The following is a 70829-nucleotide window of genomic DNA, read 5'->3' on the forward strand; positions in this document are numbered from 1 at the left end:
GGCCCGCGCAGGTGGAGTCCCACGCATGCGCGAGGATGCCTTGCACCGCGGTCAGGGAGAGCTCCCGGCGGGCAAGGCGCCGCCCCACCGCCGATCCGATGGCACGACCTGCCCTGCCATTATGCTCGCCTAACTGGGCCACTTGCAAAGCGAGCCCCTGGTAAGACGCGGTAATTACAGAGCCCCAGGGGTCATCTGTGCCACAAGCCGCTTCGTCTACCGTGACCCCTCCAACCTCCCCGATTTCGCTGCAGACTCGCAATACCCAGGGCCTCTGCTGTGCTGGGAATACTTTTATTTCTGAGCGCGTTTTCTCCGAGGCATTTACAGGAAGAGATGTTTCCGGCACACCTCTGGGTTCCTGTAGGACTTGGCCGGAGCTCTTTTCAGCCACGTGACCATCTGACCAACGGACGTTTCAGCCCAACAAATGTTTGCGGTGGCCCGAGGTTCTGGGCACCGGGTTCCACGCGGCCGCGCCGAGATGAGTCAGACGCGGGATCTTACCCCCCGGTTAGTAAATTACCGTTGACTGAAGCCATGTCGTGTGCCTGGGGCTTTGCAAATGTTATTCTTCCCCAGCGCCTTCGAGCGGGAAGCTCAGAAAGGTTAAGTCATCAGCTCAAGGTCACACAGCTCACGAGGACGACAGCTGAGCTTTGGATCCAGGGCTGTGTGACAGCAAAGCCCACGTGCTTTCAAGTACTCTGAGACACCTTTTTGTCAGGGAGCCAGGGTGGAGTGGAGACCAAGAGATAAAGCCTCAAATACTGTCCCGACAGTATAAACCCACATGCTGTGAGCCGAGGCCAAGTAAGACGGATGCCGTCACAGAAGTCTGACCGAGAAGGTGGGAGCCCGTCATTGTGACCAAAGAGGAGGCAGGAATCCCTGCCCCAGGCCGCACGCTGTGTGCCCCCGGTTTCCTGCCCCCCTGGAAGGTGGAAAATATTAGTGTGGTGCGAGGGATCAGCACCCATGACTCCCCTTGTCTCCGTTGTTACGGGGAGGGACACGGTACGGCCAGGCCAAACAAACTGCACCCTTGGCCTTCCTCCAACGAAGCTCTGCCACGAAAGACAAGTGCCTCTCCCCACCCTGTGCTCCGTCCCTTGGGGCAGGGAAGAGATCAAAAGCCCCTCTGACGATAACAGAGACCAAAGTTTGCAGAGGCAACCTAGGCCCCTGCTAATGAAGAACGTGTCATTTCTTCATTTGGCTTTAGACTGTCCTGCCCCACGGGAACAACGTCCGTCCTTGGGGGAAATGCCAACTCTATAGATTTATTAACGAAAGAGTTGGCAGCTCACGGTTCTTGCCGATAAGGAAACTTGAATCAGACAGGCCGGGTCCACCGTGGGCCCGCAGGCCGGAGCCCATCAGACTAACTGCCCCTGCGCCTTCCCCCAGGCTTGTGAGACCAGACAGTGCCCATCTGGCCAAAGCCCGCACCCTGCTCTAGAGCAAGGGCCAGCCCAGGAGGAACGTTCCGCAGGGGAGGGCGGCCATGGGAAGGGAGAGCTCCCTGTGGACAGCGACAGCATCTGTCCAGTGGGAGACTATGAGGGAGGAGCTGCCTCGCAGGTGGCAGGCAGGAGAAGGGGCTGGAGGGAGGGACAGGCCGCTGCGGACAGGCCTAAGGTCCTAGCTGTTTCGTGTTGCAAAGCTCGAGAGAAAGTCCCAAGTTCTCTTAAACTTTACGTTCATCTCTCCTGCATCCAATTTTTCCTCTGCACGCTTTTCTTTTTCTTCTCATTCTTCAGTAAAGAGACTTGACTTTGCCTGCCACGCCTGGTATGCTAATGTTATGGAAACTGATAGAAGGTTCCATCTTGCCCCATCCTGGTGGAGAAAGGGCCTGGCCAATGAGGCAGACTACACCACTTGGCCATGTTCGATATTAGTGAATGATTGTGTGTGTGTGTGTGTGTGTGTGTGTGTGTGCGTGTGCCACTATTGTATGTTTTTAAAATGCATAATTGTATAAGTTTGCATTTTCTCAGCTGTGAGGTTGAGTGTCTTCTCGCGTGGTGGTTGGCCATTGCCATTTCCTTTCCTGTGAAGTTATTTGAGCCTTTCCCAACTTTTCCAATGGGTTGTTGTCATTGATTTGCAAGAGTTCTTTATATAGGCCAGAAACTAACACTTTGCTATACGTTGTTAGTATTTTGCTCACTTTGGTCATTACGTTTTCCTTAAGGTGTCGCCGTCGGAGGGATACTTTGGGGCACCTCAGAGTTAACCGGTCTGTTTTTGTCTTCTGCTTTGTGTGTCATCTCTAAGATAGCTGTCCCTACTCCGGTCGTAAACAGGTTTCCTGCGATTCTCTCTCAATAATCTCATATATTTCCTTTGTAAAGTTAGGTCTCCCTAAGCCATTTGTGATTTTATCTCATAAAAGGTGGAGGAGTTGGGGGCGCCTGGGGGGCTCAGTCGGTTAAGCATCCAACTTCGGCTCACGGTTCGGGAGTTCGAGCCCCGCGTCGGGCTCTGTGCCGACAGCTCGGAGCCTGGAGCCTGCTTCGGATTCTGTGTCTCCCTCTCTCTCGGCCCCTCCCCCACTTGCACTCGGTCTCTCTGTCTCTCTCAAAAATAAATGAACATTAAAAAAATTTTTTTTAAAGGTGGAGGAGAGGAATTCTCTCTTGCCCCCACTAACCCAAACCCCTTACATCGTTCTACCCCTCTTCCCCCATGTTCCCTCCACTGCAATGGAAAGAGAGCCCTTCCCGCTTCCAGGACAAGCCTTCCATTGGGGCTCCCACCTCTGTGCGGTCCTTCTGCAGGACATCCTTCAGTGAATGCCCCTCCTGTCATCATTCTGTCCCTCTCTCATTTTCGTTTTTTTTTTAATATATGACATGTATTGTCAAATTGGTTTCCATACAACACCCAGTGCTCGTCCCAAAAGATGCCCTCTTCAATGCCCCTCACCTCCCCTCCCCTCCCTCCCACCCCCCATCAACCCTCAGTTTGTTCTCAGTTTTTAAGAGTCTCTTATGCTTTGGCTCTCTCCCACTCTAACCTCTTTTTTTTTCCTTCCCCTCCCCCATGGGTTTCTGTTAAGTTTCTCAGGATCCACATAAGAGTGAAAACATACGGTCTCCGTCTTTCTCTGTATGGCTTATTTCACTTAGCATCACACTCTCCAGTTCCATCCACGTTGCTACAAAGGGCCAGACTTCATTCTTTCTCATTGACACGTAGTACTCCAATGTGTATATCAACCACAATTTCTGTCCCTCTCTCATGTTCGTCAGCACAAAGACATGGTTTCATTGCCTCCACCTTCAAGGCGCCCCCCCCCCCCCCCCGGGGTCAGATGGAGGAGCTTGCAGCCGGCCAGAACCACTGCCAAGCTATCAAGATCTGGGTAGAAGAAAAAAGAATTTTCCAGAGCACCAGGGAGCCGTGAAGGCAACAAGCACCAGAGGAACTATACTTCTGGCAGAGGGTGGGCCGCCCAGAGGTGAGCACCCACAGCCTGCGTTTTCCTTCGGGCCATTTCAGATTCTGGGCACAGGCTGGAGGCGGGAATCCAGGCCGGGTCCAAGGCAGAGGGCTCCGCGCAGGCTCGAGGGGCCCAAAGGCCCAGGCAGATTCCGCGGTGAGATACGTTTCAAATTACGAAGCTGCGTGTTACGACAGCCCTGAAGAGCCCTAAAGTCCCGAGTGGAGTTTTCTGGAGTCTCTTGAGAAGACAAACACCGGCCGGGGGTTGGAGTTTCTGGGACGATGCGAGAAGAGCTGAAGGCACCGGAGGGAGCAGTGAACTGACACCTGCCGTCAGTCGTCAGCCGCCTGCAGCTGCTTGTGCCCAGAGAAGCAGCTGCTGATTCGCTGTGCAGCTGGACACACGAGGAGGCTCAGAAGACCTCACACGCCTGCTGCTCTGTCCTTCAAGGCCTTTTATAAATGGATGTGGCTCAGGACGGGATGCTGAGCAGTGACACCCTCCCCCACACACCCAAGACAAAACTCAATCTTGTCCTTTTTTTTTTTTTAAATTTGAGAGAGAGAGAGAGGGTGCAAGCAGGGGAGAGGGGCAGAGGGAGAGAGAGAGCGAGAGAGAGAGAGAGAGAGAGAGAGAGAGAGAGAGAGAATCTTAAGCAGACTCCACACTCAGCACAGAGCCTGATGCAGGGATCAATCCCATGACCCTGGGAGCATGACCTGAGCTGAAATCAAGAGTCAGACGCTCACCCGACTGAACCACCCAAGCAGCCCCCAGCTGAATCTTCTGTAGTCTCTCTGTGCTGACACAAAAGCCTGCCAAGCTCTTGATTGGAAGCCACACTCCAGGGACAGGGCAGGCTGAGGGTGGACAGGCTGATTCTTATTGGAACCAAACCTTGACTTTGTTCTCTCCTACCTGGAATTAAACTGTCTGATACCTTGCTCCTCCTGCCCAGCAGAGGAAAGGGTTTAACTCCCTCTCGGGGAAAGATAACATGATCTAGGACCTTTCAGTGCTTTCATACATAATATTAAGTATTCCTTTAAAAATGACTCCGAGAGAAAAAGCAGACAATAAAAGGAGAGCCACTGGTAAGCCAGAGTTGTCAGAGAAGAACTTTATTTATTTTTTGGTTTTTTAAATGTTTATTTATTTTTGAGAGACCGAGAGAGACACAGAGCACGAGCAGGGGAGGAGCAGAGAGAGAGAGAGAGAGAGAGATACAGAATCCGAAGCAGGCTCCAGGTTCCGAGCTGTCAGCACAGAGCCCGACGCGGGGCTCAAATTCATGAGCTGTGAGATCATGACCTGAGCCGAAGTCAGACGCTTAACCAACTGAGCCACCGTAGGCACCCCTAAAATAACTGATTAGTATGTCCAAGGATATAGAAAGGATGATGGACAAAGTGGTTAAAAGGGTAGTTATCAGAGGAGTTTGAATCTGTAAGGAAGCCTCAAATGGGCATTCTGGCCCCAGTATCTGCAGTTAAGAAATCTGACTGGGGGCGCCTGGGTGGCTCAGTTGGTTAAGTGTCCAACTTTGGGTCAGGTCATGATCTCACGGTTTGTGGGTTCGAGCCCTGTGTCGGGCTCTGTGCTGATAGCTTGGAGCCTGGAGCCTGCTTCGGATTCTGTGTCTCCCTCTCTCTCTCTGTCCCTCCCCGACTTGTGCTGTCTCTCTCTGTCTCTCAAAAATAAATAAATGTAAAAAAAATTAAAAGAAATTTATTTTAAGAGCAGATCAGACACAGCAGATGCCAGGATTAATAAACTGTAAGAGAAGCCAATATATAAAACATCAAAACTGAGACTCAGAGAGGAAAATAATAATAATAATAATTTGGAAAGGCAGAACAGAGCACAGGAAGCATGATATACAGTTTAAAAGGTCTGACAGTGTGTAAATGGAGTCCTGGAGGGACGGGGGGTGGAGAATGAGGTAGGAACGAGATACTGAAGGTACAATGACTGAGAATTTCCCAAAATATTAGAAAAGCTATTAGCGTTCAGTGAATTGATCCAGATCTAGGTCAATGTACAAAACTCAGCTGCGTTTTTGGGCAGCAGCAACAAATACAGTACAGAATTTAAAATAACAGTAGATGAGGCCCACCCATATTATGGAGGGCAATTTGCTTTACTCGGCGTTCACCAATCTAAACATTCATCTCATCCCCAGACACCTTTGAGTGGATACACAAAATTAGCCAGCATAGCCGCCAAGGCACTCTCGAAGAAGAACAAGGCTAAGGGACTTACGCTCAAAGATATCAATATCTATTTTAAAGCTATAGTAATTAACCATGTGCTATTGACACAAGGTCTTAAAGTACAGCAATGGAAGAGCCACGGGCATCCGGAAACAGATCCATGCATATACGGTCCCAATTTTACGTCCAAAGTAACGATAGTACAGGAGCGAAAGAATAGTCTTTTATTAGATGATATTAAATTAATCAGATATCAATATGGAAAAAAACTTAATCTAGACCCCTTCCTTTCTTCCATCATACACGAAAACCAATCATATCTAAACGTGAAAGAATATAACCTTGGAAGAAAACAGAGCACATCTTCAATGCCTTAGAATCAGCAAGGCTCTCTGAAACCCACCTTCTTCAGTTCTGCGTTTGGGTCGAATTTCTTTTATCATCCAGCAAATTTATTCTGTTCACCATGTGACATAAGTAGACTTGGGATTTATTTTATTTTACTTAAATTTTTTTTTAATTTTACTTAATTTTGAGAGAGAGAGAGAGAGAGACAGAGCGTGAACGGGGAAGGGGCAGAGAGAGAGAGGGAGACACAGAATCTGAAACAGGCTCCAGACTCCCAGCTGTCAGCACAGAGCCCCACGCGGGGCTCGAACCCACAAACTGTGGGATCGCGACCTGAGCCGAAGTCGGACGCTTAACCGACTGAGCCCCCCAGGCGGCCCTAGAGTTGGGACTTAGATGTTCTTGTTTGTGTTGTTAACTGAATCATCCCCACCCAGGCCTTTTCTAGCGGTCACTGACTACGGAGCTGCTCTTTTGTTTTACCATTGGTTCCAACATTCATCAAGTGCATATAGATGCCATTCCCTTTGTCAAGCACCGTCATTGCTCTTGACCAACTTGGTCAAAACCAACTGGTCGGGCTGGCACTTTCGATCCCCACCATAGAGCACTGACTTCCTCCCACCCACGCACGATGCCTCGTTTCTTACCCTTCATCTTAGGAGCCTGCGTCCTCAGCACTGGCTAAGCCTCATCATTTCCTGGTCTCCAAACACACCCTGACTTCCCCCTCTTCCAAGTCTGTTCTCGCCGCTTCCCCAGTGGAAGAGCCCCCCCTCTGTGCCATGCTACTTCCAGGCTACCTGCCTGTGGTGTCCTGCCTGCCTTGCCCAGCTTGGGCTCGGTATGCGGGAGAAGCTGAGCAGACGGTGCAGAGATCTCCGTGACTCTTAGAGTTTTCTGAGCCCAAGTGTTCTGTGCCCCTTTATTCGGGGTTTGGAATCATCCCCAAGCTGGGCGGGCCTGGTGCCAGGACCCTGGGGCTTAGGGCTTGGGAAGGGCTTCCTCTGCTGGAGGAGGACAGCACAGGGGCCAGGCAAGACTACCCAGTCATTAACAGGCTCTTCCAGGGAGCAGTCCTGGAGAGGTCAATGTGCTTCTCAAAGACTTTGGCGACACCCACCCCAGAGAGTGAGTAGACTTCAAGTTGTGGGTACCAAAGACGGGCCACTTGGTCAAGAGACGTTGCCGTATCTCAGACGTGATACACAAAGAGGCCTGCTGCAGGACAAGGGTCTACACTTGTGTTCTCCTTGCCTGCCAGCTCTGGTCTTTCTTCAGTGCAGGGCCAAGGTCACGGGGGGACGTGGGACGAGGAGGGCGGTCAGTGAAGCCGTCTGTTCATTGCGGGTCTCTGCGCTATCTGATGGTTTTGTTCCGTTTGCTCATGGAAGCCTCTAGTTACAGCTTGTCCCCATACCGAGGGGGAGGTGTTCTTGGCCTTCACCTCGCCCCCATGGCCATTTCAGCAGCAGCCATGGGAAAGCTCTCAGCTCCTGGTTCTGCCTCTCCCACAGGTGAGCCAGACTGGGTGAAGACAGGCAACAGGCGCATGAGCGTTAGAGCCGGGAGCAGCTGGGTCCACGTTCCTCCTCCACCACCCGCCCTGCTTGGGCCACGAAGCCGCTCAAGCCTCAGCTTCTCCATTTGCGAAAGACGCAGATGACAATCTCCAGCTCGCGGAGCTGTTGGAGGACATAAATGAGACAACATATGTCGAATGTCTCACTTAGCGTGGGTGCCCTGCACATACGCACCAACTGTGTCCCCACCCCATCTATAGCCACACACCTGCTCATCAGGAAATGAGACTGAGAATATCCACTATCAGTGGAGGGACAGAGATAAACACTCTTGGCGTCAGTGTTACAAGGGCAGGACTGATGGATTGTCCTCAGGGGAGAGGGGACTAGTGTGGGGACATAACTATTGGGCATCATTTTTCCAGGACCCACTGGGTACCAGGCACTGCTTTTTACACACACTCATCTGATCCTCGTGGTAACCCAGGGGGTTGGTACTTGCAGCAGACCAAGGCTCTGGGTGGCAGGGGGGGACGGGGTCCCATAATCCCTGTCTCCTGGTATCCACACCCTTGTGTGATCGGTCCCCTCTGTTTGGATATGGGTGGGACCTGCTCCAACCAATAGAATACGATAACAGGTGTATTCCATGTATGCGATCACTTTATACAAGACTGTAATGACCTCTTAGGACCACCCCAATCCCAGGCCAGATGGACAAACACCAGGGAAGGCAGGCAGAGTTACTGTGAAAAAGGCTCAGGAGCTCAGAAGCTGCCCAGTGATTTCAAAGGTGGTCGCCCTACCTGCCATTTATTCCAGATCAGGAACCTGGCCAGAAATCACTTTTTGGTCTTCCCAGAGGAATGACATCATCTCAGCAAACAGTGTCCTGTGTGCTAGAAGACCCATACCTGTGGTTTTCAAAAGGAAGATGACCATTTCGTGGTGCATTCAGACAGAGCACAGAGTGCCTACCAAATGGCCTGCCTCCGGCTTCTGTAGACTCACGACAAAGCAGATCTGATAAGTTGGTGGGGCCAGGTGGACACTTTGGACCCTGTGGCCTAGGATGGACAGGCAAGATGGCTACTTGCCCTCCTTCCCCTCGTTTCTGTTACCAGAAGATTTTGATATCAAATATCCCTGGGGCACTGGTGCCTTCTCTGACAGGAGGGAGTTGGATTTGTCCTTTAGACCTTGGCCAGGTACCCCCAGGGGCAAGAGCCCACTGAGCTTGAGGGACCTCTAAACTCAAGAGAAAGTCTTGGCCTGGAGTCCTACTGAAGGAGTGGGGAGAAGTCTGTGCCGGCTCAGAATCTGGGGCAGGGAGGTCTGCATGAGGTCTGGGCACAGACCCAAGGCTGGGAGGAAGGTCGGGGATAGAGCCTGCCATGAAAACTGGGGAGGGGGTGCTCAGGAAGGGGGCTGCATGCAGGGGAATCGTGGGAGCGAAGTGAAGTGTTGATCTTAAGGAGCCATCCAGGCCCTGGGCACAGTGCCCTGGGGTGTCTCTGTACCCAGAGAGTGGCCTCTTGCCCCTTGCGGCTCGTGACCTTGTGCCAATTGGGTCCAGACTGACCCAACTCTACCCGCCCCTACCCTTCGGCCCTGCCTCTGAAGCCCCCAGCGGTGGGAGGCCTCCCCCAGCTCTCGGTGGGTCCGCCCCTTGCCGGCCCCCTGTGGCTCAGGCCCTGCCCCTCCCCGCAGCCCCTCCCGCTGGCCACGCCCTGTGCGGGCCCCGCCCCACTTTAAGGTTGCTCTGCACCTGGGCGGCCTCACTTGTGTCTCCAGGCCCGCGGGGGATGCGCTCTCGCCATGGCCTCTGGGGCTTCTCCGATCCTTGGGATGCCCCCACACCGTCTGTGGGCCCGGAGGCCTGGCATCTACGAAGACGAGAAGGGGAGGACCTGGGTGACGGTGGTCGTGCGGCTCAGTCCCTCCCAGAGAGCTCGGAGCAGGGCCTCCCCAGGCGGCACAGTGAGTTGTCAGGCATGGGTGTGGGGGTCTGGGGGAGGGCTGTGCACGGGTGTCAGCCCGTGGGCCTGGCACATGCAGCAATAGGGCCCGGGACAGAGGTGAGAGGAGGCAGTTCTCAATTGTCTGGAAAAAACTGGCCTGTGCTGAGAGCGAGCACAGTGATGTCTATGCCTGATGCAGACCGCCAGGAGCCCCTGCCTGGAGGGACCACTGGTCTGAGCTTAGCCGGAGGAGATGATGCAGCCCTCATTGGGAGCCCAAGGGGGAGGTAGGGCCCAGGCCTCCCCCCAGTGCATGCTGGAAAGGCATCACAGCTGGGCTCTACAGGATGAGTAGGAGTTTTCCAGGAGGTATTGCAACCTAGAGGCAGCAGGTGAGCCAACCGCGTAAAAGAAACGTTGACTTTGGGTTCCCTATCTGCAAAAATGAGAATAATCTGCCTCCTTGGCAAGTGAGAGGCGGCTCACCAGCCGCAAGGCCTTGGGGGCGTTCAACAGATAACACCTTCCGGAATCCCACCTGGGAAACTGATTCCCGAGGCGAGGGTGGAGTTTAAGACCATTTAAGGTTCAAAAGCTCCCCAGGTGGTGAAGACAATCACTCAGGTTGGAAGGCATTCCCTGTAGATGAGGGCTTTAGATTCCAGTCCATCTTTGAGGGATATAATAAATACTTCCGTGTAATATGGTAAAAGCTTATCTGGGTATTAAAAATGCCATTTAGGCCATCATAAACATTTTAAACAATACAAAATTCTAGCAATCTTCAAAGAGGCTCTGCAGAAAATTTTGGGTGGAGAACACTGTAAGTCTTTCCCACACCTATGCCAAATAAAGCATGCAAAAAATTCTAAACAAAGTATTTTGGTAGGTTTTTTTGAAAACATAAACATGTTTTCAGTGGGAAAAGTGGATTCAAGTAACGTAGTGAAGGATGCAGTAGAGGCACCCAGAGAACGAGCATTTCCCCTTATTTAAAATAATTACTTCTTAGAAGTAGATCTCTATTTTCACATATAATCTTAGGATGGGAAGCAGCGTTCTGAGCCTGATCAAACACAAGGACCAGAAAACTTTCGGTAGAGGGTCTGATAGTAAACATTGCCAGCTTTGCAGGCCATACGGAGTCTATAGCAACTGCTTGACTCTGTCCTTGTGGTGAAAAACCAGCCAGAGACAATGTGCAAAGGAATGAGCTTTTGTTTATCTACAATAAAGCTTTATTTACAAAAGAGGTAGCGGGCCAGATTCGGCCCACAATTTGGTGATTGATACCTGATCTAAAGCCAGAATCCAAAGGGAAAGAGATTTCACCATGTAACTAAAAGCATTTCCTCTGCCAAAAGAACCCATACAAAATTAAGACAACAGACCGAGAAGAGTCATTCGCCATATGTATGACTGATAAAAGGCCAGTATCCTTAACTCGTAAAGATGCTCCTCACACACAAAAAGACGAATCCTCCGATAAAAAAAACTCTGTAAGGAACTTTCCATTTTGTTGCATGACAAAGGGAGCTTTGGTTATAGTTGTTGGTGATTTTCCCACTCGCTTTTATACCTTTCTGTATTAGCCAAATTTCATTTTATTTTTTATGTTTACAATAAGTACGTGAATGCCGTGATCAAATATGATATATTTTGGGGGGAAACCCATCACTCCCAGATCCTAAGGTGTACAGATACTTTATTTTTGGAAAGATTGAAAAAAACTGTAGAAATGGCTGAGACAGAGGCCTAAGCATATAATCAATTGCTGATGGGTGGGGAGAGTGGCTAACTTTTCACGGGTACCGTGGGGTGTGGTGGGGTGCAAGTCAGCGGGAGGACCGTACTTGGGGGATCCAGGAGAGAACCAGTCATCCCACATCCAGATGACACCCCCAAGTGCCATGCCAGGTGCCATGGCTTTAGGTGTGGGATTCTGAAAATATTCACATCTGACAGGGCAGTTTGCCAGCTGGGCCCCGCATCCGGGACTGTGTGTGTTTGCGTGCAGACCAACCATTGGGGGAACCCTGCCCCTGATGTGCCCTTCTCTCTGGTCCCTTCAGCATGAGCCTGAGCCCAGCGTCACAGTCCACATGTGGCAGATGCCAGTGCACCCCCAGGAGCCCGTGTCCCCCAGCCAGCTGACCCTGTCCCGGCTGCCCCTCGTGTGGCAGCTGTACTCTGGAAGAAGGTACAGAGCAATGGATTCCAGGCTCTGGGAAATAGTGAGCCATGGCCAGGCAAGTGTGTGGTGGCCCCAGGAGAGGGTGATGAGTGGCCTGTGGTCACTGCATGTGTGCAAAATGAGGCAAAGGATGGAGGGACCGGACTACTGAAATCCACAAACCCGTGTTTCCATCTGCTTCAGGCGGATGGACAAGCATTTCCTGGGGACTCTGACCACTGCTCCCTCTCCTGCAGATCGACTCCACAGAGGAGCTGGTCCTGACAGAGCTGCCACCAGGGAATGGCTGACCGCAGAGAGCGGCTCACAGGCTGGTATGTTGGGGTCCGTGTCTCTCGGTGTGGCGGTCAGACAAAGGCAAGGCGGTCTCTCTTCTTTACAGGAAGGCAGTGCTGGTTTCCCTTCCCTCATGCTGTTCCTTGAGCTTATCTTCCACAGCCACCCCGTCACCCTCCTCCCCTGATCCCTTGGATGTGTTTTTCACTGTGGGCAGGTCCCCCACCTTCACAAAGCATGAGATCTCACCAAATAATAGTCATCATGTAATCTTTGTAAGAATTCTGTGAGGTGTATGTATTGAAGTGCCACTCTCCAAAGGAGAAAACTGAGGGTTGGAAGGATTTCCCCAAGACCTGGAGCCTGGAAATAGTAGCAGTGAAGCTCACATCCAGTGAGCATGATCTCTTGGTCTGACCATGGCCCTGGGGTGTCACCAGTCTCATTGGTGGCAGTGGCCTTCAAGGACCTGCCTCCTCCCTGACACTAACCAGGATAGGGCCAGTTGCCTTGGAAGGACTGGAGCTGAGGGTTGCCCTCCTGTCCCTGGGTCCAGCTTGGGTTGGGCGCCCCATTCCTCCATGGTTCTCTGTCTCCTTCTGTCTTCTCCCAGGTCTTGCCGGCCCTATGGATCTTCAGTGAGGACCTTTTCATACCTGCCCTTCTGTTAGCACATCTAGCATGGCCTCCCCAGGGGGAAGGAGGCAGCTGGGCCCCTGCCTACTCTGCTTTTCTTGTTGTCGTCAGCTGTCCTGCTCTGCTCCACACTCAGTGACTTGCTGGACGGACCCCCATCTGTGTGCTGGGCTCAGCTCCCCCACTGGCTGCGATCCCTGGTCTCTCTTTCCCCTTTGTGCCCTCATGCCGGCCTTCCAAGTGCCCCTTCCCAGATCCCCATCAGGCCCCCTCCAGGCACTGGCCCGGTCAGACCCCCGGCCTCCAGTGCAGCCCATGATTGTTACTTGCTGTCAACCCACTCCATGTCAGGCAGGGAGTGACTCAGTTTAAGAGCAGGCCTCAGAGGGAGCCAGGTCTGGACTTGGGTCTCAGATGGGCATCAGTTCTGCTGGGCTGCTGGCCTGAAGTAGATGGAGTGCTGGGCAGGCTGTCCACTCCTGGTCCCAGGCAGCCTGCACCAGGGGCTGTGCGCAGGGATGGATGGATTTGGCCCACGGCTCTCCTGCTTCTTCAGTCCTTTGGCTCCTGCGTGTGATGCTGGTCCATGAAGTTTCCTCCCCATACTGGTTAATTAAACTTCATTGCTTGTTGTCAACTTTTGTGCTGAGTCAGAGCTTAAACTGGTTTCTGGTAGAGAAGAGCAGCTTAGGCTGCACTTAAGGTTAAGGTAAATTCTAATTACCCATTTGGTGCTCTCCCCACTAGGAGGAAGCTGTGATTGGCCCATTTCAGGAGCAGGACACCGGGGGAAGGCAGGGAGGTGAGACTCCTGGGAGGAGGGGGCTCTTGGTGAAGCTGGGAAAAGGCAGAGGAGACCCCCGCAGAAGCTGGAGAGGACCCTGGCTTTTGCAGAGGGACGACACCCTGGGTGTCTTTGCAGGATGGTGGAAGGAACAGCCCGTGGGCAGAGCATGAGCCGCTGTCCGAAGTGCTGACCAGGGCCACGGGTAGGGGTGGGGGAAGAAGAGGGCCGTGTGGGCACAGGGCAGGGTGACAACTCAGTGGTGGCAAGAAGAGGGAATCCCCTCCCTCACACCAGTCATGAAAGGAAATCACCAGTGGATTAAAGTCCTAACTTAAAAAAGAATCCGTGAAAGCATCGAAGAAAGAGCAGGAAAATACGTTCCTGATCTCGGGGCATGAGAATCCAGTAAGACACAGAAAGCCAAACACAGGTTGTTCAAGGTAAATGTTTTCTATACGACGGGAGACTGAAAGGCAAAGGTGGAGAACATTAGGGCTTTATACAAACCCCTAGAATGCAGAATGCATAGAGAACATCTAGATATCTCTAAGAAAAGGGGGAGAATGTCAGGAACTAGCAACTTACCGAAGAGGAGACGCCCAGACGCTGGAGTGGGGAAGCGTGGATTTCAGAACGCTGAGGTCTGGGTCTTTGTTGCTGGTAGAACTAAAGGCTCGATGGGATCGTGTTTTGTGGGAGTGTAAACTCTTATAGCTGCTCTGGAGGTTTAGAGGACAGTTCGTAACACGGCACACAGGCCCTTACCCGGAGTGCTTGCCTACAGCAGGGTTGCTAAGCTCAGCGCTGTGGACACTTGGGGCCGGGTAATTCCTTACCACGAGGAGCCACCCTGTGCATTGTAAGGTGTTTGGCACCATCCTTGGTCTCCACCCGCTAGATGCCAGGGGCACCCCCCTCCCTGGCCCCTTCTAAGTTTTGACAACCAAGAGTGTCTCCAGTGATTGCCACATGTCCCCTGGGGGGAACTAGCACCCCAGTTGAGAACCACTGCCCAAGAAAATCACTTGCACGTGTGCACAAGAGGGAAGGAGAGGCAGCATCACGGTAACAGCTGGGGTCCACCATGGAGGAGTGATTGAGTAAAATGAGATCCCGTGAGCAGAGGCCGGGCTGGGCCCCTTCCAGTTAAAGCCTTCTGTGATGGGAGAAACAGGCTCTCTGGAAAACTCTCAGAATGCCCTCCCCTCCCACTGGCCTGAGACAGAGGTATGTGGGGTGGAGGGGGTGTTGTGCAGCCTGTATCCTAGTTACAAGCCAGGAATGATTCCATAACGATGCATAGGGCAAGAGTTAGGAAGCCATCCTTTTAGTTCAATGGGAAGCTTACAAAGCCAGGGATGGCAGGAGAAGGAGGCATGCCAGGGCGAGGGGGGGGGGGGCTCTACTGGACACCCAGTGAGCATGTGGTCCAGGGGAGGAAACTCAGCCCCGCTTTGTCTCCCTTCATACATGGCAGGCATGAGGGCAAGTGTAACGATCAAGAAATGCACCTCTTGGGTGCCAGGCAGGCTGGTTTTGGGCGCCAGCTATTTACAGATGTCTGGGAAAGCCAGCTGTCTGGCACCTGGAAAGGCTCCCAGGATGGGGGAAAGAAGCTTCCAGTCCTGAGGGTAGCTGGACTGGGGTGCAACCTCTTTATGGAGAAACAGGGCTCCAATCCCTGCCCCCCCCCCCACCCCCCGCAATAAGTCTCCAACGTCAGTTTGGACAGCTTTGCTTCTCGTGTCCCAGGGAGTCCTTGTCCTATGGCATTGGGAGGGTCCCCAGGCTCAGCCTGCTCCCTGGGGACGCACTCCCCTTTACCTGCCTGTGGTCTGCATGCCTGTATGGCCTCCCCTGCAGCATTATCACGCATGTTCTGTGCCCGTGACGGCTTCATCTGGGCTCCCACTGCTTCTGTGCAGAGTGTCTCCTGTGACCCCCATGAAGCTTCCATCTGGGCGGTCTGTCCTCCGCGCCTGCTGTGGGGTCAGCTTGCCCTGGCACCACGTGGGGTATGGTAGTGACTCCCAGCGGATACGCTCCTAGACTCCTCACCCCACCCTCACCGCTTTGTGCCTTTTGCTTTGGCCCCAGGGGCTCCCCCTGGCTCCTCCTACCTTTAAGTTTCCCCCACTTACCTTGTGATTTTCCTTCTCTCTGTGCTCAGGAAGGGGAAGTGGGCCAGCTTGATTTTTCTCCTCCCTCCCTGTGTACCCCCCTTTCCTTCCCACCCCAACAAAAAAGCAGCAGGCCCTCCTTTGACCTCCCCTGGGTCTTTGACTCAGTTGTTGATATGCTTAAGGACAAGAAGAGAAATCTGGAGATCGTCCTACAAGACGGCCGCCTGTCTGGTCAGGGTGCCGTCCTGCGGAGTCCAGGTGCAAATGCCAAAAGCCTTCTGTTGCTCCCTGTTGTCTTGGAGCAAAGACTAAGTCTGCCCTTTCTTCTGGGAGGTGGATATCTAAGGCCATCTGAGACAGAAGCTCGGTACGGGAGGGAGCAAAGAGAAAAGCACATCAAAATGTTTAAAATCACTCCCGGCACATATTCAGGATGGCCATACTGTGCTGACGCATGCGAGCCAGAAGCCATCATGTGGCCGCCTACATGCTCTGTGTGTTTTCTAAATGCTTGCTCCACGTGTTCATGAGTGGGGTGTGCGTGTGTGATGTGGCCTCCTTAAAGTCTGGTCGTAAAACGTCGTGACAGTTGGCTTCAGGGCAGGGTGAGAAAACGTGGCCCGGCCCCACCTACAAGGAGCTGAAGACTTAAAAAAACTAGCTACGAGGGACTGTGTTAAAGATTTTAATGTACAAACGAAAGGTTGTCCAGGAACATGAGGAAAATTTATCTTTTTTTTAAAGAATTATGGGCAATATACAGGTGGTTTAATTACTTTGCATGGGTGCCTCGGGGCCACCCTGTATGTCGGAATCACTGGCCACAATCAGCACCATGAAGGACGTGCCGTGAGTGTCCTTCCACTCGGCCAAAACCAGGGGCCGTGTTGGAAACTCTGCACTCCCCATGTGGCCTGGGCACTGACCAACGGCAACAGATGCTGGTCACACGTCCCTGGATGTCTGCATCCTGGGTGAGCCCAGCCCTGGCTCTTTCCGGGCCGTGTCACCCACTGGACATCTTCCTCCATGGGAACCATTAAAGACTTCACGTTCTGAGTCTCCTCTCTGTGATAGCTCTGCCCGAGCCTTGTCACTCATTGGTGCAGTTGTTTGTTCTCAAGTATGGGAGCTTCCGGAGGGCCTCTGGCCAGGTCCTACACACATTTATGGAACCTCAACTTTGTGCCAGACCCTGTGCCGAGTGTTAGGGAAAGAGAAGTGAGTAGGAGTCGGTCCCCGCCTTCACGGGGCTCAGTTTCGCCGCAGAGCCAAGGACTGTGCATCAGCACTGAATGCAACTGAGGCCAAAGTGTGGCAAGAGAATGAGGGGGTGGTTGTCCTGCTGCTGGGTGATCCAGGGAGGCTTCCTGGAGGAAGAATCAGGGTAGAAGAATCCTCACCTTTACATGACACTGCCATCTACACAGCACTTTCCATTACAGATTATGAATGAAACACACAGTCTGATTTCCAACTTTGATCCTGAAAGCAAGCCTAGGAGAAAGGCAGGTCTGTTGCCCCAGCAATGTGCCCCGGTCTGTCATCAGAAGTGGCAAAGCCGGGGCCAGAGCCTGAGTCCCCTGAGTCCCCATCCCTCTCTTCCTCCTCTGCACAGCCAAGCAGAGGCTGCGGGGATGGAGAGAAATGAACACACACGAGCGACTGAGGAGAGAGAACAGATCGAACTTGGTGATGGGCAGACGTTGGAAGTAGCAAGAGGTGGAGTCAAGGATATGCCCTCGGAGTCTCGTTTGGCCCACTGGTCCTGAGTTGGGAACATGCGAGCAGCAGAGATCTAGGGTAAATAAAGTGACGTGTTCAATTTTGGGTATTGAGTTGCAGATGTATGTGGAACAGCGCCCTGTGAGTGGAGGTGTTGTGTGGGTCTAGAGAAAGATCTGGGCCCAATCAGCCACTCTTAGGAATTCTGCTTAGAGTGTGGAGCATTATACTTCTTTTGTTTTTAATGTTTATTTATTTTTGAGACAGAGAGCATGAGCGGAGGAGAGTAGAGAGAGAGACAGACAGACAGACAGACAGAAACCAAAGCAGGCTCCAGGCTCTGAGCTGTCAGCACTGAGCCCGACGCAGGGCTCGAACTCACGAGCTGTGAGATCATGACCTGAGCTGAGCCACCCAGGCGCCCCTTACGCTTCTAAAGTATGACAAGATGAAAATCGTAATAGTGTTTGCTTCCAAATATTGGGAAGAGGAATGAGAAGGCAGGGTAGAGTAAGTACATAGGGGTCTTCATGGAAAGGGCTTCAGGAAAGGCCAAGTAACAGAGTTAGGAACTTATTACATAAAGGGGAAAAGTAACTCCCAGAAAAACTAAGACTCATTAAACCAATGAAAACTGGCGATGGTGGGCGAGAGCAGGCCGTGGGAGGGAGCACAAATACACTACATCATCGTTCAAGGTGGAGGGCTGAGAGGCTGGTGAATAACAAACCGAGCTACTGATTACATAAACCTCCAAACGTACTGTACAGACTTTCCAAATCATCATGAGGAAAACATTTACCACCCGAATATATCTGAACCGATAAGACAATTCAAGAAGGCAAGTGGTTATATATTTAACACACAAAGCCTGTTTTCTTGTACGCAGGTATGAGTCAGAAAAAAATAATGAAGGGTCCCATTGAAAACACTTATATAGGGGCACCTGGGTGGCTCATTCGGTTACAGTGTCCGACTTCGGCTTAGGTCATGATCTCACAGTTCGTGGGTTCGAGCCCTGCGTGGGGCTGTTTGCTGACAGCTCAGAGCCTGGAGCCTGCTTTGGATTTTCTGTCTCCCTCTCTCTCTCTGCCCATGTCCTCTGCTCATGTTCTGTCTCTCTAAACAAACAAACAAACATTAAAAAAAAAAAACAAGCATGTAGAGGAAATTTGGCAAAGGACTTATTTTCTGAATATATAAAGATCCCGTGTAATGGTTTCTTCTTCACTGATCCCTCACCAGCTTAGATTCCATGTTGCAAACGCTCCTTCGCAAATCAGGACTCCTCTGCCCTGTTCTGAATTATCTGCCAGGTAAAATGCCAAAGTCGGTTGAACCCAGGTTGCCTTCTTACTTTCTAAACCCAACAGAAAACTACCGCTAGACCAAATCATGTTCATACAATGGGCTGATAGTTGTTTCAACTTTCAGTTCCTGACTGCAAACCTCAGAAGGCCAGAGACCGACTGGGCAATTCTGTGAAGCTTCTCTGGTACATCTGTTTTCACCGGGTCTGGGATGGATTATTTATTTTTTGAATTTATTTATTTTGAGAGAGCATGAGCAGGGGAGGGGCAGAGACAGAGAGAGAAGGGGGAGAGAGAATCCCAAGCAGGCTCCGCACTGTCAGGGCAGAGCCCAACACGGGGCTCAAAACCCACAAACCGTGAGGTCATGACCTGAGCCGAAACCAAGAGTCGGATGCTTAACCGACCGAGCCACCCAGGCTCTCCAAGATGGATTGTTGCAAGCCAGCAATCTCCATCAGAGAGGATAGAAACAGTCTGTCTTTACTGGGAAGGGAAGCAGCACACGTTCATTGTCTTGCCCCAGGGTATATGAACCCTTCCGGACCTTGAGCCTTGGCGTTTCATGGGGCATGATGCTGGGTCCACCATTTCAAAGACTTCATGCTATTTACCTGATGAGCCTGACTGATGACCTGATTGACCTTCAAAAGCCAGGGAAACCTATCAAGTGCTTCCTCTCCTTAGTGGCAGGAGATGAGGGCCAAGGGGAGGCAGGAGGTGCGACCCCTCCTGTACTTAGGCTGCCGCTTACATCCCTCACCCGCCAGCAGAAACTAAAATTGTATGACACAGCTCATCAGATATTGATAAATATAAGTGCTATATTGAAAACAAAACCTATAATGATACACTCAAAACTAAAAAATACTCCTGTGACGGGCTCCAGGTTTGGGGTGTGCTCAAAGGGCTTTGATTTATAATGTTTTATTTTCTTAGGAGGAAAATGTACTTACGGCTCACTTGTGCAGTTAAAGTTGGTATTGATGAGCTGAAAGATAAACACGCCCCACCAAAAAGCAAGTAATTACAGGGGCGCCTGGGGGGCTCAGTCGGTTGAGCGACTGACTTCGGCTCAGGTCATGATCTCACAGTTCATGAGTCTGAGCCCCGCATCGGGCTCTGTGCTGACAGCTCAGAGCCTGGAGCCTGCTTTGGATTCTGGGTCTCCCTCTCTCTGCCCCTTCCCTGCTCATGCCTCTGTCTCTTTTTTTTCTCAAAAGTAAGTAAACATTTAAAAAAATGAATGGGAATGCAAGCTGGTACAGCCACTCTGGAAAACAGTATGGAGGTTCCTCAAAAAACTGAAAATAAAACTACCCTACGACCCAGCAATGGCACTACTAGGTATATATCCAAGGGATACAGATGTGCTGTTTCGAAGGGACACATGCACCCCCATGTTTATGGCAGTGCCATCAACAATAGCCAAAGTATGGAAAGAGCCCAAATGTCCATCGATGGATGAATGGACAAAGGTGTGGTATATACATATATATTTATATATGTACACACACACACACACACACACACACAATGGAATATTACTTGGCAATCAAAAAGAATAAAATCGTGCCATTTGGAACTAAGTGGATGGAGGGTATTATACTAAGTGAAATTAGAGAAAGACAAATATCACATGACTTCACTCATATGAGGACTTTAAGAGACAAAACAGATGAACATAAGGGAAGGGAAACAAAAATAATATGAAAACAGGGAGGGGGACAAGACAGAAGAGACTGAAATATGGAGAACAAACAGAGGGTTACTAAAGGGGGTGTGGGAGGGGGGATGGGCTAAATGGGTGAGGGGCACTAAGGAATCTACTCCTGAAATCATTGTTGCACTAGATGCTAACTAATTTGGCTGTAAATTATAAAAAATAAAATAAATGTAATTCAAAAAAACAAATAAAAATAAAAAATTGAGAAAAAAAACCCAACAAGTAATTACAAATGGTTCTCTACCCACTTACCTAAATACCTTCACTGCCGGTACCTTATAACTTAGTATTTACCATCTAAAACAGCGGCTAGCGAACTATAGCCCATAGGCCAAATCTGGCCAGTCACCTGTTTTTATAAATAAAGTTTTGTTAGAAGAGAGCCGTGCTCATCATTTATGCATTATGCGGGGGTGCCTTCCATACAACAATGGCCAAGTAGCCACAACAGAGACTTTCATGGCTCATAAAGCCAAGATATTTACTATTTGGCCCTTGACAGGAAAAGTTTGCTGACCTCTGACTCCTTGACTTAATTGGTTTCCCCGGTACCTTCTTATGGCTCTGGGTTCAGCTGGAGTGTCCCCTCCTGAGAGGGGCTTGCTTGCTTGGTCGGCCCTTCCGCAGCCGGAACTTCCTGTATTCCTGATCCCTGCCTTCCATTTACCCCATCATGGTGCTTCCTTCTGTGCTGGAAAGTGCGCCCCAGAGAGCTCCGTATTTGTGCACTTAGCTCAGGGCCAAAGACTGCATTAAACATATGAAAACTGGAGGCCAGAAATAGGGCCGATTCTGGGAACATCTGAGCCACACCACATACTCACCTTGGACAGCTAACCGTCCCTGAGGCTGTTTCTTCACCAGGAAACTGGGGGCAATGAAAGTACTTCTTTAAAAGGCTAAAAGGAGAGAATCTATATTAATTACACACCACAGTAATTCGTACATTGTCATTTCATTTTAGCCTAACTCCCTTTCTTGACGGAGGAGGTGACTCAAGTGCGGAGAGGGGCTGGTAGGACTCGTTCCTAGAGCAGATTAGTCAGTGGTTGGGACTAAAATGCAGCCTCCAGACTCCACTGCTTCCCACACCTTGGGAAGTGCCAACCTGGCCGTGCCAACCAGTGGGCGGATTACCTGGAGCCTCTCAGAACCGAAGGAGTTGAGTTCATTTGAAAAACTAAAAAGTGGGGCACCTGGGTGGCTCAGTCAGTTAAGCGCAGGGTTCGGCTCAGGTCATCATCTCGCGGTCCCTGAGTTCCAGCCCCACGTCGGGCTCTGTGCTGACAGCTCAGAGCCCGGAGCCTGCTTCGGATTCTGTGTCTCCCTCTCTCTCTGCTCCTTCCCCACTTGTGCTCTGTCCCTCTCTGTCTCTCAAAAATAAACATTAAAAGAGTTTTTAAAAACTGGGATTAATGAATGAAATCCAGGGTATGGTATTTACAAATCTGTCTTTAAGAAAAGGATTATGCAGAAATGTGAGAATAAAAATGCATAATATACGAGTTTCATTCTTGTCTTTATATATGCAAAGACCTTTGTTTTAAGTAGCTACAAAGCTAATAATACAGTGTTATTTCAAGTTTACCTTCTCCTTCTGTGGCATTAACACCTGGATAAATTCATTTTAGGCAGCCTGGAGGAAACAGGGCTGAGGGCACTTGCCACCCTGTTAAACAGTCGCCAAGGAAAGCAGAAATGTTGGGGAAAAGGCAGTTGTAACACAGAGCAAAAATCGACCTGATTATGTGTAGTCGTTTTAAAGGCGAGCCCTTCAATCTGCCAATTGTGTGATTTTTTTTTTTTTACAGGTCAAATTGGATCATTCTTGCAACATTTTTTCATCTCTAGCTACAAACCAATAGTCATTCGTTCCCTCCTGTTTAAATTCTATTAAACTCAAAATCAAGGAACAGGCACTGGATTTGTCCCTCAATGCTTATGACTTTTTTACAAAGTAAAACAATCTTAGAAACGGATTAAAGATGCTTCAATCAGCCTTAAAGCAACCGTAAAGATGCTGTTAATGATCCTTTTCACAAAATACAGAAAATGTCATAAAAGAAGGAATACTGATTTTTATCGAACCTACTTTGATGGTAGACTTCACATTGATTTGATCTTAACATTACGAGATAGGTTTCAACGCACCTATCTTATTATAGGTGTGGAAACGGTGCCTCTGAGAGGTCAAACACTTCACTGGGGGTCTGAGTAAGGAGGTTGACTGGCATTCCATCTAAGTGTGCTTGTCTTCCTAGAGTGCACAATAATAACACCATGACCAAGAGCGTGCCCAGGGCCAGGAGCCCCCTTTACTCCAAGCCTGCTACTTACCAACTCTGTTAACTTTGAGCAAAGTGGGCAATCAAAGATCCTATTTTCATGTGCATGAAAGAGGCATCATTAGAACCATACCTCCCCGAGGGGGAGGTTCTTAGAATGGCACTTTCTTAGCCCAGTGGGCCTGCTCTCAATCCTGGGCCTGGCTCAGTCCCCTCTCCTGGCCTCTGCCCACCAGGAGCACCCAAGGACTCCCTGCAGCGGGCCACCTCCCACATGATTTCCAGTAAGTGTTCCTCCATGGGTTCTGTCTGTGCAAACTCTCCCGCCCTTCTTCCTTCTCAGCTCAAACACTCTGAGTAGGTACACGAGCAAGAAAGGAGACAGAAAATAAAGAACCCATAATTGGCCACAGCAGCCCTGGCTCCTAGGAGACAGAGACATAGTTTCTTTTTGGGATTGTCTTTTATTTACCAGAACACAGAGATGGGGCATTGAATCACTGATGAGCTAGCCCCGAGGCACACAGAACGAGTTGTTCTGCACACTAAAGTAAGAATGTTAGCTTTTCAAGGATTAGCTATAGTAGGAAGGGTCTGGGAGGGAGGGAGGAGCCCAAAAAGAAGTGTTGGGCTTAATGGGGGAGGGGAGGGAAGGGGAGGGGAGGGAAGGGGAGGGGAGGGGTTTTAATCTAGCAGTGGCTAAGAGAGTTTTGCACAACGAGGGTCTAATATCCCACTGTAAGGTATCGTCTGAATGTTAACACACAAACCTCCCCAAACCCTCAAACTTAACTCCAAACAAGCCCCCAAAGTCTGTCACCTACAGTGGTGAAGGAATCCGAGCGGTGCCCGGTGTGGGATGGAGTGATGTGTCTGGAACAAGAATGAGAGGCCTGGCGGAGCATCCAGAAGCCAGACGAAATCAGCGGATGCTGGCGCTCTGAAATAAGGGGTGATGGTGGGGAGGAGTGCGAGGCCCTACTGGAGTGACAGTGAAGGGTGACATGGAGGTGGCAGCGTCAGGCTAAATTAAATCTTTTTTTTTTTTTAACTATAGAAAACGGGTCTGTTGATGTTTTGTGAGTCACAAGGAACAAACTCTACGGTCTACAGAATCATACAATTCTGTTGACAGTAGTTCAGCAGGATAATAGGGGGCTTTGACCTCGCATGACAGGTGGTCCTGGAGGTGGCCTAATCTTGACCTCTTAAGTGTGCCATTTTATGTTGGAGGAGCCAAGCATCTCCAAGTGCACGCCCTCCTGCCCCGCTGAGATCTTAACCATATCACAAGAAATGTTAATTTACGTCACAGTGTGTAGAGTGGACAGAGCTTGGCCTTGGGGGTAAAAACAGATGTGTATTCAATGAAAGGGTAGACTTACGCTGGCCAACTCCATCTTGTTCTGTGTCCTCCACCTTGACCACACCTCCTCCCCTTGAGTAACCTCCCGCTCACCCGTTCAAACTTCCCGATCAAAACACGCCCGGTGACCTGCGTAACAGGACTCCGACCCTTCCCCAGCCAATCGGCCGAGGCCACGACCCTTCCCCAGCCAATCGGCTGAGGCCACAGCCATTACCTCACCAACTGCCCCTAGACCCCTATAAAAGCTTTGTGCTTTTGAAACTCGCTTCCTCTCTCCGGTATCTCACTGCTGCGTCAGTGCAGGTAGGGGATTGAGCTCGGGCTAGCTCGAATAAAGGCTCTTTGCTTTTGAATTGGACTCGGCTCCCTGGTGGTCTTTGGGGATCACGAATTCTGGGCATAACATTTGGGGGCTCATCCGGGATCCCCAAGACCCCCGAGGGACCCCCGACCCGGAGAGCCTGACTGGCCACGGTTAGTGTCTGTCTGTTTGTTCTGTCTTTTCTGTGTGAGCTCATTTCTGAAATTCTGATAGTGCCTGACGCGGTCTAAGTGGACGCACTGGAGGACCACGGGCCAGGAGTTTCGGAAGATGTTCCGATCCTCCCTTTTGGAGGGATGTGGAATCCCCTCATCGGTTTTGGAGGGACATGGAATCCCCTCATCGGTTTTGGAGGGATGTGGAATCCCCTCATCGGTTTTGGAGGGACGTGGAGTCCCCTCAAAGGTCTGAGACGAGGCGGGTCGCTCCCGCCGGTCAGCGTGAGGCCATCGTCTAGCTTTCGGTTTTGGAGGGACGTGGAATCCCCTCATCGGTTTTGGAGGGACGTGGAATCCCCTCATCAGTTTTGGAGGGACGTGGAAGCCCCTCAAAGGTCTGAGCTAGCTTTCAGTTTTGCTTCCATGGAGTTGGAAGACTGTTTCTAAGGGCCCTCTGTCTGTTTCTGTGTTTCTCTGTTTTGTTCTGTGGACTTACTGGACGGATGTTATGGGACAGACTCAGACTACCCCTCTACCCACCCTCTTGGCTTAGGCCCTTCCTAGCCCCACTCCCTCCGGAGCCAAAACCCATTCTTGCTTTGCAGGGGACAAAGAAGAAGGAAAACAAGAAAAGTCCTACTCAGCCTTCAGCACCCCTCTACCCTGTCCTACAAGGGGGGACTGAAGAAGAATTAATTTTTCCTCCCCCATATAACCCCCCTAGGATGCCGGAAGAACACCATCCTCCCCCTCCAGGGGAGGCAGATTCTGTTCCGAGAGCGGGAGGCGGAAACCCTCCAGTGGGAAGCCCGCCCTTTACCAGACAAAGGGCTCAGAGGGAGCAATCTGCCTCCGCCGCCAACTCCACTGTTCTGCCCCTGCGAGCCACCAGACCCCCAGAGGCAGAGGGGAATCAGCCCCATCACTATTGGCCTTTCGCCACTAGTGACCTCTACAATTGGAAAGCTCAGAATCCTAAGTTTTCCGAGAAACCGGCAGGGCTTATTGATTTATTAGACTCTGTTCTTTTTACTCATCAGCCCACGTGGGATGATTGCCAGCAGCTTATGCAGGTCCTGTTCACGACTGAAGAAAGAGAAAGAATCCTCAATGGGGCCCGAAAACTAGTTCGGGAGCAGACGGGAATCCCATCACCAACCAGGCTCAGATAGATGCCTCCTTACCCTTAACTTGGCCCCAGTGGGATTTCAACAAGGCAGAAGGTAAGGAGAGGCTCCGGGTCTACCGCCAGACTCTAATGGGGGGTCTCCGAATGGCTGCTAGAAAGCCAACCAATTTGGCCAAGGTAGGAAATGTACAACAGGGAAAAGATGAATCTCCGGCTGCCTTTTTAGAACGGATCATGGAGGCATTCCGTACCTATACCCCCCCCCCCCCCCCATGGATCCAGAGGCTCCGGAAAGCAAGGCAGCTGTTATCATGGCCTTTGTAAACCAATCGGCCATAGACATTAGGAGAAAATTACAGAAAATAGATAGACTAGGAGAAAAAAGTCTGCAGGACTTACTGGTGGTAGCCGAAAAGGTATATAATAACCGGGAGCCTCCTGAGGACAAGCAGGCTCGCGCCATGGCAGCTGCCAGCAGTAAGCAGACTCGAAACCTGGCCAGAATACTACTAGCTACCACTGCTGACTTTCCTGAGGAACAAGACCACCGTCTCTGGCAGCTGGCAGACGACGCAAGAAAAGGTAAAGGAACCACCAAGGGGGGGAAGCAGAGGCTGCAGAAAGATCAGTGCGCATACTGCAAGGAGATAGGGCATTGGGCCTGAGATTGTCCGAAAAAGGCCGGCGGGAAGGGAGGCAAGACTGATCGAGTAAAAGTCCTAGAGCTAGATGAACTGAGTGATTAGGGGAGTCGGGGTTTGGACCCTCTCCCCAAACCCAGGGTAACTCTTAAAGTGGAGGGGACCCCTGTTGACTTCCTCGTCGACACCGGAGCACAACATTCGGTCCTCCACACCCCACAAGGAAAACTAGCCAGCAAGAAGTCCTGGGTACAAGGGGCAACGGGTATGAGCCAGTATTCATGGACTACCCGAAGAACGGTAGCTTTGGGGATGGGCCGGGTATCCCACTCCTTTATGGTAATACCAGAATGCCCCTTCCCGCTGTTAGGACGGGACTTACTGACCAAGATTGGAGCTCAGATAACTTTCAGACAAGGGGGTCCTCAGGTCACCAATGGCAAGGGCCACCCCATCCGGGTCCTGACCATGAAACTGGAGGATGAATACCGCCTCAACCAGGAGGCGCTCCCAAGAGAAGATAATATAGACAGATGGCTACAAGAATTCCCCTCGGTTTGGGCAGAGACGGTGGGGGGGGGGGGGAAGATAGGACTAGCCGCTCACAGGACCCTGGTCCTGGTAGAACTCAAGCCAGGAGAGAGTCCGGTAAGGATCAAACAATACTCCTGTCTCAGGAGGCCCAGAAGGGGATCCAGCCACACATCTGGAGACTACGATGCCTAGGGGTACTAGTTCCTTGCCAGTCTGCCTGGAACACCCCCTACTGCCGGTCAAAAAGCCTCACACAAATGACTACCAACCGGTACAAGACCTCCGGGAAGTAAATAAGAGGGTCGCGGACATACACCCAACTGTTCCCAACCCATATACTCTCTTGAGCTCCTTGGCGCCCTCCAGGGTCTGGTATACTGTACTAGATTTAAAGGACGCCTTCTTAAGTCTGTCGTTGGCACCCCAGAGCCAACCCTTGTTCGCCTTCGAGTGGCATGATCCGGAGGAGGGCTACAGTGGGCAACTCACCTGGACACGGCTACCTCAGGGATTCAAAAATTCGCCCACCATCTTCGACGAGGCACTACACGAGGACCTGGGTGAGTACAGAAGGGAGCACCCTGGCCTCACCCTCCTGCAGTACGTAGATGACATCCTGATTGCTGCCGACACGGCCAAAGACTGTGAGCGAGGGACCCAGGACCTGCTGGCTACCCTGGGGGCCTTAGGGTACCGGGCATCCGCGAAGAAGGCTCAGATATGCAGGGAGAGGGTAAGTTACCTGGGATATATCCTGGAGGGTGGACAGCGGTGGTTATCAGATGCCAGAAAAGAAACTGTCCTAAAGATCCCTACTCCCACCTCCCGAAGAGAAGTAAGGGAATTCCTAGGATCAGCCGGCTACTGCCGCCTCTGGGTTCCAGGTTTTGCTGAGATCGCCAGGCCCCTATATGAAGCTACCAAAGAGGGGAAAACATTTAAATGGGCTGAAAAAGAATCAGTTAAAAAAGGCCCTCCTAAGTGCCCCAGCCCTGGGCCTACCAGACATTACGAAGCCCTTCCACCTCTTTGTAGACGAACATAAGGGAATAGCAAAAGGGGTTCTAGCTCAAGCCTTAGGCCCCTGGAACCACCCAGTGGCTTAAGGACGGACTATAAAAAATAAGCAGGAGATACTTAACCTGCTTATGGCCTTATGGCTTCCTGCCAAGCTAGCCATTATCCACTGCCAAGGGCACCAAAAAGCTGATAACCCAGTAGCTAGAGGTAATCAAAAGGCTGACCAGGCAGCCAAGGCAGTAGCCCTTACTTCAGTCCCCACCATGACCATACAACTACTGGACCCGGAGACCCGGTTTTACCAGACCAGCCCAAATACTCCCAGGAGGAGTTACAGCGGATCAAGAAACTCCCCATGGCCCAGGAGATAAAGGGATGGTCGTATACACCTAACAAGGAGCTCGTGCTGCCAGACCAGCTCGGAGTCTCAGTATTAGAGCACATGCATCGGTCTACTCACATGGGGGCCCGAAAATTAAAAGACTTAATCCGACATGCCGGAATCAAGATTCACCAACAGGACACCAAAATAGAGCAAGGTGTATCTGCCTGCAAGACTTGCCAACTCACCAACGTGAGAGCCACATCAAATAAAAAAGGAACCAGGCTCAGAGGCACCAGACCGGGAGCCCAATGGGAAGTCGACTTCACTGAAGTCAAACCAGGAAAGTATGGTTATAAAGATCTTTCAGTATTTACAGACACCTTCTCTGGCTGGGTGGAGGCATACCCAACCAAGCATGAAACGGCTCAGACGGTGGCTAAGAAGCTACTAGAAGACATCTTAACCAGGTATGGTTTTCCTGCCATGATAGGATCAGACAATGGACCAGCTTTTATCTCGCAGGTAACACAGGCAGTAGCCAAGGCGGTGGGGGCAAACTGGAAATTACATTGTGCTTATAGGCCCCAGAGCTCAGGACCGGTAGAAAGAATGAATAGAACCGTAAAAGAGACCCTTACCAAATTAACCATGGAGACTGGCAGGGACTGGTTGACTCTCCTACCGTATGCCCTTTACCGGGTTAGGAATACTCCTTACACCTTGGGTTTTACTCCCTACGAGATCATGTTTGGCAGGCCACCCCCTATTATTCCCAACCTTCGAGCTGAACTTCTTGCTAAGTTTAAAGATCAAGTACTTTTTCTTTCCTTGAGAGGGCTCCAGAAGGTGCACGAGGACATTTGGCCGTGCCTCCGTGCCATCTATGAGGCTGGCCCGACCCCGACACCTCATCAGTACAGGCCGGGAGACTGGGTCTACGTCAAGAGGCACCACCGAGAGACCCTTGAGACGCGCTGGAAGGGACCCTACATCATGGTGCTGACAACCCCCGCCGCTCTCAAAGTAGACGGCATCGCGACCTGGGTCCATCACACCCACGTTCAGCCAGCGGACCCCTCCTCAATCCGGAAGGACTTCGTCATGCGATGGGCCGTCAATTGGGACCAACACAACCTGCTCAAGTTCAAGCTACAGCGCATTTGACCCACCTAGTATTTGTAACTCTGTTAACTCTGCTTGTCATTGCTCATGCTGCCGGGAGTCCCCACGCCCCCCAAAACATCACCTGGCAGATCATAGACACCAGCTTGGGGACAATATGTAATCAGACCTCCCAGAGCCACCCCAGGGACACTTGGTTCCCAGAACTTTGCATAGACCTCCAAACTCTGTTCCCCTTGTCACCATACATGCCCAGATTACAAAATAGAAATGCAGCCAGTCCCATGATTGGGTCCGCAAGCTACATGACAAGGGGGGAATGAAAGGGTGGACCTATGCCGGCCAACTCCATCTTGTTCTGTGTCCTCCACCTTGAGTGACTATGTCCCCGACATGCCCCCTTTCCGGGAAAATCGCAGAAACCTCAGACCACGCCTCCTCCCCTTGAGTAACCTCCCGCTCAACCGTTCAAACTTCCTGATCAAAACATGCCCAGCGACCTGCATAACAGGACTCTGACCCTTCCCCAGCCAATCGGCTGAGGCCACGACCCTTCCCCAGCCAATCGGCTGAGGCCACAGCCATTACCTCACCAACTGCCCCTAGACCCCTATAAAACCTTTGTGATTTGAAACTCGCTCCCTCTCTCCAGTATCTCACCACTGCATTGGTGCAGGTAGGGGATTGAGCTCGAGCTAGCTCGAATAAAGGCTCTTTGCTTTTGAATTGGACTCGGCTCCCTGGTGGTCTTTGGGGATCACGAATTCTGGGCATAACATTCAATACCTGATCTTCTCGCTTGTGGCAGTGTGATTCAGGCGAGTTACCAAAAATATCTGGGCCTGAGTCTTCTCATCTTATCAACCCGAATGCATCATTACTTGCTTTGTCCCAATCACAGTGTGCTTCGGACTGTGCCGGAAATTAAGGATCAATGGGATTTAAGTGATAGTAGGAAGATCATAGCAGCAGCTCTCCTCCCCTTTTTTCTGGATTACTGGAATCGCTCTCTTAAGGGAATACCTGCCTTTAGACTCTTCCAGGCTAAATTAAATCTTGTCTACAAGGACGGTGTACCCTGACTGGTGTACAGATTATAACAATTGCAGATTTCATGATGAGCCAGACGGAATTATCAAATTATGGCTAGAGTCTATTTTTCTTCCACAAGATAGGCTAAATTTGTGCGTGCCTTCCAAGATGAAAGTTTACTGTGGATATCCATGACCCTCGAGGTTAGCAGATCAGTAGAAATGAGACATGCAGATATTTAACCCAGTACAATCCAACCAAAAAGGCAGGGCAGTGGACACGGCTCCCTGGTGTCCTTGGTTGGTGGGTGATGAGGCCAGTGTTGGAGGGAGGCACCATCAGGTCAGAGCACACCAGCCAAGTACCCTAGATTCTGGCTTTTTTGGCCCTCCAAGCCCCGAGGCCCAGGTCATCAGCATCTCAATCAACCCAACCTGCTGTGTAAGTACCACATCATCATCGGGACCAGGTTCCAAAGTTGAGTTTGTGCAAAGAGCTCTCCCATATTATTGAAATGTTCAGTTTTAATAGTTCCAAGTGCTGTTGATTTTTCACCTCAAAACTATGAATGCTCGTTATAGTAAAGTATTTGCAAGAACATTTTCTTGGAAAATATCACACTTAGATTTATAAATGGTGCTTGCCATTGGAAGTTCACTTGCTATCACAAAGAGGATTCACTCACTGACAATGACTTCACTGGACCAGTTCATGTTGACTCATCTGGTATAGACAGATGGGGAAGAATCTCTTAGAATTAGTATGCTTCTAAAGGTATTTCCACTTTGTAAATAAACTTATTTGGTGAGAGAGGAAAAAAAAAGAGTAACAAAGTATCTTTTAAGTACAACAAGGATCGGGGCAAGGTGGTGAGAGTGGCATGGTTTTCCAGTCTCCTCAAATGACAAAAACAAGTAGAGTAACGGGGATAGAAAAAAAGAAACAGTGTATAAAGTGGAAACACAAAAAGAAAATCAGTCGAAGAAAAAGATCAAAAGGATTCAAGAGAAAGTGATGGAGAGAAGAGAGGCAAAGAAGATCCAACATATGCATAATAGGCCCCTCCCCAGCCCCACCCCCGACACAACACAAGGACAGAAGGTAAAAGGTAGTCGAGTGAACAAATACAATCCACTATTAAAGAAAACTTTCCTGAAAACAAACCAAGAAACTGACTTGAACCTGTATATTTAAACAGGACGGTGTTGTGCTTGGACCAGAACAGTCAACTCCAAGACACTGTCTGTTAATTTTATTAGAATTTACAGAATAGAAATCCTTTTGGCATAGGTAAAATGACCAGGTAATTTACAAGGTATTACACCTTCTCACAATACTTTTAAGTTAAAACACAATGGACAAAATTAAGTAACATAGTACAGATACCCAAGAAAGAAAATGTGAGTCATTACTTGAAAAGTTTTTTATTTACTTATTTTGAGAGAGAGACAGAGTGCAACTGGGGAGGGGGCCAGAGGGGGAGGGAGAGAGAGAGAGAGAGAGAGAGAGAGAGAGAGAGAGAGCTAGTCCCAGGCAGGCTCCACATTGTCAGCACAGAGCTCAATGCAGGGCTCAAACTCACAAATCATGAGATCATGACCTGAGCTGAAGTCAGATGTTTAACCAACTGAGCCACCCAGGCACTCTGAGCCATTTTTTTAAATTCAGCCCAAATGCCTTCAAGTATGAAGGCTATAGACAAATTGTGATAAAGTTGAGGGAATCAGGGAATAATGCGACTGTGTGGCCTTCCTGAGTAATCTACTAAATAATATGCTTCAGACAACCAAGAAATGTTTAGAGAAGCTTTTGCTAAGAGCTACTGAGGAGCACTGAATATATTTAACTGTAGAATAAAGACTAATAGGCATAGGGTGAAGAACACTATGTATTTGTCATATCCTCTGATAACAAAGATGTAATTCAGCTATCAAAACTGGGGAGAGAAGGGAAAAATTATATAGAAAGTAAGCTTGCTGGTGCCCTGAAAGGTACCATTTAGCACTAAACAGATACCACTTTAAGTACTTTGGGGGAGAAGAAGAAGAGGGGGAAAGAAGAGGTTACTAATTTCAATATTGTTCATAGTAAGGAACCAAAAGACCTGCACTGTCCAACATGGTAGCCACCAACTGTATGTGGCAACTTAAATTTTAAATTCATTAGCATTAAAATAAAATCTTAAGTTCAGTTTCTCAATTATACTGGCCACAATTCACACTTCATTTCTTTTTTTGTTTTAATATTTTTAAATATTTATTTTTGAGAGAGAGAGAGAGAGAGAGAGAGAGAGAGAGAGAAGAGTGTGAGCAGGAGAATGGAAGAGAGAGAGGGAAACACAGAATCCAAAGCAGATTCCAGGCTCTGAGTTGTCAGCACAGAGCCCGACGTGGGGCTTGAACTCGTGGACTGCGAGATCATGACCTGAGCCGAAGTCAGACACTTAACCAAATGAGCCACCCACGTGCCCTCACACGCAGCTAGTAGCTTCCACATTGGAAACCACAAACAAAGAGCATGTCCATCATTACAGAATGTTCCTTGGACAGTGTTACAAAGCAGTAAGGATGCCACCCTGTGATATTAATATAAAGGTAACCATTGAAACAAAACATCTGATCTGTGGCATTTGGTTATGGCAGCCTGAGCAGATTACAGATAGGAATTCTCTGCATATTGATCTACAGACTCAACATAATCTCTATCAAAATCTCCCCTGACTTCATTGCAGAAATTGACAAACTGATCTTGAAATTCATATGGAAATTCCAGGGACCCAGAATAACGAAAACAATCTTGAAAAAGATTGGAGGACTCATACTTCTCAATTTCAAAATTTATCACAAAGATAGAGCAATCAAGGCAGTGTAGTACTGACATAAGGACAGACATAAAAACAGATTGTGTATATGTATACACACACACACACACACACACACACACACACACACACACACACACAATCAATGGAAAAGAATTGAGAATCCAGAAATTAACCCTTACTTTTATAGTCAATTGATTTTTGACAAGCGTGTTAAGACAGTTCAATGGGGGAAAAATAGTCTTTTCGACAAATGACACTGAGGCAACTAGCTATATACATGGATCCCTACCTCACACTATACATAAAAATTAACTCAAAATGGACCATATACTTTAATGTAAGAATTTAAGCCATAAAACTTTTAGAAGAAAATGTAGACTAAACCTTCATGACCTTGAGTTAGGCAAAGCTTTCTTAGATATAATATTAAAAACACAAGTAATAAAAGAAAAAATAAGTTAGCATTCATCAAAATTAAGAAGTTTTGTGCTTTTAAGGAGACCATCAAACAAGTGGCAAGACAACGTGCAGGTTAGGAGAAAATATTTGTAAATTACATTTGATAAGGGAGTTGAATCCAAATATATAAAGAAGTCTTACACCTCAGTAATAAAAATGAAAATAACCCCATTTAAAAAATAGCAATAAACAAGTTATGGAGATGTAATATACAGCATGGTAACTACAGTTAATAATACAGTATTGTATATTTGAAAGTTGCTAAGGAAGTAATCTTTAAAGTTCTCATCACAGGGGTGCCTGGGTGGCTCAGTCGGTTAAGTGGCCGACTTCGGCTCAGGTTGTGATCTCTGCGGTCCGTGAGTTCGAGCCCCGCATCGGGCTCTATGCTGACAGCTCAGAGCCTGGAGCCTGTTTCAGATTCTGTGTCTCCCTCTCTCTGACCTTCCCCCGTTCATGCTCTGTCTCAAAAATAAATAAACATTAAATAAATAAATAAATAAATAAATAAATAAATAAATAAATAAAATAAAGTTCTCATCACAGAAAAATTTCATAACTATGTGGTGATGGATATTAACTAGGCTTACTGTGGTGATCACCTGACAATACATACAAATATTGGATCATTAGGTCATACACCTGAAATTAATACACTGTACATCAATTATACCTCAATCTTAAAAAAACGGGCAATGGATCTTAACAGGCATTTCTTCAAAGAAGATATGCAAATGGCCAATAAGCACATGAAAATGTATAAACATCATCAGCTGTCAGGAAAACGCAAATCAACACCACAATGAGATACCATTTTACGCCAACTAGATGGCTAGAATCAGAAAGCCACATCCTAAGTGTTGACAAGGGTGTGGGGAAATAGGAACTCTCACACACTGCTGGTGGGGACATGCAGCCACTGTGGAAAACAGTCTGGCAATTCCTCAAAAAGTCAAAAACAAGTTACCGTATGACCCAGCGATTCCACTCCCAGGTATATAACCAAGAGAAATAAAAACATATGTCCACACAAAACCTTATATGTGAAAACCTGTAGCAGCATTATTTATAAGAGGCAAAAAGTGGAAATAACCCAAATGTCCATGAATTTGTAAAATGTGGAGTAGTCATATGATGGAACAGTATTTGGTCATAAAAAGGAATGAAATACTGAAACTTGCTAGAACACGTGTGACCTTTGAAAATATGATGCTAAAGAATCCAGTCACAGAAGACCGCATAGTGTAGGATTCCATTTATATGAAGTTTCCAAAATAGCTGCATCTATAGGGCAGAAATGAGATCAGCGATGGTCTGGTGCTGAGAAGTTTGGGGGTATCACGGAGTCCACGCTAGTGGCTGTGCAGTGTCTTTCTGAGGTAATGAAAACGTTCTAAAATTGGTCACTGTGGTGGTTGTACAGCTATGTGAATATGAAAAAAACAACTGAATTATACACTTTGAATATGTGAATTGTATGGGATGTCAATTACATTTAAATAAAACTGCTATATATCTGGCTACAAATTTTAAAAAGGATATAAACACCCACTTGAAATAGCTAGAAAACGGGAGAAGGAGAACAAAGGAGTACAGAAATAAAGAATGAAATATAAAAACAGACACCAGTGAGATAGAAAACAAACAGAAAAGAATGAATGAATCAAAAAGTTGGTTCTCTGGGAAACAGACAAACCTAATTTTACTAAGTGGGATAACACACAGAAAAGACAAAGTAGGAAAAGACAAGGGGCAGTAATCCCCCAGAGAGAATATTAAAAGTCCTGAGACTAATCTGAATAGCTGTGAAGATAAAATATAAAACCTAGGTGAAATTGATGCTTTCCCGGGAAAACTTACTTAACTCTAGTACAGAGAGAGAGAGAGAGAGAGAGAGAGAGAGAGAGAGAGAGAGAGAGGACTTAGACCAATTTTCACAGAAGAAATAGAAAACTGTACAAGTGCTCTTTCTAAAAAGGCACCAGGCATGAATGGGTTCTACCAAGCTTAAAAAAAAAGTCTAATGTAACTTATATTATAATAGGATATAACACGAGAAAAGTCTCCAAATTATTTTTATAAAGCGCATATAACTTAGATGCCAAAACTTGACACAGAGAGGAAGGGGGGGTAGAGAAAAATTCTAGACCTCTTTTGCTGTGATGCAAAAATGTTAAATATCAGCAAAGAGATCCACCAGCACATGAACACATTCTACATCATGACCAAGTGGGGTTCATTCCAGCAATGCAAGGAAGAGTCCATAACCTAATATTAACACGATATCATTAGAGTGTAAGAAAAGTATCATAGGATCATCTCCTTAGAAATGAAAAAGGTGTGTAACAAAACTCAATACCCATTCAAGATAAAATTCTAAAAAAGGAACTGAAAGACACTTCTTTAACACGCTAAAATACAAACATCCAAGCTCCTAAGCCAGGATCATACTTAATGGGGAAAACTCTAGAGGCTGTCCTGATAAAATGAAGAAAATAAAAGAATGCCGAGTATCTCCGTTACTTACCACAGCGCTGGCGGTATTAGACAAGAGAAGACAGTTATAACCATAGAATTAGAAAGAAAGAGGAGATAATAGCTCTATTTGTAGACACTATCATTATATATCTGGAATGCCCAAAAAGTAAATTAAAACTGCTATAAATAAGGAGATAATTTAGTAATACAGAAGACTATAAAACTGGCTTACAGGAAACGATAGTTCATGTTATACATACTTGCGGACTCACACAACCCTTCGGGCAACATCCTGTTGAAGATGATGAAAGGAAAGACATCGTTATAATAACAAAAAGAATCAATAAAATGCCTGAGAAGAGCTTCCACGAGAATGTGCGAAACCCTCACGATTAAAACTATAAAGCATTCCCGAAAGACAACGTAGACTCAAGTAAAAGGCAAGACAGTAATCTTGGATAGGATGACTACGCATCAAGAACATGCCGAAGGTACAGAGAGGACGGGTTCATAAGGGGACACCAGGATGGATGGGAGGACACCGGAGCCCACAGATCAATCTTAAACCACCACTCAGAGTGGGGTCACCTGACACTGCGCACTTCCTGATCCGATGCAACGAGCGCCAAACGTGGAGCCACCTCTGTGGAGGATCCGTGCCCAAAGAATTCAACCCGAGTCTCATCAAGCCTGGGATGCCGTCGACCAAATCCAGAAAGTCTTACAGGACAGTCTACCCGCTCTGTTCTACAGAAGGAAGAGGGCTGTTACAGATTACAGGGCATTTGAGGCACATCAACCACGTGCTGTCTGCATCTTGAATTATACGACCTGTTGGAAGCCATCTGAGATCATGGAGGACATTTGAAAACAGACTGGGTAGGAGAAGATATTAAGGAATTACAGTTGGTTTTGTTAGGTGGGATAACGGTATGCTGGCTATCAGGAATAAAAGTCTTGTCTGTGAAGATATGTAATAAAATGCTTGTGGGTGAAATGATCATTTCTTTAAAATACTTAAGAAAAAAGAAAAACAATCTTGTGTGAAGGAGAAAGGAAACGAGATCGGCCTGGCATCGGAAACTGTGGAAGCTGCAAGCTGCCATCAGATGCCAACACACCTCTGTGCCCGGGGTTCATCTCTGTTAGCTTCCGGAATATTGTTCCTTTGACCGCACCCTCCCCGTTCTGCCTCATCAATTGGTCCCCTTCTCCTGAAACTTTCCTTCAGTGCACACGCCTAGGCTCCTGGGCTCCAGCTTAACACACCCTCGGAGCTACCTTCTCCAAGACCCCCCAGCAGAGCTCATAGCAAGGTCAACCCTCCTCCCCTCCCCTTTCCTCCACACCCACCCCAGAGGGCAATACCCCTGTCACAGCACTGAAACTTTCCCTGATGTCACCATCAGACACCGTGTGACCAAATCCAATGGTCACTCTACTTAGCCCCAAGCAGCAGGTTCTGCAGACTCCTTTTTTTTTTTTTTTTTTTAAGCTTATTTATTTAGAGCAGGGGGTGGGGGGCAGAGAGAGAATCCCAAGCAGGCTCCGCACTGTCAGCGCAGAGCCCGATAAGGGACTCCAACTCACGAACCACGAGATCGTGACCTGAGCGGAAATCAAGAGTTGGAAACTTCACCGACTGAGCCACCCAGGCGCCCCCTTGTAGACTCCTCCTTGAAACACATTCTTCTCCCGCTTCCACAGGCACCGCCACGTCTCCGTAAGTGAGCCCAGTCAGGCCCCGGCTTGAATGGTCATTTTGTATATTTTTAATGACTCCTCAATTTATGCTGTCAGTCCCGACTAAGCTCTAGATCCATGCAACAACTCCAACTGGAGGTATCCCAGACATCTCAAACTCAGCACGGCTAAGACAGCACTCCTGGTCTTTCTCCCTTTGCCCAAGCCACATCTCCAGGCCACATCTGCACCTCAAGTGGTAGTACCACGGTCCACTCAGCTGTTTCAGCCAAAGCCCGAAGTCACTCTTGCTGTGGAAAACTGCAATTCTGCGCCGTGTTTACGGTTAACGCACTGGGGCCACTTATTCTTCTAAAACAGCATTTCTTTTAACGAGAAGCAACCCTCTTGCCATTTCTAATGTCCACAGAAAATGAAACCTGCACGGGACTCGCCATTTCCTCTCCCTGGAACTCTCTTCCCTGGCTTAAGAGCCTAGCTCGCTCTTGTCTTCAAGGTCCAATCTTAGAGGCCACCCCCAGAGACGGCCATCTCCTCACCATCTGACCCAACTCACCGTCAGGTTATCCTACTCTATTTTCTTTGTAGGACTGGGCACAGCCCGAGCTTCTCATCCGTCTTTTTCTGGAATGAGCAGTGCGTGAGAGCGGGGCCTTTGTTCTGTTCACGGCTGTATCTGTAGCACCCGGCAGAGTTCACAGGGCTGGTCACACTTTTCAGAAACAAAAGGATTTTGAACAAGAACTGTCAGTCCACTTGGGCCATTGTAACAAAATACCAGAGACTGGGTGATTTCAATAACAGACGTTTATTTCTCAAGGTTCTGTAGGCTGGGACATCCAACATGGAGGTGCCGGCAGATTCCTTGTCTATTGAGAACCTTCTTCCTCCCGGCTGGCAGACTGTTGTCTTCTCACCATGTCCTCACTTGGCCTTTCCTTGGCGCGCGTGCACGGAGAGAGCTCTTTCTCGGTCCTCCTCTTCTTAGAAGGGCACCAATTCCATCCTGGGGCGACACCTTCAGGACCTCATCTTACCCTAACTGCCTCCCAAAGGCCCCATCTCTGAATACACACATTGGAGGTTAAGGCATCGACATGAATCTGGGCGATGGAGGGAGGCACAAACATTCAACCCCAGATGAGAACTTTCCTCCTCCTGGGCCTGCTCCTAAAAGTGAGACAACTGGCTGATCTCCAACATTCCTCCTGTCCTGACATCCTGATGCCCTGTCCCTACCGACCAGAGTCTTGTCTAGTAATAGCTCTAATACACCAAGCTCTCACATCACCAAGCACCGTGCAGGGCAACGGGGTTAAAATCACAAGAGACAGAGACCCTGTCACACGTGGTACCCGACGTTTATCTGTCCAGTGCCAAGACTGGGATCCGGGAAAACAAAATTGGAGAAGCGGTACTTTTCTTATATAATTTGCTTATTGGATACTTAACAACATGCCTATCATTCCGTTCGCGCCTGTCTGTGACTACAGTCGCATACGAGTGGGGACCACCAGTACTCCACACGGAATGGATGCCTTCTACTGGAAGGCCTCCCTCTGCGACACTGGAGGCCATTTACCCTCTCAGAGGGTAGAGGCGGCCGGGCAGCTAATCCTGGCGAAGGAGGCAGCAGAGACAGGGCCTGGGGTGGGCTGGGCCGTGAGCACAGAGCATGAGAGGCAGGGAGGGGACTGTGGCTGAGGCCTGGGCGGCTGGGCACAGTTTCAGGCAGGGAGGAGGGTCCCCTACTGGCACCGGAGGTACACATGTAAGGACAGAGCCTGGTGAGTGCCAGAGCCGGGTGGGGGGGAGATGACTGGCCGGGGGACCAGACAGAGGGGTCTTGAACACCCGGAGTTGCCAACAAAGACCTTCTGAGGTCACTTACCCCAACGGTTCTCAAAGCGGGCCTCCGAGAACACTGGGGTTTTGAGCATTTGGACTATATGCCAATCAATCATTCAACCCAGCCTTGTCACCAACGTAAAAGAAACACACTAAATTCATGAGTCTTCTTTCCCTTCCAAAACTTATTTGGTGACTGCCTGTTCTTGCTTCTCTCCCCTAGAATCAAGGTGAAGGGACAGGAGCTGGTTCAGCACCGAGGCAGATGAACTGCTGCACATGTAATCCACATTACAAAGTGTTCACACTACATACGACTTCATGACATCCCAGGTGTGTGCACACCATTAAAAAGGGGCAACTTCAAGCTCCGTCCTTGGACAGATGGGCAGCCTGAGGGCCCGTCCACGGCGCTCGCTCGCCTGGCCTCCTGCTACATCACGAGGTGCGGATTGCTGACGTCCTGGGTGCAGATCTGGGCTCCTCTCAGGCCTTCCTGGGGGAACAGCACCTCAGCCTGCTTGGGCTGGGGGGGGGGGGGCTTCTGTAGCACGGTCACGGGCACCATGTGAGACAGCTGGTCCAGGGGCCCCACGGCCTGGCCCGGGCTCGAGTGAGTCGGCCCCGCTCCCTGGCAGCCAGAGGCACACAGAGCTGAGGGAACAGAGTGAGAAGCAGCCTGGGGTACGCAACCCCACGACACTAGTTACCGAGAGCGGCAGAATGAAGAGAGAGGCCAAAACCCACCAGGAGAAAGCCAGAGGGCAGGACAGCCGGGGCACCTGGACGGGGCTGCAGGCAGGCTCCTCTCCTGCCTCTCATTCTCTCCCGGGCCGGGGCGGGGGGTGGGGGGCACAGAACAGAACACACAGGGCTGGCACACGAGGGTGAGCGCAAGCACGAACGTCCCCACTGCAGGCCTGCAGCACTTGGGGACAGGAGGAGACAGGAGCCGTGGGGCCTGGACCAAGAGAAGGACGAGAGAAGACACAGTCAAAGGCAAAGGGCAGGACCTGGTAGAGTTGAGGGGCGGGCCAGAGGTGGGGTGGAGGGAGGTTTTGGGGGGGGGGCAGAGGCAGAGCCGGCGGGGGCAGGTCTGGACTGGGAGCCTGGAGGTGAGCGTGGGTCCCCAGAGCTGAGGCCTCGCAGGGGCAGACTCTGACCACAGCGAGCGGCCCGGCGACGGAACGCCTGGATTTGGAACCTGGCTCTGGGACCTAAGAAGTTACTGTACTTCCTCGAAGCTCATTCTGGTGACCTATCGAGTCAAACGATCCCCGGCGCAGCTGGCGTGATAATCCACCATGCCCGTAACCTGTGAGGCGCGGTACAGATGTGCAGTTAAGGGGGCTGCCCAAAAATTATTAGTCTCCGAGGTGGCAGAGGGGAGAGCCCCCCCCCCCCCCCCCCCCGCGACCCTCGGAGGGCAGTACGGTCGGGGTGGAAGTCAGCACTGCCTTCGTGGTGAAAAGGCTGCTCCTTCTCCCCGACCTGGTCACTCCAGACTAACAGGTCTCGCGCCCCAAAGGTACTTACCTCGTCACTCATACTCCGGGTCCGGCAGCTGCTCAAGGAGCATCTCCTCCGTGCCACTGAACTGCATGACAGAAGGGGACCAATGGCCAGAGCCCTGGGCATCCTTCCATCCTTCTCTTCCTGGCTCCGGGCCTCCCGGTAGTTTGGAGCGGGAGGCGGGAACCTGCTGGGGGGCGAGGGATCCTAGGAGCCCCTCCTCCCACCAGCCTTCACCCCCTGACTGCCCTCCGGAGAGGCTCCCCGACCCCCTGCAGCCGAGGGGGCTTCTGTTGGACCTCAGCGGGTGGCCCCAGTCGTTCACCTTCTTCTAACATCTCTCTCATCCAGTCCTTTAAAATGCTGCAGCTGTAAGCTCCTGCCCTTGTTATTTTTAGTTTTTGGCGCAGAGCCGGAGGGAGCGGAGGCCAGACCTGGGGGGAGGGGGCGCAGGGCCACCCAAGGCCACCCGGTGGTCCCCGGGAGAAGGGACACACTTGCCTCGATGTGGTACACGACGCGCCAGAAACTGGAGTCTGAGCCTCGGTATCGTCTTCCAGGGTAGCGCTGCCACATGGAGGGCAGCAGGCCGGGGGCTAACAGGCCGGGGCACACAGCCTCCCCCAGGAGCACATCTTCCTGCCGCATGAGTACTTGGAGGCTACTCTCCATCTGAAGAGGAGGGAAGGCCGGGCACACCTTCAGGGCCCAGGCTCCCGGGCCCACAGATGACCAGAGTCCTTCCTGCCACCCTCGCAGCCTCGCCGGCATCTGAACTGCCCGGTGACTGCTGTTCCCTCGAGCCACGCGTGCTCCTCTCGCGGACTCTGGCCAGGCCAGGACGACCAGCGGTCACGTGTGTCTGGACACTGAGACAGGGCCACACAACAAACTGAGAGTTTGTCCTTGAACTTCCTTAGTTCAGCTGCTCTGGGATTTTCTTTGTTTGTTTTATTTTGTCATAGAGCTCCTTTTATTTTTTATTCATATTTATTTATTTTGGGGGGGGGGGCAGTTAGGGACACAGAGAGAGACACAGAGAGAGGGAGAGGGAGAAGAGAGAATCCGAAGCAGAATCCGTGTTGTCAGCACAGAGCCCGACACGGGGCTCCAACTCGCGAACAGTGAGATAATGACCTGAGCGGAAATCAAGAGACAAATATCCCCGGACCCCACAATCAGGTGATAGACCACTTTTCCCCACCTCCACCACTGCCCATCTATTGCAATAAATCTAACTTGCTGCCTGGTTGATCATGTGCCCCACAACTAGATCCCCGGACGACAGCCAGGGTGCGCATCTAAACCGTCACTCCCCTGCTCGATGCCCTCCAGTGGCTTCTCATCGTGGGCAGAAGCACCTGAAACCTTCACTATCTGGGCCCCTGCCTCCCCCATCTCCCATTTTGCCCCTCACCCTCCACCCTGTTCCAGCCACAAAGGCCTCCTCCCTATTTCGGGGACATGCCACATTCCCAGTAATCTCTTGTATCTGCTGTCCTCTGCCTGGAACATTCTCTGCTAGATCGACACAGGGCTCGTACTCTTTCTTTTAGACAGCTCTCTGCACAAATGTTACGTCTAGAGGGACAAATTTCAGGGAAATCCAACTCTCTGAAATACACACGAGGCAGGCAGGCCTAAAACTGTGGTTTGCAAAGGTTTCAAATAAAATGACAGGCAAACGAGAAGGAATACTCTTGCGGGGTCTTGCCTGAAGACCCCACACCACTAGCTACTGCCTCTCATCCGACACAATTTACCACCAGCCTCAATTACTTTGTTGTCCTTCACCCCAGCCCAGGGTCAGCTTCGCAAGTAGTAGGATTTTATCGCATTCACTGCAAACCCTCAACAGTCTAGAATCGTGCTTGGCATATAAACCAGGCCCTTATGCTTATTCAGTGACTCTCTCTCCAGAGTGGAAATATTTTTAACAATTTTCCATCTATGAAATAAACTAGAATTGTTAAGAAATAATTCAGATCATCCTGCAAGATGTAAGTGGAAATCACCATTCTTGCTGTGTTAGTATAGAGTTTTCTGTTTCCTTCAGCCACCTTTAGTTTCCTTCTTCATCTTTTTCTTATTGATTTAAGTAAATCTTTACATATTAAGAATGCTCTCAATTACACGGAAGCAAACCCTGCCCCACGGTTTGCTAGTGGGTGTATGCTTCATGCAGAACTTACAATGATTATGTGAAAAACTCTGGTTTGTGGTTTGGGCGGTATGTTTAAGAAGATCTTCCCCAAGCAGAGGCTGAAAAAAAAGGATATTCTACAAATACCTGACTTTAAAAAAAGTAAATATTTAACTTGATTTTTTAAAGGACACATAGGTGTCTATTCATGTCCTCTGCCCATTTCTTCACTGGATTATTTGTTTTTCAAGTGTTGAGTTTGGTAAGTTCTATATATTCATAAAAATTTTTTAAAATTTTTTTTATGTTTATTTTTGAGAGAGAGAGAGAGAGAGACAGAGCACGAGCAGAGGAGGGGCAGAGAGAGACGGGGACGCAAAATCCAAAGCAGGCTCCAGGCTCTGAGCTGTCAACACAGGGTCCGATGTGGGGCTCCAACTCACAAACCGTCAGATCATGACCTGAGCCCAAGTCTGACACTTAAGCGACTGAGCCACCCAGGTGCCCCCCCAAATTTTTTAAAATAAAAGTACATATAGGTACATTTAAAAAAAAAGGCAAAAAACTAAACAAATGCCACTACAGAGGAGGCAGGAAACACCCCAAACTCCAAGGCAGGCCCCCCACGTGGCCGAGCGCACTCCGCGGAGAAACCCGCGTGGACGCGGCCGCCCACGCCCTGCCCCGCCTGCCCCAGGGCGGCTGTACCTCGATGATTATGGGCAGCCAGGTACGCTGGTTCTCGTCCACGTACACGGACCCTTCCCAGATCCACAGGTGGTCCGGGTGCAAGGCCGTGTGCGCCCTGAAGAACGGGAGCTCGCCCATGGCTCCCAAGGCGTCCTAGGCGTCTCGGGAACCCACTCGCTGGTGCGCGGGACGCTGGCCCTTCGCTTTATAGCGGGGGCGGCGCGCGGGCGCCCCCCAGCGGCGGGGCGGGAGGAGGGCGGGGGCGGGCTGCGCGGAGCAGGGCGCGAAGCGGGGAGGAGGGCGCGGCGTGGGCGGAGCGCGAGGCGGGGTGGGCGGAGCGCGAGGCGGGGTGGGCGGAGCGCGAGGCGGGGTGGGCGGGGCGACTGGCAGGAAATGCTCGGGAGCTGGCCCTGCGCCCTGGGACCCTGGCGCAGTCTAGGAGTGCAGACCCAGCTCGGTGGGGGCGGGGCTTTCTCCAGGCCCCCAGCCAGCCAGCCCCCACTCCCCACTGCCGGGGAGGCACCCCTGCCTGTGGCCTTTGGCCTTTTCTCTGTCAGGAGGTGCCGGCGTCCTCCGCTCCCCGGGACGCCCAGACCCTACTGTCCGAGTCGGGCTCTGTGTGTGGCTGGTCAAGTCATACTCAGACAGAGACGCCAGGCCTCTGCTGGGAACTCACAGTCGACGCCAGGCAAGCCAGAGCCAGGACCCCCTCCACATCTTCTGGGATCAGAACAGACCCATGGCAGCCAGAACCAGGCCTGGACTTTCCCAGGTTCCCGGCATCACCTTCAGCCTGTGGATGGGGTGTCGGAATCGATTGCCTTGGCCAAGTGCAACTCTTGAAGCCCCGGTCCCCCTCCCACGGACATTTTCCACCGCTTTGATGATGGTGTGGTCATCTAATAGCTCTTGTGAAACAGGGCGGTGAAGAAACATGGGTTTTTCCCTTTATAGGCTTTGAATTCGTTAGTGAACACGTCGTTCACTTAAAAAGAATCCTCTCTCCCTCGACCCCAAGATCAATGGAATTGAAAAGTCCCTGGGTTATATGATCAAACTGTCTCTCTCTAAATTACAGCAGCTAAGGAAAACAATTTCACTTCGCTCTGCAGCACACCACATGCCCATTAAGGCAATTAAGAAAAATAAAGTACAATGAGAAACATGTAAAAGCAGCTCCAGGCTCATTGCTCAAACATCACCACTGGCCGCAGTTTGGTGTCTCACCCTCCAGCTCTTTCCTGTCTCTCTGGCTAGGCCCTAAGAAAACAATTTGTGATCTTTTGAAATATCACAAAAGTGAAAATGAGCTTAACCCTGATCCCTTGACACCAGAGGTATGTATTTGCTTCCCTGCCTGTCCAGACAACCTAATTCCCGAGAAAGCGCTGAGGTGGCCTATGGTAGTAGATATAATTGGATTTACCAGGAACACAAAATAGAAGACAAAAGCCAAGCAAAGTTGGGAGTGGAGAGGGCAGACACGAGCCCAGCAGACCTCCCTCCCAGGGAAGCCCCTGTGGTGCTTGTATTTAATATTCAGACTTGTGGCACTCAGGCTGATTTCCCTGTGGATGGTTCTTAATTCCAGACTCAGATAGCTAGTGGGAGCGCGATAATATGGTTATCTGTCTGCTGGGGCAGTCTCATCCTAGTCCTGAGCTTTGAGGCCAAAAATGATAACGAGTCCAGCTTACACAGTGTGGCACAAAAGGGGACACCTAGGAGCCAGTGTGGTCACTGACCCAGCCACGTCAATGGCCCCAGGACTCAGAATGCCATCGGGTCTGCCGATTTCGTTGGCACTTGTTCTGTTTTTTTTTGAAGGAGCCACAAAAGGAACAAATAATGGACCAAGAATCAGACTCACTTGGCTGGGTATCAAACTCCCTGAGTATAATCAAGTGGCGTTTCATTTAGAAAATAACACAAAGAGGGGCGCCTGAGTGGCTCATTCGATTAAGTGTCCCCTCTTGATTTCAGGCTTAGCCATGATCTCTCGGTTCATGAGTTCGAGCCCCGATTCAGGCTCTGTGCTGACAGTGTGGAGCCTGCTTGGGATTCTCTCTCTCTCCTTTTCTCTCTGCCCCTCCCCAGTTCGTGCTGTGTCTCTCCCTCTCTCTCTCAAAATAAGTAAGCTGTGTCTCTCTCTCTCTCTCAAAATAAATAAATAAACTTTAGAAAAAATAAGAAAGTAACCCAAAGCAATTGTTTTGACTTTTTTTTTTTTTTTTTTTTTTTTTTTTTAATGTAGAATCCTTAACTGCTGCTTTCATGATCTGGCTTTGGATCCAGTTTTGACTTTGCCTCTATCGCCTGTGAATTTGGCAGATCCTTTGCATCTTGGTTTCATTGCCACACTTGGGTAATCAGTGGGCCAAGCTAGGTGCCCTTGAAGCCCATTCTAACTCAATAGTCCCTGATCCTCTGATAACATTGTCCAGTGGGAGATTAAGAATGATTTTGAGCAGAGTGGTTCTGGATATGAAGGACCACAATGGAATTCATTCCGCAGGAGTGAGGAAGCCATTTTCTTGTTTGGGTCCCAAAAAAGGGCCCGGAGAGTGAGTCCTGACCATCAGTAGGATCTAGCGCCTTGCTATGGTAGGTGTGGCCCCTGGACCAGCTACGCCTCAAGCCTTCCCCAGACCAGCTGGGTCAGAAACTGCATTGTAACAAGGATTGTTGGGCGCACGTTAAGCATTGGTCTATAGGGGGAGGATTAAAAGGGACAGATGGTGGGTGTCTGCCTCGTTCTACCATTTCCCTCTAGATTTTCATTAACTGTGACACAAAACCTTGGATATGTGTCTCTGTATCATTCAGTCCTAGGCTCTCTGAGTTTCTGTCAAAATCACTTCTTTTTTTGTTGTTGTTTAAAAGATTTTTAATGTTTTATTTATCTAAGAGAGAGAGAGAGAGAGAGAGAGAGCATGAGCGGAGGAGGGGCAAAGAGAGGGGGAGAGAAAGAACCCGGATCAGGCTCCTGGCTCTGAGCTGTCAGCACAGAGCCCATTGTGGGGCCGAACTCACAAGCTGTGAGATCATGACCTTGAGCCAAAGTCAGACGCTTATCCAACTGAGCCACCCAGGTGACCCTCAAAGTCAATTCTAATATATAAAGTGTTTTCCTCTTAAAATCCTGGTAATCAGGATTAGGTAATCAGGTTAGGGCATCCTAAACATCAGCAATGACCAGCAAGCTATAAAGAAACTACGTAGGGCTACTTCGGTGGCCAGGCCTCCGGGCCCTACAGTGAATGCCCCCAAACCACTAAGCTGGCGAATTGAAACCCTGGCTGCTTATTAGAATCGCCTGAGAAGCTTTCATAAACTACCCGTGTCTGAGCCCGTTTAGACCAGAATCTCTGAGACTGAGGCTTTGGTGTTCTTTCTTTTTTTGTTTAAAGGGTTTTTCAGGTGATTCTAATGTGCGGTGAGGCTTGAGAACCACTTATCTAAGATCTGAGCTCCTGTTTTTGAGGCGTGAACAAGATTTATAAAACTAAATAACCAGGAAAATGTTAAAGCTATTCTTTCTACCATCAATTCTCATTGTAAACCTCACCCCCAGCCTGCACTTGACTTCCTTCCCTATTCCCTGATGTGTAGATGTTGAGACATCCATGCTAAGTCACCCGGAGTGGATTTTGTTTGTTTGTTCAGACATCTGGGCCACATTTTAGATAATTAAAGCTGATGAACAAGTGAGCCCAGAGTAAAAAGGGATGTTACAGCCTTTACCCACAAGGGATGAAATTTCATCTTTAGATTATTGGAGAACGTGGGAAAAGGATATTCCCAGTAGAGCTCAGGGACCAATCATAGCCTTACCCCCTGCGTGGCTATGATCTCTCTTCAAACTTAAGAGTTTTCTTTATGTTTTAAACATTTTTCGAACTGTAAGGTGTCTATGGGGACATTGGGAAAATGACTCCGATTCACCAGGATTGGGTGGAGACTTGGCATTTCCAACAAGGTCCGGGGTGAGCCTGAGGCTGACGGTCTCTGAACCACCTCTGAGGAGCAAGGCCCTGTACCAAGCCAGTGCACACACAGCACAAATGCAAAACACACCCACGGTCCCGACTCAAAATGCACCGAGTAGTTGAACCTGACAGGTTGGTGGAGGGAGCGGCAGGTAGCAGGATTGCAATGGATGCTTTGAGCTAGATTTGCCGCGATGAGTTAGAGTTGACCTAAGTCAGTATCAGAGGTATTTCTCAACCCTGGGATGATTCCACCCTCTAGGGGTTATGCCCCCAACATTGTCAGTGCTGTGGGTCAACTTGTTTCTCATGATGCCAACTTCCAATTCTTCAATATGGTTGATTTAATTTTACCTCGGGAAAAGATTTCTTTTTTTTTTTTCTTGGCAAAATAATTCACATATTTCTTTCCAGAAAACTGGCTCATCACCTTCATGCCTCTTAGATATATAAGTTGAGGGACTATATTAACTACGTATTGCTTTCAGCTTCCACACTGAAAATCCCCTCTGTACCATGTACCCAATATCTCTTGACCCAGATCTTCGATTGTAGGATATCTTACATATTTTTTTCCAAGAAAGTATTTTTATTTCCTTCAGATGAATACCCACAATTAGGATTGCTGGCTCATATGCTGATTGTATTTTCAATGTTTATTTTATTATCTTTAATTAATTTTTTAGATTTATATATATTTTTAATTTCAGTATAGTTAACATACAGTGTTATAGTGGCTTCAGGTGGACAATAGAGTGATTCGACACTTCCATACATGACTCAGTGCTCATCACGATAAGTGTCCTATTGGTCCTCTTCTCTTTTTTTATTTTAATTTTTTTTTGATGTTTATTTATTTTTAACAGACAGACAGAGCATGAGTGGGGGAGGGTCAGAGAGAGAGGGAGACACAGAATCTGAAACAGGCTCCAGGCTCTGAGCTGTCAGCACGGAGCCCGACGCGGGGCTCGAACTCACGAGCTGTGAGATCATGACCTGAGCCGAAGTCAGACGCTCAACCGACTGAGCCACCCAGGCGCCCCGGTCCCCTTCTCTTATTTCACCCATCTCCCCATTCCCCTCCCCTCGGGTAACCATCAGTTTGTTCTCTCTAGTTAAGAGTCTGCGTTTTTCTTTTTCCTTGGTTCTCTTTTCCTTAGTTCCTTGGTTTTGTTTCTTAAATTCCACATAGGCGTGAAATCATATGGTACTTGTCTTTCGCTAACTGTTTCCTTGAGCATCATACCCTCGAGATCCACCCATGTTGTTGCAAATGGCAAGATCTCATTCTTTTTTATGGCTGAGTAATAATCCATTGTATGATACACCACACATTCCTTATCCATTCATCGACAGGTGGACACTTGAGCTGCTTCCATAATTTGGCTATTGTAAATAATGCTGCAGTAAACATAGAGGTGCACATATCTTTACAAATTAGTGTTTTCCCATTCTGTGGGTAAATACCCAGTAGTGCAATTACTGGGTCGAAAGCAATTCTATTTTTAGTTTTTTGAGGAACTTCCCTACTGTTTTCCACAGTGGCCGCCCCAGTTTGCATTCCCAGCAACAGTGCGCGAAGGTTCTTTTTTCTCCACATGCTTGCCAGCACTTGTTCATTGTGTTTTTGATGTGAGCCATTCTGACAGGTGTGAGGTGATATCTCATTGTGGTTTTGATTTGCATTTCCCTGATGAGTGATGTTGAGCGTCTTTTCATGTGTCTGTTGGCCATCTGGATGTCTTTGGAGAAATGTCTGTCCATGTCTTCTGCCCATTTTTAAATTGGATTATGTGTGTGTGTGTGTGTGTGTGTGTGTGTGTGTGTGTGTGTGTTGAGTTGTATAAGTTTTGGATATTATATGTTTTGGATATTATATGTTTATATGTTTTGGACATTAACCCTTCATTTGGATATGTCATTTGCAAATCTCTTCTCCCATTCAGTAGGCTGTCTTTGGGTTTTATTGATTATTTCCTATGCTGTGCAGAAGATTTTTATTTTGATGTAGTCCCAAGAGTGTATTTTCGCTTTGGTTTCCCTTGCCTGAGGGGACATATCTAGAAAATGTTGCTATGGCTGATGTCAGAGAAATTACTGCCTGTGCTCTCTTCTAGGACTTCTATGGTTTCCGGTCTTACATTTAGGTCTTTAGGGGCACCTGAGTGGCTCAGTCGGTTGAGCACCCAACTTTAGCTCAGGTCATGATCTCACAGCTCGTTAGTTTGAGCTCCGCGTCGGGCTCTGTGCTGACAGCTCAGAGCCTGGAGCCTGCTTCTGCTTCTGTGTCTCCCTCTCTGTCTGCCCCTAACCCCCTTGCATTCTGTCTCTGTCTCTCTCAAAAAGAAATAAACATTTAAAAAATTTACATTTAGGTCTTTAATCCATTTTGAGTTTATTTTTGTGTATGGTGTAAGAAAGTGGTCCAGTTTCTTTCTTTCTTTCTTTCTTTTTTTTTTTTTTTTGCATGTAGCTGTCAAAAAATAAACACCTTTCATTGAAAAGACTTTTTCCCATTGGATATTGTTGCCTCCTTTATAGAAAATTAGTTGACCATGTAATCGTGAATTTATTTCTGGGCTCTCCATTCTGTTCCATTGATCTATATGTTTATTTTTGTGCCAGTGCCATACTGTTTCAATTACTGCGGCTTTTAGGATATTTTGAAATCTGGGATTGTGATACCTCCGATTTTGTTCTCCTTTTTCAGGATTGCTGGCCTTCTGTGGTTCCATATGAATTTTAGGATTGTTTGTTCTAGTTCTGTGAAAAATACTGTTGGTGTTTTGATAGGGATTACATTAAATGTGTAGACTGCTTTGGGTAGTATGGATATTTTAACAATATTTGTTCTCTCAGTCCATGAGCATGGAATACATTTCCATTTGTTTGTGTCATCTTCAATTTATTGCATAGTATTTTATAGTTTCCAGAGTAGAGATCTTTCACCTCCTTTTAGTTTAGTTTATTTCTAGGTATTTTATTATTTTTGGTGCAATTGTAAGTTGGGACTGTTTTCTTAATTTCTCTTTCTGCTACCTCTTTATTCGTGTGCAGAAACACAATGGTTTTCTATATATTGACTTTGTATCCTGCGACCTTACTGAATTCATTTATCTCGTAGGTTTTTTGGTAGCGTCTTTAGAGTTGTCTATATATAGTCTCATGTGATCTGAAAATAGTGAAAGTTCTGCTTCTTCCTTACCGATTTGGATGCTTTTTATTTCTTTTTGTTGTCTGATTGCTGTAGCTAGGACTTCCAGCACTATGTTGAATACTGGTGGTGAGAGTGGACATCGCTGTCTTCTTCCTGACCTTCAGAGAAAAGCTCTGTTTTTCCTGATTGAGTATGATGTTAGCTGTGCAGTTTTTGTATATGTCCTTTATTATGTTGAGGTGTGTTCCCCCTCAAGCTACTTTGTAGAGAGTTTTGATCATGAATGGATGTTGTACTTTGTCAAAAACTTTTTTCTGCGTCTATTGGAATGATCATATGGGTTTTATCCTTTCTCTTGTTGATGTGGTGTAGCACGTTAATTGATTTGTGAATATTGAACCACCCTTGTATCCCAGGAATAAATCCCACTTGATCACGGTGAATGCTTTTTTTAATGTGTTGTTGGATTCAGTTTGCTAATATCTATTTTAGGATATTTTACTTTATTTGAGAGAAGGGGGAGAGGCAGAGGAAGAGGGAGAGAGAGTTTCTTGAGAAGGCTCCATGCTTAGCACAGAGATCGATGCAGGACTAGATCTCACAACAGTGAGATCATGACCTAGGCCGAAATAAAGAGTTAGATACCTAACCGGCTGAGCCACCAAGGTGCCCCAATTTTAGGATATTTTAAAAGGGATTCTAGTCAATGTCATGTGGAACTAATTTTTTGAGGTATGCAAATATTACATAGCATATACTAATATGTATATTTTATATACTAGGTCATAATCTAGTTCTATGTTAAATTTTCCAAATATTTAGCCAATTTGTCAAACACTACTGAATAATTTATCCTTCCACACAAGATTTCTGACACTAGCAATATTGAATACCAATTTCCCATTCTGGGCTCTGTTCTGTTTCATTCGTCTGTTGCTATGGTAAAACCACACTTCAAAAAGTTTTGAATTTGAACTTGATATACTTGGTGGAATAGGTCATCCCTCTTTGTTCTTTTTCAAAGTTGTACTTTTGCATCTCTGTATTTTTTCTTAATACTTTTGGGATTTTTATTGGCATTTCATTGAATTTGTATGGTTGAGGAAAGCCTCTTATATTCTTTAATAACATTTTATAATATCCCCCATAAAAGTGTTACATATATTGCTTATCTCACTTCTAGATATTTTATATCTTTGTTGCTTTGGCGAATGGTATGTTTTAATTACATTTTCTGGCATAACATTTTGGTGTTGACTTTGTATGTAGCATCCTTGCTAAACTCTCTAATTTTTTAAATTTTTTAAAGTTTATTTATTTTTGAAAGAGAGTCAGAGAAAGGGAGCGCGAGGGAGGGGCAGAGAGAGAGGGAGAGAGACTCCCAGCAGGCTCTGCACTGTTAGCACGGAACCCTATGTGAGGTTCGAACTCACAAACCATGTGAGATCATGACCTGAGCTGAAACCAACAGTCAGACGCTTAACCAGCTGAGCCACCCAGGCACCCTTCTTGTTAGTTTTAATGGTTGGTTTATCCACAAATGATAGTGGGTTTTTTTTTCACTCTTCCTTTACAATACTTATACTTCCCTCTGTGTGTCTGTCCCTCTATCTCTCATTCTCTCTGTCATTCTGTCTCATTAGCTTTTAGTGTTTGTTAAAATATGTTAAACAACAGGAATGGGTGATGGCAGGCATTCCTTTCTTGTTCCTGTCTTTAATAAAAATCCTTCTAAAGTTTAACCAGTAAGCAGGATGTTAGATGAAAGTTTTGGTAGATAGACTTTATCTGTTAAAAAATATCCTACCATTCTTGGTTCTTAAACTTTTTGACCATTTGTGTTGAATGGCGTTGGGTGTCATTTCTATTGAAATGATTTACACCTGGGTGGAGGACATCTTCTATGTTGCCCACCAGCACTCACCTCCCTCTTCTTCCTTGCTGTGGAACCCTCACTTTTGGGGGACTCTACCTCCAGCCTCATTATGTAACTGGGAATAAGGGTGACCCAGCTGATGGATAAATCTTGATTTCTCAAAGGCAGTTATTTTTTTAAGCTTTTTAAAAAAAATTTATGTTTATTTTTCAGAGAGAGAGAGAGAGAGAGAGACTGCAGGGGAGGGGCAGAGAGGGAAGGAGACACAGAATCTGAAGCAGGCTCCAGGCTCTGAGCTGTCAGCACAGACCCCGACAAGGGGCTCCAACCCAACGAAGGGCTCCAACCCATGAACCGTGAGATCACGACCTGAGCCAAAGTCGGAAGCTTAACCGAGTGAGCCACCCAGGTGGCCCTAAGGCAGTTCTTGATTTGGAGTGTCCACATGCCTCAGCTCTGGCACATGAGGTCTAAGTTTTGGATCTAGAAGGTTCTCAGCTATTATTTCTTCAAATATTGTTTTTCATTCTCTTTATTTTCTTTGCTTGTGTGTGTGTGTGTGTGTGTGTTTATTTTTTATTTTTTCTCAATCGAAGTACAAAGAGCAGTGCAGCATGCTTGCAAGGCAGCACCATCTAAATGACACGGGAGTAACAAGATGGGGATTCCCATGCCCAGAGATGGTTATGCCTAGTGGGAGAGGAGAGTGGGAATGGTCACCAACAAAAGAATTAGCCAGAGTTTTATAGCATGAGGATTCGGTCCAGCTGATGTGAAGAGCTTCCCACTATCCCAAGACCCACCACCCCTGGGTAAGGCAAGCGTGACATCTAACCTCTGGGAGAATGGTAATCAGGATAGGAGTTGGGGGCAGTGCCCTGGAGGGATAGCAGTAGAGGGAGAAGCAGGGAGTCCATGGATAAGCAGAGGACTTCCAGCCACTGGACACCCAGCAAAATCATCCCTGGAAAGGAGGACAAATTCGCTTAATAGAAGTTCTGCCCATCCCCCAGATAGAGTTCCAAAGCCAGGACAGCTGACACTGTTTTAGGGGAGCTCTGCTGCCTAGATGAACTCACAGAAAGGAATCACAGGAAGGTGGGAGAAGACACAAAGCACGAAAGAGAGGCAACAACTGGAAGAACTTAAATTTGAGAGAATAGAGCTATCAGAGCAGCCAGAACAAGGATTTAAAACATGCATAACTGGGGCTCCTGGGTGGCTCAGTCAGTTGGGCATCCGACTTCGGCTCAGGTCATGATCTCACAGTTTGTGAGTTCAAGCCCCGCATCGGGCTCTGTGCTGACAGCTCAGAGCCTGGAGCCTGCTTCTGATTCTGTGTCTCCCTCTCTCTCTGCCCCTCCCCAGCTCACACTCTCTCTCTCTCTGTCTCTCAAAAATGAATAAACGTTAAAAAAAAAGCATAACTGATATGCCCACAGAAAGCAAGATAATGTCTGATGGCAATGACACAAGTATAGGTGGTTATTTTTAAATAATCATCTCCCAGAGATGCAGTGCTGTAGGAAACAGGTTGCCTGCGCCTACCTTCCAGCAACCATTTACAAGGTCCATGACCATTTACCAGGTATGTGACCATTTCCCGGGTCCACGACCTTTTCCCAGGTCCGTGACTTTGGGCAAGTCAGTCACCTCTTGTGTGCTGTTTGTGAGATGGGATGATAGCATCCCATCTACACCTACCAGGATCTGTGTCATAAGAATTCAAGAATCAGAGAAAAGAGAATAAAAGGGAAGAGATATTTGAATGAAAAACTGAGAAATCCCCAGAACTAAAGAAGATTGGTGTTATAAGAACAGAATAAATAAGGGAAAAGGTCTAAACACACCATAATAAAATAGAAAGGATAAAAGTTTTAAAAACCCTTGTCAACAAGAGAAAAGAAACCAGATCAGAGAATTAAATGCACACAGATTTCTCACTGGCTGCATTACAAAAGTCTCCACAATACATTTGGACCAGAATTATATATCCAGCTAAACTATCATTCAAATGTAAAGATGACATGTGAGCAACCCTCACTCCCTAGACCCTATCCAGCACATAGAGACAGCTCTTTAGTAGGAAGGGAAAAAAACTCCAAAAGAAATAAATGAGATACAAGCCACAATGGAATATTATCGTCATTAACAAAAACAACATTTTCTAAAAGTAAGTTTAAATTATTTTTCTTAAAATATGGAAATAAAATGCCAGACATCAACATGGAGTGGAGATGTAAGTAAATCCCAAGGTTCTTTTCTGTTTTTTCTTTTTTTTAACTTAAAAAAAAATATTAAGTAATCTCTGCCCCCAACGTGGAGCTCCAACTCCCGACCCTGAGATCAACAGTTGCACGCTCCACTAACTAAGCCAGCTAGATGCCCCCAAGGTTCTTTTCTTTAAGGGGAGAATGAATAAACTGATTAACTTCAGATGAAATAATGCCGTTAAATGTAAGTTAAGGGCAACCAATAGAAAGTTAAACACAGGATGTGAAGAGCTATCGATTTTTGGAGAGGTAAGATATAGAGTCTGAATAATATTTTAGCTGAAAACCATGAAAATTCTAGATAAAAAATGTCTTAAAAGTCTTCTTAAATGTGTCACTGAGCTGACAAGAAAATAATAAATCAGAGGCCAAAGCAAGTGAGAGCAGAAACCCAAAGAAGTAATGGACCACCGAAGCAGTTCTCACCCTGGGGACATATGCTAAAGCTTGGCAACCTTGAGCTTTCCATTTACTTTTGGACTTTTCTTAGACAGCAATACACTTCACAAATATTTATTTACTCTTGCTTCTTATATCTTTTTCTCCTTCCTGGTTTCACTTCCTTGTAGGAGCGATTCCTCTAAGAACACTTTTATGGAGTCCTTGGTAGGGTAAGCTTTCCATGGATGTGCTGTCCACGATGCAGCCACTATTCACATGTGGTTATGGAGCACTTGAAGTGTGGCTAGTCTTTACCGAGATGTGCTATGATGTAAAATACACAGTGGATTTCAAAGACTAAATATACACAGGTGCACGTGTGTGTGCGCACACACATACACACGTACACACACACACAGAAGGCAGTGGCACCCTTGCCCCACAAACATGCCAGTTTCCTTCATTGCTCTTCGCAAATATTTGCTTTTAATCTGTGTCAACAGAGAGTCATGAATTTCTTAGGGCTCTGTGTGTGTGATATGCAAGCTGATGGGCCCTGAGCAGGGCCTGAGAGGCTTCCCTAAGAGCAGCAACATGAGCTGCCATATGTAGGCATTACATTATCCAGAAACTGTGCAGAATGCTTTCCACTGACGGACTCTCCAGTTCTGGGAAATCTTCTGGATAATTGAGGCTGCTGCTCAAGTAAGCCCTGGGCAGGGGGGGATGTGACAGTCCCTCTCCATTAAAAAAAAAAAAAAAAGGACATTATTTGTACATTTAATTAAGAAGCTGCAATCAGGACAGGTAGAGGGGAACTTGGGTACTAACCACACTTACTGCCTCACGAGTAGTACAGGTTGTATTCCTCTTCTACCTTCTTGTTTTTGTTTTTACTTTATTTTCCCATTTTGCCTTTCTTCTGTCACTTGTGCTTCCAGTCAATCAAACACTCCACCCATTGCAAACAAAGAAAAACCAAACTCAAAGAGTCCTTCAACCCATCAAAACACCATTTGGTCAAGTTAGGAAAACTTTCTTTCCAGCCATAGGAGGGTGACCTATCCAATCAGCTGTGTCTTAGATTAATTAAGAGAAAGTAGCTCAGACAGTCACCTGGAAGGAACGCCAGGGGCCCCTGGTGCTCCTTTGACTCTACTCAGGACCTGGGATGAATGTTGGAGAGAGTTAAGTGTGGGGCTGGGTTGGTGTGTTGGTTAATTTGATGCGTCAACTTGCCTGGGACAAGGGATGCCCAGAGAGCTATTGAAACATTATTTCTTTAAAAAAAAATTTTTTTTTAACATTTATTTCATTTTTGAGAGACAGAGCATGAGCAGGGGAGGGAGACACAGAATCGGAAGCAGGCTCCAGGCTCCGAGGTGTCAGCACAGAGCCCGACGCGGGGCTCGAACCCACAAACTGCAAGATCATGACCTGAACTCGGATGCTTGACTGACTGAGCCACCCAGGCGCCCCTTGAAACATTATTTCTGAGGGTGTCTTGAGGATGTTCCCTGGAGAGATTAGCATTTGAATTGGTCAGATGCATAAAGCAGTGGGTGGGTGTCATTCAACCCAGTGCTGATGTGAAAGGATCAAAAAGGTGGATGAAGGTTGAATTCGCTCTCTGCCTGACAGCTCCAGCTGAGACACTGATCTGCTGCCCCAGCACTTCTAGTTCTCAGGTCCTCAGAGCGGGACTAGAATCTACACCATTGGCTCTTTGGCTCTCAAACCTTCAAACTATGTCACTGTCTTTCCTGGGTCTCCAGCTTGCAAACTGCAGCTCATGGACTTATGTCTTTTTGCCTCGATGCCTCTATCCGCGCACCTATGTATCTATCGATGCATCTGTGTATGTATGTATCATCTCCTATTGGTTCTGTCTCTCTGGAACCTTGGCTAACCCAGAAGCGATGCTGTGAGGTGGGAGTGGGAGGCAAGGGTTCAACACTCAGGTGCAGCTGGGCAGCAGGCATGCTGGGATCTGGAAACACAAACCTGCAAGGATGGAAGCGGAGACGGAGCCGGATGTTTCCAGGAGGTGAAGCCGCCCGGTGGTGCACTGAATAGACGAGTGAATACGAGCTCTGTGCAGATTACTTTGCAATGAAATGGAGCTGGGGAAGGTGAGCCAAGATGACGCTAGAGTCATAAACATGGATTTTAAGCACGTTATTATTAAAGAGTAGAACTGCAGAGAGGACTTCCTGGAAGGTTCATTAACTTCGGCAAAGCGGAACAAAAATAGCAACATTATTTATTTGCATTGCTGGGAAATGAGTCAGAGATTGCAACCCAAAGTTCAAAGTTAGGCATCAGGGTGCTGGAATTGTATCCAAAGTTGTGTTTATATGGGAATACATGACTTTCTTTTAGGGAGACTGTCCAAAGCTCTAAAAATTACCAATAATGTGATTTAATTTTTTTTTTTATGGCTAATATTTTCCCTCTGCTCTATGACAACTTAGAAAAATCATTTTGGGGGAAAAATATCTCCCTCTGGAGTATGACATCTGTTCTTGTGTTTGCAAAGAAAGTAAATGTAAACAAACCTCCTCTTATTGACTTTATCAGGTTAAGTGATTGACCTTATCATCATTTGGAAATGCTCACAAGGAGTCTTGTGCCCAGGCTGATCTCCCCTAATAGTTTTACATTTTTTTAAATGTTTATTTATTTCTGAAACAGAGAGAGACACACGGCATGAGTGGGCGAGGGGCAGAGGGAGAGGGAGACACAGAATCTGAAGCAGACTCCAGGCTCTGAGCGGTCAGCACAGAGCCTGATGCGGGGCTCGAAGTCACAAACCATGAGATCATGACCTGAGCTGAAGTCAGCCGCTCAACCGACTGAGCCACCCAGGCGCCTCTCCCCTAATAGTTAAACACTGCATTCCCCTCACCCCTGTTCCTTTTTAGTTCTATTTACTTCCCAAGCATTTATTTGCTTTTGCTTTTTTTTTTCCTGTGAGACACTTTTTCCTGATGGCCCCTGTGTATTCATTTTCCTAATCTTTTGTCTCATTTTGCATGATGTTATTTGGATAAGGATGGCAACGGCTTGTAACAGCCATTTGTCTTAAAGCTTAGTGGCCTCACTAAGATCTTTTCCATTTCCTGGCTGGTGTTTGTGCCAAAAATGCGGCCACTGGATTATCTGGGCATTGCTCTGTTTTGTTAAAGCCAGGCAAACCAGTTAGGGCAATCACCTTTGGAGATTGGAATGTATTTCTGGAATATCAAGTCAAGGAGGTACTGTTTTTCCCTCATTCTAATTTACAGCCCTCTGCTGTCGGTTTTATCTCTTCTAGGGCTGCTAGAGAAAGTCATAGCATCTTTCTGATTTAATACATTCATCATGTCTGATCCCAGCACTCAGCCATCTTGTTGGCTTATTTCATTACTCATATTGAAGATTTCAGACTTATTCTTTTCTTTAAAACTTCCCCACTTGAATGTAAGCTCCATAAGGGCAGAGATTTCAATCTAGTTTCCTTGTATTCTGAGCACTTCGGATTTAAATCTGCAAAATATTACAGAAAGAAATCAAAGAACACCTAAATAAATTGAATGCGAGTGTATATCATGGATAAGAACCCTCGACATCATGAAGGTGTCATTCAAAGCAATTCCAATCAAGATCCCAACAAGTTTTTCTTTCTTTTTTTTTTTTCTTTTGGCAGAAATTGACAAATGGATTTTAAAATTCATGTGGAACCAGAAAGACCAACAGCAGCCAAGGCCATCTTGAAGAAGAACGGAGCAGAGGGAGACACAGAATCCGAAGCAGGCTCTGGGCTCCGAGCTGTCAGCACAGACCCAATGCGGGGCTCGAACTCACAAACCATGAGATCATGACCTGAGCCGAAGTCAGTGGCTCAACCGACTGAGCCACCCAGGCGCCTGTTCTTTTGCCAGATAGAAAGCTACAATAATTAAGACAGCGTGATAGAGTCAAGGATTGACAAACTCAAAAATGAGCATAGATAGTCCAGAAACTTATCCACAAAAAGGATAGTTCAACCAAGGGGAGTAGAATGCTCTTCTCAAACAGTGGTGCTGGGTGAAGTGGATATACACGTTGAGCCAATATGAATCTCAATTATTACTTCATTCAGTATACAAAATTATTTCTAGATGGATCGCAGATTTAAATGAGAAAGGTAGAACAATAAAGCTTTTAGAGGAAAATGTAACAGAACATCTTTGGGAACCTGAAGTAGGCAGGTTTCTTAAGTGGAACATAAAATCACTAATCATAAAGGAAACAGTAATAAATATGACTATATAAAAATTAAAGACGTATTCATCATGAGACACTATCAAAAGAGTAAAAAGGCAACTCACAGGGGTGCTTGGGTGGCTCAGTCGGTTTAAACATCTGACTTCAGCTTGGGTCATGAGCTCATGGTTCATGAGTTTGAGCCCCACCTCAGGCTCTGTGCTGACAGCTCAGAGCCTGGAGCCTGCTTCAGATTCTATGTGTCCCTCTCTCTCTGCCCCTCCCCAACTCATGCTCTGTCTCTCTCTCAAAAATAAATAAACATTAAAAAAATTTTAATTAAAAAAAAAAGCAACTCACAAAGTGGGAATAGATATTTTCAGTACAAGTACCTGAAAAAGGACTCTAATATAGTGTATATAAAGAACTTCTACAAATCAATATGAAAAAGAGGTAACCTAATAGATAAATGGGCAAAATACTTGAACAGGGACCTCACTGAAAACTAGTTATCCAAATGGCCAGTGGACATATGGAAATAAGCTCATCTTTGGGGCGCCTGGGTGGCTCAGTTGGTTAAGCATCTGACTTTGATCTTGACTCAGGTCATGATCTCATGGTTTGTGGGCTCAAGCCCCATGCCAGACTCTGTGCTGACAGCGTGGAACCTGCTTGGGATTCTCTCTCTCTCTCTCTCTCTCTCTCTCTCTCTGCCTTACTCTCTCTCTCTCTCTCTCTCTCCCTTTCTCTGTCCCTCCCCTGATGGTTCTCTCTCTCTCTCTCTCAAAATAAAGAAAACTTAAAACAAAAGAAAAGAACCTCGCCTTCAAGAGGCATCAGGGAAATGCAAATGAACCATCACTGTATACTTACCAGAATGGATAAAAGGAAAAAGACAGGAAACATCACGTGCTAGTACGGTTGTGAACAACTGTATCTTCCTACCCTGTTGGAAGAATAGTAAACTCACTTTGGAAAGCTGTCTGACAATTCTACTAAAACTGAAAGCATGTATACCCCGTCACCCAACGATTCCATTCTTATACCTACCCCACAGAAATGTGCACATACGTCCACCAGAAGACACGAACTAGAATGTTCACTGCAGCACTGTTCACAACAAGCGCAAGCTGGAAACGACTCAAAAGCCCACCAGTGGTTGCGTGGTATCGCTCCATTGTGGCATAGATCCACGCAACTCGGTGATGAGAACAAGCGAACTTCTGTTGTACACAACGAAATGGGTGAATCTCACAAGTGTAGGGCTGAGGGGGAAAAATCAACACATAATGAACTCACAGACATCATGTGGCAAAAGAAGTCAGACACAATGGGGTACCTACCCCACGACACAACTTACAATTGCATTTATGAAAGGTACAAAAAGAGGCAAAGCTACTCTACAGTTTTAGAACTCAGGAGAGTGGTGACCCTGGGTGGGATGGGGTGGTGGCTGGAAGGGGGCATTTGGGGAGATCCTGGGGGTCTGGTCATGTTCTCCTTTTTGACGTGGGTGCTATTTGCACAGGCGTATTCAGTTCATGTACATTCAACATGCTCTCATTCCCAATACTTGCCTTTTGCTCTATGTATATTTGAGTTGAAAGGTTCTATTGTTAAAACCAAGTGTTAAATAATCAGGGAAGAGAAGTTAATTAAATGCTGACAATTATGCACCAAAGGACTGGCACAGGCTTAGGTGCTGTAAGAGCTCAGAGGTAAGAAGTAGTCCCTGAGGGTCTTCCTGGGGGAAGGGGTGCTGGAGTGGTCTCAAGCAGCAGACAGGCTTTGGATAAAAAGGAAAAGGTTCTTTGGCTCCGGACCAAAATATAAAAATAAAATAAAATAAAATAAAATAAAATAAAATAAAATAAAATAAAGTAAAGTAAAATAAAATAAAATAAAATAAAATACCTTTGAAAAGTAGGTCAATGATTATAGCTTATTTTTTCTATCCAGAGAAGTCCTTCTGACCAGCTTAGCACAATTCTCTTTTTTTTTTTATGTTTATTTATTTATTTTGAGAGAGAGAGAGAAAGAAAGAGAGAGAGCAGAGAGGAGCAGAGAGAGAGAGAGAGAGAGAGAGAGAGAGAATCCCAAGCAGGCTCCACGCTGTCAGCACAGAGCCCAACATGGGGCTCTATCTCACAAACTGTGAGATGACCTGAGCCGAAATGAAGAGTCAGATGCTTAACTGACTGGGCCACCCAGGAGCCCCTGGCCTAGCACAATTCTTGAAGGAAAAGACTCACTGCAAATTTTAGCACAGAGTAGTGGGTATGGAGGAAGGCGGACATAACTGTAAGATCCTACTGAAGTTACTTTGATTCTCTTAGTCTCAGTTTCTTCATCTGTAAAATGGAGAAAATAATGTCCCCCTCCAGGGACTGTGGGAGTTAAATATGATGGTTGGCACAAAAATGTTAGCTTAAAAAAAAAAAAAAAAAGATGAGCCCTACTTGGCCTTTATTGGTCTCTAGATAGTGTATTATATTTTGGGTTTGACCCTTTTCTGGACCTCCTCCCCTGGATGCTCCCCAAGTATCTGCGGGTGACAATGATAAACATATAAACAGCAGGCTCCGGCCTTCCTGCCCCCCAGGTTGGAACTACTGTTAACCCACACAGCGGCCGAGGGCCTTGGTGCCAGGATGATTCACAGACAGGGCTGGAGTGGGTCTGGGCTCGTTATGCAGTTTATGAATTTAATTCCCTTTGGCTGCTCCATATGCCCTGCCTGGAGATGAAGCAGCACTTTTATCTGAGGACAAGAAGCCAGCTCACAGTGGGTTCTCAAGTCCCCTGGTGCCAAATGTGCTTTGGTTTGTCAGACGCTTGGAGGCTGCTCCCTCCCACTGAAATCCTGGGGTGGGGGGTGGGCATGTCGGGAGCTTCAGGACTCCCGGGAAACAAGAGACGGAGGGTGAAGTCAAATGTCTATTGCCAAGTCCGCTGCTTCTTGGGATTTACCACCTCTGGCCTGAGCCTCTCGTGGCAGCCTCCTAAATGGTCTCCAGACTCTCCTCCTCATGCCTGCCGTCGGGGTGAGGGTCAGGCTCAGAGCAGGCTGTACACGATTCTTGGATCTGGCCTTGCTGAGCACTGGAGACCCTTCAGGGAGACCACCAGGATGGTGGAGTGTGCGGGGGGCGGGGAGGGGGGCAGTGGTGACGGTGGCAGGGCACAGGGAGCTGGCTGGTGAGACACGAGCTGTTGGAAAAGCTATTATGGAAGTAGAGGCCACAGGAAGTAAGGTAGAAGCAACCGGAAGTAGAGTCAACAGGAAGTCAAGTCAAACCATCAGATAATAAAGCAGAATCCACAGAAAGAAAACCATCTGGTTGGATGTCTGGGTGAGGCGGGAAGAGTGAAGAAGGGCAAGGAGGAGTGGAGAGTGCCTTCCCTGGTTCTTTCCTGGGACCGGTGTGGATGGGGTTGCCATTCGCTATGAGGGGGAACACAGGTAGAAGAGCCAGGCGTCTTCGCCTGCCCCCCTTCCCCCCTGCAGAAACAGAACCCAAGAGAAAGGCTGGTCGTGGGGTTGTTCATCTGCGAATGTAATGCCAGAGAGCAGGAATGAGGGCATGAGGAGGGGTGCAGGAAGAACTCACTCCCAGTTCAAGGTGAATATAGCAAAATAAGAAAGGCACGTCCCCGTCCTTGGGAGCCCACGGTCTCACAGGAGCAACAAACAGCCAAGTGGTACAGCAAGTGTGCTCCTACTGCTAGTTGGTGGTGATGCCTCTTGGCTGCTCTAAATTAAGTGCTTTCCCATGAATCTGCTCATTTACCTCTCACGGCATCCTCCTACTATCCCCTTCCCACAGACAAGAAAATGGTGAGGCGTTGTCCAAAGTCATAAGCTGGGAAATGGTAGAACTAAGATGGCCAGCCTTTGAACCCCCGTGGAAGTCTCAAAGGAAGCAGGTGCTGAGTCCAACGGGGAGGAGGGGACAGATCTGCCATCACCTGGTGGGTGAGTTCTGCCTCTTCCACCTGCTCACTGCACAGCCCTGGGGACCCACCTCCCGGCTCTGAGCTGCAGTGCTCCCACCAGCCTAACAGTGGAGGGCAAGGATTATTGAGCTAGCTCTGCGTGAGCATGAATTCTGGACCAGCTGAGCGAGCTTAGGCAGATGATCTACCCTCCCCTTGCTCAGTCAACTTGTCTGTAGAGAGGACGTGATAAAGGGGCAGTTGGGGGGATTAGATGGGTTAACGCTGGCAAGGTGCCGAGCAGGGGCCTGGCACCTTCTTCCTTTAAAACCTTCCCTCCAAGGCTGCCTGGGTGGCCCAGTTGGTGAAGTGTCCAATGGACTCTTGATTTCCACTCAGGTCATGATCTCACGGTTCACGGGATTGATCCCTGCATCAGGCTCTGCACTGAGAGCACCGAGCATGCTTGGGATTCTCTCCCATTCTCTCTGCCCCACCCGCACTGTCTCTCTCTCTCTCAAAATAAATAAATAAACATTTTTTTAAAAAACCTGCCCTCCAGAGAGACTCTGGCGGTGGTCTGTAAGCCATACTCCCCACTGCCCAGCATCTCCACTCACTTCCTTTGGCCTCCCACACTTGCCACCACCCATCCTTCTCCCCGTGCCAAGGCATGAGCTCCCCGTCCTGGCCTCTGACCACCACGTACACTGCCCTCCATTGGCCATCATGCTTAGTGTGAGCTCCCCGGGACCCTAGCTATGGGGTCTTCTGACGTTCATCGTAGTTTTTTAGCTCAGCGGAACTCCTTGAGATCAGAGACCAAGTGCCATTCATGTTTGTATTCCCTGACGTCCTGAGATCAGTGTCAGGGCCAGCAGACATGGCCAAGGAAAAATAATGATAAGTAAATACACAAATACATAAACATACACATATACATGCATAGGACTCTCATGCTGTACATTTACATATACTCATATATATGTAGAAATATATGTGTTGCTACACATGGCATAGTATATGTAGTGTATGTGTATACACATACGTGCATGTGTTCTCAGGCTCCGTGTGATCCTCTCGGCAGCCCCATGAAGCGGGTACTGTTAGGGTCTCCATGTTGTGGAGAAGGAAACTGAGTCAAGCAGATGCTAAGTGACTTGCCCACGGCCTCACAGGGATGCTGGCAGTCTGGCTCAGAGTCAGGGTTCCGACCTCACGCGAGTGCGCCCATCTCTAGATGAGACGACGCGGGGCTGGATGTGGATGGAAGACGGATGAGTTGGACAAGATGCCCAGCTCCAGCTCACTGAGCAAGGCTTCTCTTGTGCTGACGCCCCCCCCCCCCACCACAACCCCGTCCCCCGAGTTATTCTGCAGGCAGTTTGACCCCTTTGCTCTGCACACACTCCCACTTTGTAGTTGGAAGGGACACCTTTGACTGGTCTTTCAGGGACCTTCCAGTGACCTGGAGGTGATTTTCCCTGGAAGCATCTGTCATGAGAGTTACTCAGCTCCTTGGCCAAGTCATCTCCTACTATGACATCAGGGCTTCAGACTGGGATCCGAATCCCTAGACACCCACACCTGCCTCTGGAGGAGCCAGAATGAATTACTCTGCTTGCATTAGATCCTGGGACGGAGGGTAGAGAGAATCCTTAGGAAGAATCTTAATGCTTTTCACCTAGATTCAGAGCGACTAAAGAATGAAGCTTTTAGGGTCACACCTATTGTTTCCTCCTGATGACCTTGGGCAATTTTATCCCTTCCAGGGCTTCAGCTTCCCCAGCTAGAACTTGAGACCCTCCCTAAGGTCTTTCTTATTTAATAGCCCCTGAGCCCAACGACTGTCTTCTTCCTTCCAGTGGCTTTTAGATCCCAGGGGCTGACCCTGGTCTTTTTTCAAAAGCAGGTAGCACAGCCAGCCGATTCTTCTATACAACACGCATGGCCACAGCGAGGACCCAGGGTAATATATTTTGCCGTGCCAGACAGAATAGCGCCGTAGGCTTTTTTTGGTTTGTTTTTTAAGAGGACAATAAAAAAAGGAGAAGTACCCTGGTAGGAGGTTGACTTTTGCCTACTTAGTTAAATCTGGGGGAGAATCCTTCCTGAAAAAGAATGCCAACAAAATGTGTCTCTCAAATTCATTATGATCACTGACTCAACGTTGAATAAGCAATATCTTTCTCCTGTGTTCCTCTGACTTGCATAGTTCTTTTTTCTAAATTCGGGTATTCCTTCTTTCAACAAACACCGTGCTTTTAGGCACCGTGCTGGATGCTGGGGGTTTGCAGATAATGATGATGATGCCGAAATCAGGTACCAGGCCCTGGGATAAGGACCTTCATGCATCATCCTATTTAATCCTCCGAGGCAGGTGCTCGTGGTATCCCCATTTCATAGAGGAAGAAGCAGGCTGAGCTTGATTAATTGTTTAATGTCACCAACAGTAAATGGCAGAGGCGAGGTCAAGCTGTGTGTATTCTAGAGCCTTTAAACCACCGCAGTGCTGGCTGAGACCGTACCCTTCCTTTGAAATGGACTGTGGACGTTTCTCACTCTCCTATGATGTGTCTGGACACATCTTTAGAGATTCTTGTTTTAGACCGGGAGTCAAACGGTGCCATTTCAGCTTGAGGACAAGTCTCCTAACCCCATCCCTCCATCAGATCGCTACCCGTAAGCCCCCCGACTATCCAGAAAGCCTGTGGCAACCGCTGTAGAGACACAAAAGGTAAATATGTTAGTGCAGGTGTTGGGATAAGGGTCTTTAGAAAGCATAATGGGGACGCAAGGAAGAATTGGCTTCTCCGGAGGGGATGGTAGGGCCGACCCCACCTTTGCAGTTGGAAACGACGCCTCTGACCAGTCTTCGAGTGACCTGGAGGTGATTTTCACATCTGATATTTGTCAGGACAGGCAACACTAGCTGTAGGGAATAACGCCCCAAATTTCAGTGGTGCAACACGGTACAGATTGCTGTCTTAATCCAGTGTGGGCGTTCTCGCTCAGGGGTGATCTTGCCCCCGGCCGTTCAGAGACCTGCATCCCCTCATAGTGTCGTTGTGCTGTCCCCTAGGATCTCAGAGCCCTCCGCCCCATCCTCGGTCTCTGACTAGGAGGCGGGGGAAAGGAGAGAGGCCAACCCTGAGAGGTTCTTATAGGGTGGGGTGAGTGACTCTTCCCACTTGGGGCTCACAGCCCAGGATGCAGAGACACCCAGCTGCAGAGAAAGCTGGGAAATGGAGTCTGGCTGCGTAGATAAGAGGGAAGGACGCAGGTTTGGAGCTGGTTGGTCCTCCACGTTGTCTCCACACCCAATGCACCTTGTTTCCCTGTAACTGTTCCTCTGCAGGTATGTGTTCCCATCAGAGCGTGAAGCGGGTTCATGAGGGAACAGAAGGCCTTGGGCATAAGAGGGGCTCTGCACGTCTCTGTCGGAAGACTGATAAGCGCATAAAAGGGGACTTGAGTCGGATCTGATTTGAATTTAACGTAATTTTGACCTCACGCCATGATTCTGTGTACATGAAGAGTTCTAACTCACCGCACATGCAATGCTTTCTCGTGTGTAGGAGGAGTTCTCGTTTGGAAAAGAAAATCAATGCTTGGAATGTGAAGAACCTTTATGCCTTGCTAGCCTGCCTGTCCCGGCCATTAAATCAAGCCTGAGCACTGTCACTCGTGGGATGGCAGTACACGGGATGCATCAAACTAGCCTGTCTGCTCCTCCCGCATGAGTGTCATAAACCCAGCGGACAGCAGGGTGGCAAACATCATCATTCTCTGCAAAAGAGACAGCGTTTTCTTTGTCAACGACGCTTGCTATTGGGAACGTGGTTGGCCAACATTGCCCCCTCCAACCGCCATTTGCCATTAAGGAAAGATGGCGGGAGGGCGAGTGAGGAGAACAGCAGCTGCCAAGTGTTAAAGGAAGCCCTGGAATATGATGCCAGGATTCCTCAGCACTCCTGACATCTGGGGCTGCGTCGTTCTTCATCGTGGGGGCTGCCTTGGGCATCACTGGGGGGTACTGGGTAACGTCCCAGGCTTCCACCCATACCCACCCCCCCCTTCCCCAACTGTGACAACTTAAAATGTCTCTAGACATTGCCAAATGCAATGGGGACAAAAGTCGCTCAGGCTGAGAACGGATCTAGAGGGGCGTCTGGGTGGCTCCGTCGGTTAAGCGTCTGACTTTGGCTTGTCATGATCACACAGTCCATGAGTTCGAGCCCCACGTCGGGCTCTGTGCTGACAGCTCAGCCTGGAGCCTGCTTCAGATTGTGTGTCTCCCTCTCTCTCTCTCTCTCTCTCTGCCCCTCCCCTGTTTGTGCTCTGTCTCTGTCACTCTCTCAAAGAATAAATAAATATTAAAAAAAAAAAAAGTCTCTTGCTCTACTGACTGAGCCAGCCAGATGCCCCTGGTGCGAGTTTTTGAAAAAGAGAGAGAGAGAGACAACAGACCTAGAGAGCTCCTGATGAAAAGTGTGGATGTGAGGGCCACATCTCCTAGTTTTCTCCTGCACCCTGTGTAAGGAGCAGTACACGAATCACGGGGTGTTATCGTTTCTGACAAGGATCTGCATACACCTCAGTAACGTTTAAGGGAAATGGGGCTGCAAACTCTGAGCAGTCACCTTTCCCCCCAGCAGACGGTGGGGCTGGAGGGAAGGGCCTCGTGGCCCAGGCTGCCTCGAAGGGGCTGTTCCGGCAAGACTGTTCCAGATGACGTGTCATACGGGGGCGTCCACAGCGGGGGGGGGGGGTTGCTTTCCCAATGGCCTTGCTCAGCTCCAGATGTTCACAGAGAGAACCCCCAGCACCAGGAGGCCCAGAAGCCTCGGTCACAGCAGCTGCCAGAGGGGCCACACTCAGCTCTCTGCACCCACTGCCCTAACTCAAAGCGAAGGGCGCTTTGCTCAGTGTGGTTCCCCAACCTGAAAGAACACAGTCGGTCCAGGAGTGACCGTGTCATGACTTTACATCTGGCTTCTCCTTTCTGGTTTTAGGTCTGCAACAACCGTAGAGGAGGGAAGAGCCCTAGCCCCACTTTACAGATGAGGAAACTGAGGCCGAGGGAGGTCGAGCGACTTTGCCAGCAAAGACTCGAACCTCACATCATTCAAATCTCAAAGGAGGGCCCATCGAGTTTGGAATTGAGGGCCGTTTCTCCTCTTGCGTGGCTGCAGCTTAAAAGGCAAAGCTAGGAAGGAGTTTGCCATGATGAGCTCCGGGGCACACAGGCTTTCACAGGACGTGCACATGTGTCCTTCTCCCTCCCTTCCTTAGGTAGGACGCCCTGGGGGTAGGGGCTTGGGCTCTGGAATCAGATGGCTACTTTCACATTCCGGCTCCACCAGGACCAAGGCTTCAGCAAATGCCTTAACCCCGCCTGAGTCTCAGTTTCCCCGCATGCAGAACAATAATAGTCACTGCCCATCAGGCTTGTGAAGCTGATGCACGGAGCCATCAGCACAGTGTCCTGTGACTGTCATGCTCACTTCCCCTGAGCCGCGATTGTCCCTTGCGCGTTTTGTTTTTCTGCCACTCAGTACAGCTGGCTCTCCATAAATGGGGGTGAATCCCTCACAGAATAGGTTTGTTTTTGTTTTTGAGAAATGTAATTAAAATCTGGGAAGAGTTCACTAATCCTGGAGAGAAGATAAGTCCCCGCTATGTGGTTCGGCCCCATGTCTATTATCTCAGACGCGTTGGAGTATGCTGTCCTTTAGAGGATGCTTTTTCCCTTTTTTTTTTTTTCAAAGTAATTAGTATTCATTAGTTTAGCAAATTTTAATGAGACAGGCAAGTAGGGTTCAGGAAGCTGGCAACATGACAAAGTAAACGGAGGGCGTGGAAGGTGGGGACCGGTTCAAAGGGAGGCTGGGGGGTCACCCACATCTGTCAGGTGGCCTCGGAAGTTCAGGAGGGACAGGACGCTGGCACGTGGGGATGACACAGGAGAATGAGGGCTAGAAGGCAATTCCTACCAGCTTGGAACTGAGCCACTGGCATTGCCTTCATTTTTATTCCTGTTTAATCCCCACATTTTTTATTTTTATTCCTGTTTAGCCCCCACAACAACCTAATGATGAGGAAACATTCTCCAGAAAGGTCTGAGTCCCTCAGTCTGTCTCCGCCGAACTAATATAGTTACAGAGTTTTTGGTGCATGAGGTCCTTTCATTGGATTATCACAAATTGTATGCCTTGTATATTATTATCCCCATTTGACAGATGGGAAATTGAGCCTAGACTAGTTCTGTGGCTTAAACTTAAGCAGCTGTTTCCTGGCAGAGCTTTATGGACACGATGCTGTGTCTCAACCTCTGTCAGAACCAAGTGGGTCTGGGCTAAAGGAGAGGAAATGACAGTTTGCTGGGGGGACGGGTTGCTGATGCTTTCAATGGGGAAACAGCTTCACAATGTTTTGCCTTCAACATTTTGCACTTCTCCCATTGTGAGAAGTCCAAGGTTGGGGAGACTAATTGGATCGACAGGAAACAAGGGAAGGGCGGAGGCAACATGGAAAGGAAGCTGGCAGTTGGAAGGAAGGAGTGACCCTCAGGGAGTGGAAAGGTGGCCAGCCAGAGTACATTTGAGAAGAAGAAATAGAAGCTGAATATGTTGGCCCAAGCACCTTCCTCGCTAGAATAACCAGAAGGATCTCAGAGAAAATGAGACCAATGGGGAGGGGCCGTGACTTTTTGTAGCTCAGACCATGGTAAAGCTCATCAAAGACTTTTGAAACTGGTCCTTGGAACACCCAAAAAAGGAGACCATTTGGATCCTTCTATACTTTCTGTTTCTAGGCTCCATTGTGTCCCTCTTCTCAGAACCACAAGGAGAATTTCAGAGGGCATTCAGAACTGCATTAATTAGATCAGCAGGCCACAGCTTTTGTGTTACTCTTTCAATGCACTTAAATGGCCTGTTTCCCTGGTGCTATTAAGACTGAGCAATGTTTCCTGTAGAGGAGAACTCTTTTTCTCTCTTGACCAGGTTTTCTACCTTGGTCCATAAACTAGGAACTTTTGTTCTTTTGAAAATGTTGGCAATTTCTACCCGTTAGTCTTTCTACCCGTTAGCTCTTTTGAATTCACTGCTCCTAGAA

General features: G+C 48.2%; 2 protein-coding genes across 3 annotated transcripts; one reads left to right on the top strand and one right to left on the bottom strand.

Moving 5' to 3' along the window:
* The first annotated feature begins 6964 nt into the window (after positions 1–6964).
* TCL1B (TCL1 family AKT coactivator B) lies at positions 6965–11983 on the top strand. The gene is made up of 4 exons (XM_060617452.3): positions 6965–7146; positions 7533–9518; positions 11572–11748; positions 11930–11983. The coding sequence occupies exons 2-4, from the start codon at positions 9357–9359 to the stop codon at positions 11981–11983; spliced, it is 393 nt and encodes a 130-aa protein (XP_060473435.1). The 5' UTR covers positions 6965–7146; positions 7533–9356.
* A 4201-nt stretch (positions 11984–16184) lies between these two features.
* Positions 16185–44030, bottom strand: TCL1A (TCL1 family AKT coactivator A). 2 transcript variants are annotated; one of them, XM_060617453.2, is made up of 5 exons: positions 43890–44030; positions 41540–41710; positions 41063–41123; positions 21101–21175; positions 16185–16885 (listed from the first exon to the last, which is right to left on the bottom strand). In XM_060617453.2, exons 1-3 carry the CDS (start codon positions 44007–44009, stop codon positions 41067–41069), a joined length of 348 nt encoding a protein of 115 aa, XP_060473436.1. In that variant the 5' UTR covers positions 44010–44030; the 3' UTR covers positions 16185–16885; positions 21101–21175; positions 41063–41066. The 2 variants fall into 2 exon arrangements, 1 of the variants encoding a protein (XP_060473436.1); XR_009605606.3 differs by lacking the exons at positions 41063–41123; positions 41540–41710; positions 43890–44030 and adding an exon at positions 23947–24034.
* Between the last annotated feature and the right edge of the window lie 26799 nt (positions 44031–70829).

The sequence above is a fragment of the Panthera onca genome, chromosome B3 (assembly GCF_046562875.1).
Source record: "Panthera onca isolate mPanOnc1 chromosome B3, mPanOnc1 haplotype 2, whole genome shotgun sequence".
In the NCBI taxonomy this organism is placed as follows: Eukaryota; Metazoa; Chordata; class Mammalia; order Carnivora; family Felidae; genus Panthera; species Panthera onca.

What these genes read in the sequence shown, in the direction of transcription:
- TCL1A (XM_060617453.2), bottom strand. Translation starts at nt 44,009, where the DNA reads ATGGGCGAGCTCCCGTTCTTCAGGGCGCACACGGCCTTGCACCCGGAC. An exon ending in GGCTGCCCATAATCATCGAG is followed by an intron (nt 41,711 to 43,889) that starts GTACAGCCGCCC and finishes CCTCCTCTTCAG; the next exon opens with ATGGAGAGTAGCCTCCAAGT. An exon ending in GCGTCGTGTACCACATCGAG is followed by an intron (nt 41,124 to 41,539) that starts GCAAGTGTGTCC and finishes TCTGTCATGCAG; the next exon opens with TTCAGTGGCACGGAGGAGAT.
- TCL1B (XM_060617452.3), top strand. Translation starts at nt 9,357, where the DNA reads ATGGCCTCTGGGGCTTCTCCGATCCTTGGGATGCCCCCACACCGTCTG. An exon ending in GGGCCTCCCCAGGCGGCACA is followed by an intron (nt 9,519 to 11,571) that starts GTGAGTTGTCAG and finishes TGGTCCCTTCAG; the next exon opens with CATGAGCCTGAGCCCAGCGT. An exon ending in AAATAGTGAGCCATGGCCAG is followed by an intron (nt 11,749 to 11,929) that starts GCAAGTGTGTGG and finishes CCTCTCCTGCAG; the next exon opens with ATCGACTCCACAGAGGAGCT.